This window comes from Carya illinoinensis, chromosome 15 (assembly GCF_018687715.1).
Source record: "Carya illinoinensis cultivar Pawnee chromosome 15, C.illinoinensisPawnee_v1, whole genome shotgun sequence".
In the NCBI taxonomy this organism is placed as follows: Eukaryota; Viridiplantae; Streptophyta; class Magnoliopsida; order Fagales; family Juglandaceae; genus Carya; species Carya illinoinensis.
In genome coordinates, this window is record NC_056766.1 from 15,978,636 (window position 1) to 16,050,724 (window position 72,089).

General features: G+C 36.2%; 1 protein-coding gene and 1 pseudogene across 1 annotated transcript; both read right to left on the reverse strand.

Annotated features, from left to right (window-relative positions):
- Positions 1 to 30,690: 30,690 nt before the first annotated feature.
- LOC122295831 lies at positions 30,691 to 33,239 on the reverse strand (annotated as a pseudogene).
- A 27,614-nt stretch (positions 33,240 to 60,853) lies between these two features.
- LOC122297414 (cytochrome P450 734A1-like) lies at positions 60,854 to 65,263 on the reverse strand. Its single transcript, XM_043107463.1, has 4 exons — positions 64,617 to 65,263; positions 63,888 to 64,132; positions 61,957 to 62,320; positions 60,854 to 61,506 (listed from the first exon to the last, which is right to left on the reverse strand). Exons 1-4 carry the CDS (start codon positions 65,103 to 65,105, stop codon positions 61,087 to 61,089), a joined length of 1,518 nt encoding a protein of 505 aa, XP_042963397.1. The 5' UTR covers positions 65,106 to 65,263; the 3' UTR covers positions 60,854 to 61,086.
- Between the last annotated feature and the right edge of the window lie 6,826 nt (positions 65,264 to 72,089).

Below are 72,089 nucleotides of genomic sequence, written 5' to 3' on the forward strand. Positions count from 1 at the left end.
AAACCTCTCCATCTGAGAGAAAGGCCTAGAAGCAGCCCCTGACTTCTCAGCCAAACTGAGAATTTCATTGAAATCCCCCATGCAAAGCCATGGGGTGGGGTTCTCAGGCTTCAACATCCTTAACAGTTGCCAACTTCCTTTCCTTTTCTCCACTACTGGGTTCCCATAAAAACCTGACAGAAGCCACGGCTGCCCTCCATGCTCAGGTGTTAAAATTACTGCAATATAACTCCTGGAGTAGGAATGTAACTGAGCCTTCACCTCATTTTTCCAGAGCATTGCCAAACCGCCACCTTTTCCAATATTGTCAACCACAAAACTCTAATCAAAACCAAGCTTGTTCCTAGTCTGTTCCATCCTCTCCCTGCTGCTTTTAGTTTTTGATAGGAACACTACTAGGGGGCACTTATGCTTCACCAATAAGTGAAGCTCACGAACTGTCTGAGGGTTCCCAAGCCCTCGGCAGTTCCAACTTAGAATTTTCATGAGGGTGAGCAGGGCTGCATAGCAGCCACTGCCCCTGCACTAACTCCCTCACCCTCTTCCTCATCAACTAGCCTTAGTTTTTTCTTAGCTCCAGTTCCTGTCTTAGTCAGGGCCTTCCTTTTCTGGGCTTTGCCAATTTGCTCAAGGCCCATCATCCCATCCTTAAGTTGATCCATGTTGTTCATTGGGCCCACTCGAGCTCTCAGTTTCCACCTCTTGTTGGTGGGGGACCTTTTTCCACCCACAAGACTCTTTTTACTTCTCTGTCCCCTAGGGCAGTATACCTTACCTTTTACAGGAGAGGATTGCTTTGGAGATTTGGCCTTAACCTTAAGGCTCTGCTCGACCAACCTATAGGAGCTTTTCATAGAAAAAGGTAGCTTTTGGTTCTTGTTTCCTGACTTGTGACCTGCTGTCCCATGATGGGACAGAAATACACCATTTTGCACCTCTTGGTTTCCCATGTCCTGAGTTGCCTCTGATCCGTGTGGCAAGCTGCAGGCCTGTGCAGGAGGGGAATTGTTATGCTCGGTGGACAAAAGAGTGGACTGTTGGATATTACCTGGTGGTTCCTGCCATGTGAACTCCACCTCTGGTGGTGGTTGAAGCTTGTCATTGCCACCCTGCTGAGTTCCTTCCTCGTGTCTATGACCTTGTGTTGGAGACTCCTGTGAATGGGAAGAAGGTGACCCCCCATACTTCTTCACTGCCAGGTGATGATAATGTGCAGAGGATGCCCTCAACCAATGTCCAAACTGCTCTTGGGGTTGAGAGGCCAGGTTGAAGTTAGGACACTTACCGTTGGGATGCTTCAACAATCCACACTTGTACCATATAGTAGGAAGACATTCATATTTGAAGTAAGCCCAGCATTGTTTGCCTTCCAGATTGATCATTTTGCCTCTCTTTAGAGGTTTAATGATGCTTACCTCTACCCTTATTCTGAGAAAGCTCCCCCATCCACACCCCTGCTCATCCACCTCTACCAAGTGCATCCTGCCTATTGTTTTGCCTATTTTCCTCCCCACCATCTCGTTCATCCTCGCAAACGGGAGGTTATGTATTTGTACCCAAAAGGTTTCTGTGTCGAACTGCACCTCATTTGGGGTCAACACACCTTCAAAATCCTTAAGACTAACCAGGTGGCGATCAAAGGACCAGGGTCTTCCCTAGAGAACCTTCTCCTTATCTAGAATAAGTTGGAACTCGAGCAGAAACTTGTTGGGACCTAAGTCCTTGTATGATATCCATCCTTCTATGTTCCACACCTTGGACATAGTGGACTTAAAAGCCTCCCTGTTAGCATAACAGTCATTGAGGACCATAGCCAGGAGACAATGGTGTCCTCTGAGCTTAGTAGCCGTGACTGCATCTTCTGGCAGTTGGAGCTCTTGTTGCTCTTCTTCAATAAGGTTAAGACTGCACCACCTTTGTGAGATGTCATCCTCCATCGTTAAGACAAAACTCTAAAGGCTTACGCCTAAGAGACACCAGCTTAGTCACAGGACTAAGCAGAAACCTCAACCTTCCACAGGAGAGGACTCTCTTGAGGGAAGTTTTCAAGAAAGGAATTCGGCTCTTCTTTTTAATTTAAGGTTTATAGCTTAGAGTTTAATGTAATAAATTTTATTATTAAAAATTTATTTATTGTTTGAGATCCGTATGTCTAAAGCACTTTTAAATAAATTAAATTTGTTTGAAAATAAATTTAAAAAATACTTTTTGACATAGAAATGATATAAAAGGGTATATACTTAATAAAAATAAAATATTATAATAAAATAATAACAAAAATGGTCTAATAGATTTTTCAACAATTATAATAAAAAAGAAAATTTCTTAGACGATACATAAATGATAGGAGAAGAATGAAAAATACTAAGAGGCAAAGTCTTGAGTAGATTATACAGGAATAATAAAAAATATAGAATGTCAAAATTGTCATATGCTAAAATAATTAGGGTCATTTTGTAATGTACATAGTACGGTAAAATATGGACTATTTTTTTCTAAAGTGCTTCTGATAAAAAGCGTCACTTTGATATTTTTGTTAAAACGTAATTTTTTACTTTTCTTGATTTAGAAGTACTTTAATGTAAAATTATCAAATAGATAAATTTTATCATTTAAACACTTTAAATCGTTCTACTGTATTTTTTAAACCTCACACTGTAATTTCAACAGGCCCTTAGACTTTTTTTATCCATCACGCGGAGCTACATCTTCTTCAACCTCTCTTTTGAATTCCATTTTTTTTTTTTAATTGATCAGAGCTGGCATGAGAAACTGTACAATTATCAAAATAGGAAATTTTTTAGTTAAACAACACGTGAACTTATGCTTTTTATGTGCAATCATGTAAATATATCTTGGATAGTGCTAGGCCACCGTTGGGGGCTCCCACTGGGAGCTCCCGCTAGGCCAATTTTTTTTTTTTTTTTTTTTTTTTTGTATTTTTTTTACATCTTTTTTTAATATTTTTAAATATTTAAAAAAATATAAAAAATTCATAATAATATTAAACAATTTTTACTTAATCACTAAGAAAAAAAAAGAAAAAAAAAATTGGGAGCAATAACTCTCAACGGGATCCCCGAGCAGGGGATCTAGCATTTTTCATATATGTTTCTTCCTTTCTTTGTTTACGTATTATATGCATTATTTATTATTATTTTATAAACGAGTATCCAAACACGTACCGTATTAATCATCAAAACCATCATCGTGGGCAATTGAAGAATATTGCATGAACATTAAGAAAGGATGTACATAGCTTCATCTTTTACCTCTAGTGACCATAAATTAAAGAATATTGGTAAGTACCGTTCTTATTTTATTTAAACAAATAAACTAATGGTACTTATTGATGAGCTTATATATATACATGTGCGCGCATATAATATATATATATATATATATATATATATATAAAGAAATAATAAATATTGTTTTCTGGAACTCAATCATCAGAAGAAACACTCATTTAAAGGCGAGGATAACAAAATATTAGTAGAGTTTCAACATTCACAGGACAAGGCAAAAAGTGTTACATATTGGGGAGGCCTTGGACCTTCAATAGGATTATAGTATGTATTTGATTGAATTGAATTATTGCATATTTTATATTTAGAACTAATATATTTTAAATAGTTTATTGATATTATTATTAGTTTTAGATGGAAATATAGTTAATAAGCATAAATTCGAATTGTGACTTAAATTAGTTAATATTATGGTTTATGCTTTCTTTTATAATCAGTGATTTAATTAGGTAATAATTCTTCACATGCATATTATATTTTTTGTGACGCCCCCAAATCCCCATGCACGGACACGGGGAAATCGAGACGTCCGGATAATGACATTATGGGTCATCACCCTATCGACGTGTGTCAAGTGTGTGTATAAGCGACAAATGTGCACAAGAAATACACAGCGAAAAGCAAGTCAATAACTAAGTACCAGAATTTTTCTTGTTTAATACAAAACTGTTCAAAACATACATAAATAAATATTACAAGACACAAATATAATTTTAAACCAAATACAAAACATAACATCAGCATCCTGGCGGAGCCACATCCTCGGGCTCAGCCTCCTCCTCCTCATCCTCGATCTCTGCATCAAAATTTACGGTACTAAAAATGGTGCCGCAGGTAAGTAAACTCCAAACACCACTAGATCATATAAAACTCAAACAATATGCATGAAATAAAAACCAATGCACATGCGCCATAAAACCATAATTTTTTCTACGCACGCCAAAAACCCATTTGGCCCACAAAACATATCCTTAAAACTAAGCCTCGCCATCATCCCAGATAATGGCCCAAACCACCATTTTCCCAGAAAATGGATCAGAAGCCTCGAAAACCAAACCTCGTCATTTTCCCAGAAATTGGCCCACATACGAAAACCATAAAAACAAACCGGTTATGCATGCACCATGATCTCCCCTACGGATCATCCACACACCCTGGCTTTGTGCCACACCGCAGGTAACGACTACGCATGTGACACCTAAACGAGTGATGCCCAGACTCGCGCCCTGCGTGTACCTGGCCAGGCCATCCTCTAGTCCTCGCCACTCTAGGGACCACGGAGTCGACACGACAGCATTACCGTATCGTACGATCCGGTCGTCGCCCTGCGACAACCCAGGGGATGTCACTCAGTATTATCCACTCCCGAGTGACCAAAGGAGTTCCACCGAGATAACAACACATCCCGGCTTGGGCTCGTGAGACACATGCACCCAAAACCATTTACACCAATAAAACGAGATTTTCTCGATTAAAACAAAATTCACATAAACACAATATGCAACTCACGCCTCATGGCTCAAATAATCATGCAATCACAAACAAGCAAAACAAAGCACTCCGTCCTCAATCCATCCAACCCCCGAACTCCTCGGACTCAGTCCGGAATCAGGCAACCAACAACAATTAATTTATTGAATGAGCAAAATATATTTAAATCTAAAAGTAGGGTTTGGAAAATACTTACAGCGCTATATGATATTTTTAGAAAACACGCGGCGTTGCAAACGGCGGAAGGAAAGCAACGTAACAGTGAAATTTCATTGTGGCCGTGGGTTGTAAAATACCCACTTTTGAATGGGGACAAACCAAGGCTCAGGATTGATGGGGAAGGCTCTAAGGATGTTTATGAAGCTAGTGGAAATGGAGTTTGGTCGTGGGTGGCGGCGGAAACAGCAGAGGAAGGGCCGAAATGCCCAAAACGGAAACTAGCTCGTGGGAGCTGTTCCGGTGGCTGTTAGAGGCCGGAAATGGGTGGGTTAGGACGGCAAGGAGTTGATGATGAAGTGGTGAAGAGGTGGTGGCCGGAGGGGGAGCGACGGCGGCAGATCGGACCAAAATCTGTGAGGCTTGCTGGGCCTTTTCCGGCCAAATGGCGGCTCCGTTGGCAGTGAAAATTGGTGGGGTGGTTCACCGGAGGGGGGGGAAGATTTTGGTGGGGGTGGTGTGCTGCACGGTGGCCGGCGGCGGTGGGTCTGGGCAGAAGAAGCTTCCGGCGTGGGAGAGAAGAGAGAGAGACGAACGGGGGGAGGGGTATCGCGTGGGAGGGGGAGGGGAAAAAGGAAGGGAAAAAGAAAAAAAGAAAAAGAAAAAAGAAAGAAAAGAGAAAAAAGAGAAAAAGGAAAAAGGGAAACGAAAAGATGGAGGAAAGAAATGAGGTCCAGTCCTCACTCTGGAACCCAAAACAGATCCGTCGAAAACGACATTAAAAACTATAAAACGACTAAATAAAATAAACACCGCCTCAAATAAATAAAAACCAATTAAAATACATTAATTTAAAGTGAAAAAAACAAATATATTAATTAAATTAAAAACAACCCTTCAGTGAAAATACATGTAAAGGCGGTTCATCACATCCTTCCCCCCTTAAAACAAATTTCATCCTCGAAATTTGCAAGATCAACCACCAACTTAAAACAAGCCACATAAAATCACATAAATCATCTGTGACCAAGATTAAGAAACGTACCGTCTTTACTCAAACAAGTATGAGTATTGTTCCCTCATGTCCGCTACTTGCTCCCAAGAAAAGTCTTGAACTAACGGATCTCACCATGCCACCTTAACCAAAGGTATCGTCTTGGACCTCAACTGTTGCTCCTTCCAATCCATGATCTGTGACGGAACAACCTCATAAGTGAGATCCGGTTGCAACTGAATACTCTCTGGGTCGACAAAGCGTGGCTCTTGTTGTCCAAAGCTCTTCTTCAAGGACGATACGTGGAAGACATCATGAATATCCCAAAAATACTCTAGCAAAGCAACTCTATAGGCGATGGACCCTACCTTCTCCAGAATCTGGAAAGGGCCGACATACCTCAGATCCAGTTTCCTCTTCTTACCAAAATGCTTAACATCTCTCATGGGAGAGACTTTGAGATAAACCCAATCACCTTCTTCAAAAGATAACTCTCTCCTTCTGGTATCAGCGTAGCTTTTCTGACGACTTTGAGCTGTCGCCATTTTATCCCTAATGATCCGAACTTGGCTTTGCATCTCTTGAATTATTTCGGGTCCAATAATCTTACTCTCCCCGACTTCATCCCAACACAAGGGCTATCTGCACTTCCTCCCATAAAGAGCTTCATAGGGAGCCATCTGAATGGTTGCATAGAAGCTATTATTATATGCAAACTCTATGAGCGGCAAATGGTTTTCCCAACTCCCTTGAAATTCCATGACACATGCTCGCAACATGTCTTCAAGGGTCTGAATGGTGCACTCTGATTGACCGTCTGTCTGTGGGTGGTAAGCAGTACTGAAATTCAACTTAGTACCCAAAACTGCCTGCAAACTCTTCCAGAACTGCGATGTGAACCTTGGGTCTCGATCCGACACTATACTCTTTGGTATGCCATGCAGCCGCACTATTTCTTTCACGTACAAGCGTGTCAACTTACCCAAGTAATCGGTGTTATTAACAGGCAAGAAATGAGCATTCTTCGTTAACCGGTCAACAATCACCCAGACAGAATTTTTCCCACTAGGCGTTCTCGGCAAACCCACTACAAATTCCATCGTGATGTCATCCCATTTCCACTCAGGAATAGGGAGGGGTTGGAGCATACCAGCGGGTCTTTGATGCTCGGCCTTCATTTGACGGCATGTGTGGCATTTCTCAACATACAAGGCAATATCCCTCTTCATTCCATCCCACCAATAATTTTTCTTCAAGTCCCGGTACATCTTCGTACTGCCGGGATGAACTGAAAAAGGGGCCGCATGAGCTTCTGCCATGATCCATTCCTTGAATTCTGAATCTTTAGGGACCACTCTACGATCTCGGAACCAAAGTATTCCATCTTTATCCATACTATAGTGCAACGGCCCTCGAGATTTTCTTACTCTTTTTTTGATATTCAGCAGTTTCGGATCCTTCCTTTGAAGAGTTTTCAATTCCTCAAAATCAGTTACCCGAATATCAAGAACTGAAGATAAAATCTCTTCTTGCTGTGAACTTTCAATAAGGAGCCTTCTCATCCCACAAAGCAAAGAATCCAATTCTGACAGCTCGGCTTCATCTTCCAAGTTCGACTTTCGACTCAAAGCATCAGCAACTATATTAGCCTTTCCCGGATGGTACTTGATCTTGCACTGGTAGTCACTGATTAACTCCAACCATCGCCTCTGCCTCATGTTCAGATTTTTCTGAGAAAACAAGTGCTTCAAGCTCTTGTGATCGGTGTATACCTCACATGCTTCCCCATACAAAAAGTGCCACCAGATCTTGAGAGCAAAAACAATTGCAGCCCATTCCAAATCGTGCGTCGGATAATTCTTCTCATGGTCCTTTAGCTAACGAGATGCATAGGTAACAACCCGTCCTTCCTGCATAAGGACACAACCCAAACCGAATTTAGACGCATCGCTGAAGACTACGAATGGCTTATGCGATTCTGGAAGTGCTAACACTGGTGCCGTCGTCAACCTGTTCTTCAATTCTTGGAAGCTTCTCTCACACTTATATGACCAAACAAATTCTACGTTCTTCCGAGTCAAAGCTGTGAGAGGTCCGGATAGGCGAGCAAATCCCTCCACAAATCTTCAGTAATATCCGGCAAGTCCCAAGAAATTCTGGATCTCACACACTATAGTCGGACGCTGCCATGACAAAATGGCTTCCACCTTATTAGGATCAACAGCCAATCCGTCCCGGGAAATCACATGCCCAAGAAATCTGACTTTCTCCAACCAGAACTCACACTTGCTGAGCTTGGCGTACAACTGGTGTTCTCTCAATTTCCCAAGTACCAGACAAAGATGATACACATGCTTTTCGACATCTCGGGAATAAATTAGCATATCATCAATGAATACTACCACAAAGGAATCCAGATAAGGTCGAAATACTCAATTCATTAAATCCATAAAAGCAGCAGGGGCATTAGCTAGCCCAAACGGCATCACCTTAAATTCATAATGCCTATATCTTGACCTGAAAGCAGTTTTGGGCACATCCTTGTCTCTGATCCTCAGCTGGTAGTATCCTGACCTCAAATCAATCTTCGAGAACACAGCTGCTCCTTGAAGCTAATCAAATAAATCATCTATCCACGGGAGAGGATATTTATTTTTTATGGTCAGCTTATTTAATTCCCGATAATCGATGCTACGGAGGGTTCCATCTTTCTTTTTGACGAACAACACTAGCGCACCCCACGGCGAAGTACTAGGCTGAATAAATCCTTTATCTACCAGCTCTTGCAACTGAGTCTTCAACTCTTTTAATTCAGCCGGTGCCATGCGATAAGGAGATTTATGTACAGGGGCCGCTCCAGGTTCTAAGTCTATAACAAACTCCATTTCTCGAATAGGGGATAGTCCAGGCAAGTCATCCACAAATACATCGGGAATTCTTCCACAACTGGAATGTCTACCAAAGACTTCTTCTCAAACGGCGCAGACACCATCTGAACTAAGAATGCATCCGCTCCCCATACAATCTCTCTTCTTGCTTGAATTGCCGATATAATTACCGGCTTTTCTTTTAACTTACTTCCCGCAAATTCCAGACAATCACCATCTGGAAGCTTAAAGGTAATTATCCGACTTCTGCAATTAATACTCGTGGAATATCGGTAGAGCCAATCCATCCCGAGGATGATATCAAAACCCAACAACTTAAACACCACCAAATTAGCATCCAAGAACCTTCCATCAAAATTTAACGGGCATCCCAACGCAACCTCGGAGCACCACACCATTTCACCATCAGGTAAAGCCACTACCAATGACTTTGGTAAAGGTTCCGTGACCAAATTAAACATCCACGCGAACGTGAAAGATACAAACGACTGCGACGCACTGGAATCAAACAAAGTGCAAGCATAAAACTCATATAAACGGACTCTTCCTAAACCAAACACATTAACCCATGAAATCCAAAAAACAAAGGAGAAACCAAATACACCAAAAATTAAATCCAACATAAAATTAAATTAAATTAATCCATACCTGTAATTACTCCAGCATCATGGGTCGCTAGTGCCTCATCATCCACATCTCCAGGTGTAACAGCATAAACCCGGGCTTGCACTGCTTGCCTTGGATTTGTTCTTCCACCGCGTCTACCTTCACGGCTTCCTTGAACTGGTCTTGGATACTCTCGGGCAAAGTGACCCTACTGGCCACAATTATAACATCGAGCCCCACCAGAAGGGCACTCACCCACATGGGCTCTATTACAAACTCTGCAAACAGGCACACGTCCTCCCATGCGAACACCTGAGGATGCTTGCGGTCGAGTTTCGGTCCGCTGAACAAATTTCTGAAGCAAACACGAGCTGCTACCTTCACCAAAAAAAACTCCGCCTCTTATGACCCGGAGGGGAGCCCATACTCAGATTATTCTCTCACTCCACAAGGGTGGCCACATCCACTAAGTCTTTGAAAAGTGGATATCCGGTTGCTGACCACCATACGGCGTATATTAGGGCGTAGTCCCTCCTGAAAACGCTTAGCTCGCATCTCCTCTGTGGCGATGAGGTGGGGAGCAAACCGCCCAAGTTCTATAAATTTTCGAGCGTACTGTTCCACTATCGTGCTCCCTTGAACCAAATTTGAGAACTCTCTTGCCTTTTGCTTCTTTACAGATGCAGGAAAGAAGCGGTCGTTAAATTCTTTCTTGAAGCGCTGCCAGGTCACAGTGGTGAAAGATCCCAATTCTGATTCCAGCATCACCCTCTTGGTATCCCACCAATCAGAAGCGGTGCCTTACAACAGATAACTGGCGTAGAGTACTTGTTGCGCCTCGGTGCAACCACACACCTCAAAAGTTCTTTCCAAGTCCTTGATCCACTTTCCAGCTTGAAGTGAATCCTCTTCTCCAGTGAAGTGTGGAGTCCTATGCGCCAGAAAGCGCTCATAGGTGCATCCGGCTTGCACCATGCTACTAGATCCTCCCGGGTAAAGCCAAGGCCCTCCCTGATGTGGCCAAGGACCTCCTGGTTGCGGCCAAAGTCCTCTTTGTTGCGGACAAAGCCCTCCTTGTGGCGGCCAGGGACCCCCTTGTTGTGGCCAAGGTCCTCCTGGTTGTGGCCAAGGCCCTGTCTACTATGGCCTAAAATTTTTCTACATAAACTCTGTCATCTGCCGTATTGCTTGGGCTATGGAGTCATCTCTTGATGTATTGTCCCGTGGCTCCTGAGTAGATTTCCTTGGTCTCACCATTTTTCCTGCCACCACAACTTTTGACCCCCTTTAAGAAAACAAAAACACATAAAACCAACAACAAACAAAAACAAAAACCAAAGACCAACACCACATAACAAGAAACAAAAGAAACCAGCTTGCAAAAACATAACTAAATAAATAAAAACAAGCAAACAAGCTCAAACAGATAAAACAAATCAAATAACAACTTTACTTAACATAATTTTTAAAACACAACCTTAAAAATATTTTGGTATTACCTACGGGACATGTGGTTTTACCCAGAGCCAAACCACTCTGAGACCACCTGTGACGCCCCCAAATCCCCATGCACGGACACGGGAAAATCGAGACGTCTGGATGATGACATCACCGGTTATCACTCTATCGACGTGTGCCAAGTGTGTGTATAAGCGACGAATGTGCACGAGAAATACAAAGCGAAAAGCAAGTCAATAACTAAGTACCAGAATTTTTCTTGTTTAATACAAAACTGTTCAAAACATACATAAATAAATATTACAAGACACAAATATAATTTTAAACCAAATACAAAACATAACATCAGCATCCCGGCGGAGCCGCATCCTCGGGCTCAGCCTTCTCCTCCTCATCCTCGATCTCTGCACCAAAATCTACGGTACCAAAAATAGTGCTTCAGGTAAGTAAACTCCAAACACCACTAGATAAAAACATATAAAACTCAAACAATATGCATGAAATAAAAACCAATGCACATGCGCCATAAAACTATAATTTTTTCTACGCACACCAAAAACCTATTTGGCTCACAAAACATATCCTTAAAACCAAGCCTCGCCATTATCCCAGATAATGGCCCAAACCACCATTTTTCCAGAAAATGGATCAGAAGCCTCAGTACATCCTCGCCACTATCCCAGATAATGGCCCAAACCACCATTTTCCCAAAAAATGGATCAGAAGTCTCGAAAACCAAACCTCACCATTTTCCCAGAAAATGGCCCACATCCGAAAACCATAAAAACAAACCGGTTATGTAAGCACCGTGATCTCCCCTAGGGATCATCCGCACACCCTGGCTCTGTGCCACACCGCAGGTAACGACTACACATGTGACACCTAAACAAGTGATACCCAGACTCGCGCCCTGCGCGTACCTGGTCAGGCCATCCTCTAGTCCCCGCCACTCTAGGGACCACGGAGTCGACACGATAGCGTTACCGTATCGTGCGATCCGGTCGTCGCCCTGCTACAACCCAGGGGATGTCACTCAGTATTATCCACTCCCGAGTGACTAGAGGAGCTCCACCGAGATAACAACCCATCCCGACTTGGGCTCGTGAGACACACGCACCCAAAACCATTTACGCTAATAAAACGGGATTTTTTCGATTAAAACAAAATGCACATAAATACAATATGCAACTCACGCCCCATGGCTCAAATAATCATGCAATTCACAAACAAACAAAACCAAGCACTCCGTCCTCAATCCATCCGACCCCCGAACTCCTTGGACTCAGTCTGGAATCAGCCAACCAACAACAATTAATTTATTGAATGAGAAAAATATATTTAAATCTAAAAGTAGGGTTTGGAAAATACTTACAATGCTATATGGTATTTTTAGAAAACACGCAGCGTTGTAAACGGTGGAAGAAAAGCAACGTAACAGTGAAATTTCACTGTGGCCGTGGGTTGTAAAATACCCACTTTTAAACGGGGACAAACCAAGGCTCGGGATTGATGAGGAAGGGTCTAAGGATGTTTATGAAACTAGTGGAAGTGGAGTTTGGCCGTGGGTGGCGACGGAAACAGCAGAGGAAGGGCCGAAATGCCCAAAATGGAAACTAGCTCGTGGGAGCTGTTCCGGTGGCTGTTAGAGGCCGGAAATGGGTGGGTTAGGACGGCAAGGAGTCAATGATGAAGTGATGAAGAGGTGGTGGCCGGAGGTGGAGCGACGGCGGCAGATCGGAGCAAAATCTGTGAGGCTTGCTGGGCTTTTTCCAACCAAACGGCAGCTCCGTTGGCGGTGAAAATTGGTGGGGTGGTTTACCGAAGGGAGGGAAAGATTTTGGTGGAGGTGGTGTGCCACACGGTGGCCGGCGGCGGTGGGTCTGGGTAGAAGAAGCTTCCGGCGTGGGAGATAAGAGAGAGAGAGACGAACGGGGGGGTATCGCGCGGGAGGGGGAGGGGAAAAAGGAAGGGAAAAAGAAAAAAAGAAAAAAAAAAAGAGAAAAAGGACAAAGGGAAAAGAAAAGATGGAGGGAAGAAATGAGATCCAGTCCTCACTCCAGAACCCAAAACAAATCCGCCGAAAACGACATTAAAAAGCGTAAAACGACTAAATAAAATAAACCCCGCATCAAATAAATAAAAACCAATTAAAATATATTAATTTAAAATTAAAAAAAACTAATATATTAATTAAATTAAAAACAACCCTTCAGTGAAAATATACGTAAAGGTAAGTCATCACATTTTTTATATTCTATTTTTTTTTCTTTAATTTATTTTTGATCTTCTATTATTTGTGTGTTATTTTCTTTTATGCTTTAAAATGCCGCCCTGCTCCAATGCTCTTTAAAGATACATGATTTCAAATAGAAGATAAAATATTGCTGAGAAAAAGTATCAAGATTTTGATAAATTGGTAGAGTGACAGATGCACATTGACTTTCTTGATCCATATTTCAGTTTTGACCATCACATAAGACAAAAGTATATGGGACGATAGACTTTTTGGCTATGGACATATAAACAAGTGAGACCATGCAATGCATGAAAGAAAGAAGAATCACTTACATAAGAATAAAGCTAGGGATCTTGCACCCGCTTGGAGATCTCGTTGGGAGCTACCACTCCCAGTTTTTTTTTTCTTTTTTCTAGTGATTAAGAAATAATTGTTTAATATCATTGCGAGTTTTTTTTTTTAAATATTTAAAAGTATTAAAAAATAATGTTAAAAAAAAATTAAGTCTAGCAAAGCTACGAGCAGTGGCTCTTGAAGGCCCATACATATAAGATGTGGGATCCTTGTAAGGAATAAAGAAATCACATACAAATGAAGTTTGACAACATTTTCTTTGCCGAAAAATGCTGGATACAAGTGGCATGCGTAGCCGCGGCGCAAGCGGTGAGTAGGTGGAAAATAAAATAGTTCATTTTTATCTTTTGGATAAAACACATCTTTTTGGTTCAGGTGAGCTCCCATTCGCCCTCCCTCATCTTTCAGTCTCCCTTTCTCGGAAGTCTTCCCTCCCTTCAAAGAACTTGATCTTTTTTTCCGAATCCTTCCCTCCCTCCCTAAGCTCTCCTCAAACTTGTCTTCCATTTTTAACAAAATCGAAAAGCAAAAAAGTGATGAGAATGCTATCATGAGAGCTTACTGTGTACTAAAATGACCATAGTTTTGGATTTGGGAGTTCTCAAAGCTAAACAACATTAACCAACGGACTGCTTTAGCATCAACAAAAACAAACAATAAACGGAAATGGGTTTGGCCAAAATCGTGAAATGAGTTTTTGAGAAATTACCAAAATCGGTTTGGAAGAAATTTGCTAGTCTTGAAATCTAGTGTTTTTCTTCTTTTTCAGATGAAATATAAGAAATGGGTTTAGTTTTCATGAAAAAGAAATGTATTTTTCTTCTTTTTCAGATAAAATCTAAGAAATGGATTTGATTTTCATGGTGAACGGGGGGGAGGGGGGAACATTTTTCTTCTTGTTCTCACAACGTTTTTTTTTCTCGATTTTAAGAGAAACATGACTGAAGTGATTTATGAAGGTACGTGACCTGCTTTTTACATTTTTATTTCTTTTTTTTTTTATTTTCTTCCTTACTTAAGTTGATATTGCCACGTCTTCCCATTTACCTGCCATACCTAGCAGAACTGTTCTTTGCCGGACATGACTTTTCTCTCCTTCACGGGAGATGGAGCCCACACAATTTCAACACAATTTCAACTTTTCTTTTTTATGCATCACGGGAGGCCTAGTCTTGTTCAACCTTTCTTTTAACTCTATTTTTTTTTTTTTTTTATTGATCAGAGCTGTATCTAACATAGGTAATTTTTTAGTCAAACAACACGTGAACTTTTGCTTTTTATGTGCAATCATGTAAATATATGTTTCTTCCTTTATTTACGTTTTATATGCATTATTTATTATATATTTTATAAACGAGTATCCAAACACGTACCGTATTAATCATCAACACCATCATCGTGCGCAATTGACCATATTGTTTGGGACTGGAAGGATGTACATAGCTTCATCTACTACCTCTAGTGAACATAAATTAAACAATGGTAAGTGCCGTTCTTTTTTTATTTAAACAAATAAACTGATAGTTATTGATGAGCTTATATAATACATGCGCGCGCATATAAAATATATATATATATATATATATAAAGAAATAACAAATATTATTTTTTAGAACCTGATCAGCAGATCAAACACTCATTTTAAAATGGGGATAACAAAATGTTAGTAGAGTTTCAATATTCACAAGACAAGGCAACGAGTGTTACATATTGGAGAGGCCTTGGACCTTCGATAGGATTCTGGTGTGTATTCAGGAGTTTGATGGGAATAGGATTGTTAATCTGGATTCTGACCCGGAAATCCAGATATACCCAAACCGGAATCCGGATTTGAAATCCGGGCCGAAATCCGGACCGGATTAGCCCGAATCAGATCTGGGCCGGAACCTGGATAATCCGGGTTTTGTAAAACCCGAATTCTAGGTTCCGGATTCAACCCGTTTTTTTTTTCTTCTTTTTTGCAGTTTTTCGGCTTTAAAAGCATAATTTTTTTTAATAAAAACATATATTATATTAAATATTTTTTAAGAAAAATCAATATTGAAAAGCAAAATTCTCTTTATGTAAAAGCCTATATTTATTATAGCAATTTTTAAAAAAATGTTGAAAATCATAGGTTTTTTTTTTAAAGCCTATATCTTGTGAAAATTTTTCTAAGGGGTAATGTTAAAAAGCATAACATTGTTCAAAATAATAAAATATATAAAAATGAAAAACTAAAATACATTCAATCCACTACATATTACATTACATTACAAAATATAAAATTACAAGATATGAGTTCCATATCAATAATATAGTCTTCCATGTGATTTAATCACATCAAATAAAACTTCAAATATATTCGTTGTAGCCACCCAAACGGAAGATAACCGCCACATTGAATTGAATTTCTAGTTCTCTGCAGCTCACCAAACTGAAGAGTAAGAATGTATTTCAACAGAGAAAAACACAAACCATAGAAGGAAACACTAAGAGCATGATGATGATCTTGAGTTTTGAATGTGAAAATCTAAAATTTATCTATCCAAATTCTCAACCCATTTATCTGTTGGTGATAAGGAAATCATTTCCCAATCAATGCTAATAAATGGTGAATGAACAACCATATGTCATCCATGTACCTGCAATATCCCAGAAAACTTGTTTGGGTTTCTATCAGATCAGCAGCATCAGCTCAGATTACACAAGCATGTTAAGAAACTAGTCTCTAGAAGTGGATACTACGAGAGTATGCTCCAAAAATACCACGTTCTCTATACATAACCAATCTTGGTTGACAGTCATATATGGTGCAATAGTCTGATATTTCTATTAACAAACAATAACATATAGGCTTGAGTTTTGCAATCCAAACACATCCAAAACAGATTACATTAAGAGTATATAAATAATTTAGTTAGTCATATTCATGTGTGTGTAAAACTATGTAATGAGAAATCTGAGTAAATAAGTTATAATTTATAAATTTGGCTGTTAGTCACATCATTATCTGCCATTCAACTAAAGCCACCAATGGTCTTCTAAACTATTAAATGAAAAATGGATAAAGCTCAAAGACAAAGAATCCAAGGTATTTTGTTTATGAATGGTAGAATCCAAGATAAATAACTAACAATTCCTAATTTGAAATCAAGTGTTCATAATCTTGTCTGAGACAAGATATATCAGACAAGTTTTATTTTACTGATCTTAGTTGAATGCTTCCTGTAATGTCTGTTGCCACAAGTGAAAGCCAACCTTGAAACAAGATTACTTCAGTTCCCCACGGGTTATCCTCTATTATCATCGCAGTTGCTGACTTCTAATAGTCAATTTCATTCAAACAGCGAGTTCTGTCATTTCTCTGTAGGCAATCTCAACCTGAAATCGTTCTAATGATCAAGGTTTTTGTAGAATAACAGAATATTGATACTTTCAAATGCCTTTTATCATGTACAACACCACTTGAGAACTTGCAAGAACGACTTGACTTCAATAGTAAGCAGCATACAAACAGGAAAATTATAAAATGGGATATCCTTCCAACTCAGATAAAGCCACAACATTGTCCACAATGTCATGGCTCCAAGCCTTCCAACACACATCAATACAATCCAAAATCTAACATTTACCCACTTCTCCATAGCAAACAATCAAAGCCGATTCTACACAGTTTACAACTTGGGTATGCTCTCTTCCTCAACACAACAGCACAAGAGACAAAACAGCAAATATCTTAAACCCTAAAATCGTAAAAGCCAAAGATGGAGAGGACAAGGAGCCAAGAGAATAAAAGAATAAGGATGTAGGTGGTCCATACCCCTGGGTAGATGAACCGCTCTGTGTTCCTATTCAGATCCGTCGCCTGCAGCGCCGTCACATACAGACTCGTCATTCCGATTTTTCAATAACTTACTAATTTTTTGTTTGTCTTGAATCCTTCAATTGGAAAATAAATTTTTGAGCCCCAATAGGTGATGGAATTGAACAAAAACCTCGAAAAAAAATAACATAACCAAAAAAAAAAAAAAAAACCCAAAATCAACGAAGAGAGAACGCACAAAGGGAAGAAATAAAACTTACCAAAACCCTAAAGCACTTCCATTGTTCGGCATTGCAAATAGCTTACTGAGACATAAAGCAGATGAAAGAGTGATTTCGGGAGGGGCTAGGGCATCATAGACACAGACGCAAAGCACAGAGAGAGAGAGAGAGAGAGAGAGAGAGAGAGAGAGAGAGAGAGAGAGAGAGAGAGAGAGAGAGAGAGAGCAGATGAGAGAAAGGAAACTAGGGCTAGGAATCGGGGGGAAGATGAACTGGGTTTTGGGGGGGTGCGGGCATGACGGCTAGGGCAATGCCCTTTTTCTTTTTATACAACCCGGGTACCAGGTTTTAAACCCGGGACCCGAATTTAAAATCCGGTACCCGAACCGGATTCATATGATTTTTTAAATTTGGATTTCGGCCCTAGATGGGAATGCTCCTCCCAAGGAAATTCTTTTCTCAACTGAAGTACTATACCAGATCCAGGTTTATAATATGTCACTTGCTAACATGACAGTAATATGCAACTTGCTAACATGACATAAGAAGTGGGAAACCAAATTGGGAAGGGTCTTGGGGAGGTATTGGAAGTTGAAGTTAATAGTAGTAGCTTGGGATGAGGTAAGTTCTAGCGTTTAAAGGTGGAAACAGACATTACTTTACTTTAGTTCAAGTAGATTTTGTAAGTTGATGGTAAATAGGGTGTAATCAATCCGATTCAGTCTAGGTTTAGACATGTTTTAGAACTAAACCAATATATACCGATTTTGAGATTTGAAGAATCGATATCGCATAGGTTACACCCCTACATTGATACTTTCGATTTTATCGATTCAAGTCCAATACATATACTCAATACTTTCCTTTAGGAGCATCTCTATTTTTTTCTGCAAGGGATCTAGATTTGCTCCTTTTGTTTTCACTATTAATGTTAAAGAGAACAACTCACTCAGTGAAGCTTGACTCTCTCTCCCTACAAATGAATGAATTCTCCAAAGCATACAGTGAGTATAAAGGATGTTCGAATGTAAGATTACTGTTTTAAAAAAAATATTTACACCGAGATTAACAGAAAATTTGAGAAACTTTGGAAAAAACTATGACCTTAAAAACTATGGTTTTCAAAGATGAAAGCTGACTCAATAGCAAGGCAACTATTTATAGTCATTGGCACTTGCATTAACATGTACGAAGGAAACAACAAAACCCCAAAATCTTATTTTCTTTATGTCATCATGGCAAGGATGACTCTTAAAGGCGCCCTTTTTCTGTAAAGAAGTAAAAAAAAAAAAGTGGGGGGAACTAGTGGTGATTACTCGTGTCCTGACCCTATTTTTGTGGCCTTTTTCTTGACATCATGCAGCACGAAGCCCATTTTCCAGCTGTATATTTGAATATTTTGTCGGAAAAATATAATTATAAGTATAATTATATATTAATTTATGTATTAATATGATGTGATTGGTCAAAAAGTAAATTTTATTAAAAATAGTGTTAATTTAAATTTTAAGTATGAATAAATCAGTATTGATATACAAATTAATGTGCGACTGTACTTGTATGTAACAAAACTCTACTTTGACATCTCAATTAGTGAGCGAAAAATGATTTACACGTTATATTTTTTATAATACTTTATATAATAAGTAATATTAGGTATAATTATACAATACGTATTACGCAATCGTTATGAAAAAGAATAAGTTTTATTATTAAAAAATTAATTTTTTATATGAGTCTCATATTTATTTATTTTTTAAATTACATACGACTTCAAATATTATTTCTCCTATATAATTATGTCTTTAATGAGTATTTTTATAAAATATAAAAGAAAATTATAAAAATATTATATGTTGTGAAAATATATTGCATGTATTATTACTCATCTTATTTTATCTTATCTAATTATTATAATTTTTTAAAAATTTCACACAAAATACATTATACAATTCAATTTTTTTAAAATTTTAAAACAATAATATAATTAAAAAATAATATTCTAATAATATTTTATTTAACTTTTAACTTTTATTTTAATTCATCTCAACTCATTATTAGAATGCCACCGTTATCCCTGAAATTTCCTATTTTTTATAAGGCTTTTAATTGAGCCACTTAGTTTCAAGTGCAGTTTAAATAGTGAAATAAGATGAAATAATTTTAGATAAAAGTTAAAAATTGAATTAAATATTATTATAATATTATTTGTTAATATTACTATTATTTTGATATTTGAAAAAATTGAATTATTTAGTATATTTTATATAAAAATTTGAAAAAATTAGAGTAATAAAATGAAGTAAAAATACTTTTATTATCAGGACTTTATAACTTCACGCGTTTTAAACTTCTCACGTGTTAGTGATAGGTGAGCCCTAACAAATATTTAAATATAGATCTTTCAATTTTGTAGATCCTTTTACCACCCAACACCCTTGCCCCCATCCCCCTTTTCTCTCATGCTTTCGTTTCAATCAATGTGATTCAAAAGTTCATCCACCAATTATCTTAAAAACGAAGATTATATATCCCATCCTATCCATAGGTTTTGACTTCTGATCATTTATAAAACAAAATCTCTATTTTTTTTTTTTTTAATATATAATGGTTTTAGGTTTTCAAGTTTTATTAAGTGTAAAGTCTTCGTAATTTGCCAGAGGTGTGTAAAACATGTCGGTGAAGTCTGGATATTGAATTGAAATAAAAATTGAATAAAATATTATTTTTTAATATTATTATTTTTAAAATTTAAAAATATTAAATTATTTATTATATCTTTTATAAGAATTTTAAAAAATTCGTAATAATAAAATGAGATGAGTTGGGGTCAACTTTGAATTCAAACGGTTCTATAATAAAAATGACACACGAATCACAACTTTGAAAAAACACCCACATTACCCTGCAAGTTTAGGTTTGGATAGTAAGACGAGAATATTTGGTTTTAAATGAAAGTTGAATAAATATTATTTTTTAATATTATTATTCTTTTAAAATTTGAAAAAGTTGAATTATTTATTATATTTTATGTAAAAATTTAAAAAAATTATAATGATGAGATGAGATAAGAATTTTATGTCTCATTTTAACTGCCAAACCTACATATACCTCCAAGCACTCTCAAAAAACAAACAAAAAAAAAAAAAGAAACATTAGACCTCTACCATCTTATTCACAACCAACAGTGTGCTACTATGATTATTTAGAAAAATCAATTTCTTAACGATATTTAGCTTATAAGATTACATTTAGATGTTAAGATGATTTCTAATAGTCAGTAAATAGTAATAAAAAAATAATAAATATCTTATGAATAGTAATAAATTTTCATTTCAAACTCCTTCACTTACCCAACACAGCAAAAGATTTACAAAAAATAATATATGTGAAGCAATTTTAATAATTAGATAGTGATTGAGAAAGAATATAAAAAAGAATAATTCTATATGTAAATTGATGGATCTAATAGTTTGGGTACCAAAAAAGGCAATGGTTTGTGGTCCAAAATATTCTTTGCCTTTCATACACACATGTAAAGAAGAGAGGAAAATAAAAGAAATGATAGTTATAATTGTGATTGTATAATTACTGTATAATTATTTTAAAAAATAATAAATATAGCACCTGCATAAAAAAAAAATTAATAATAGACTTTACTTTTTTTTAAATGATTATATGACGCTTACGTATTTAATAATTATACGTAACATTATTCGAAAAATGAAAAAAGGGGGCGTAGAAACATAAATCAAGATGGACGTTGGATATTGTCAAAAGTAATAGCTTGAGATGTAAATGGATGGTTCTTATAGCCCATGATGTAAATTACAGTTAAGCATAGTTTAGATTCACAATTTAGACGAGATATTTTATTAAAAGTTAAATAAAATTTTATTTTAATAAAATTTTTATATTAATTTTATTTTAAAATTTAAAAAAATTAAATTATTTATTATATTTTATATAAAAATTTAAAAATATATTATAATTATATAAAATAAGATGAAATAAAATAGCACAGCCTTTAAATCAGAGAGAATCTCACCAAACTCAGGCCCAAGCTCCCGGAAGTGCTAACTGCTAAGTGGTTGACAAATGCACCGAACAGTTTGTGAAATTAATTCAAACAAAATGCGATGACTTTTTTTTTTTAAGCAAAATGCGATAATTTGTATAGCAAATAACATTTCCCTGAAATATAAAAATAAAAAGGACTTTAGATATATCAGCAGATTACCTGACTACCTGCACAATGTACAGCAGCACATGCACCTCTGTAAATGGCAATAAATTACATTGAAACTAAATAAATCAAAGAAGTGTTTTAATTGTTAAAAAAAATTATAATTTCACGTAATTTGATATAATATGTTAAATTATAAGTATTTTTATTATAAAAAGATTTAATATATTATATAAAACTATATTAGTTTGTAGATATATTTTTATTAAAAAAAAGTTCTATACACCACACTATAATTTTATTTTCATTACACTATATAAGAAAGTGATAAATATATCATATCTTATATAATATGATGAAAGTGAAAAGAAAATATGTTATATAGATGTGAGACATTTATTCTTGTGACACACTATCATCCCATTTTTAATGATCATTTTATAAAATCCTTTTATAGCTATGACAATTAAATTATGTTAGTACTAAATAATGGTTGGATTAACAGAAAATATTCAAAATAATACTTAGGCTATATTTGGATGTTGAGCTGACCTGAATTCTTTATAAATAATAGTGAGTTGAATAGGTGGAACGAGTTATGTGAGACCATCTAAAATGAGTTTAAATAGATTTGAATTTTAAGATGAGTTAGTACTATTTATGAAAATTTAAAAAAAAAAAAATTTAGGTCTCACGTATAAAGATGTGTTGTATTGAAAAAAGTTATGGATTTTACATATAAAGAAGTTTTGAGTTGAAATAAATTTAATAATTTAAAAATTAAGTATTTAGATATTAGTCTTAATTTAAAATTAGATTAAAATAAATTGATTTCAACTATTTTACATCCAAAATTCAAAAAAACTTTATTTAAAGATTTTAAATAAAATCTCATTTTATTTAAAATTTTAAAAAGATTTCATATAATAATTTATATTTTATTATATTATAATTATAAATTACTAACTTAAATTTCACATTTAAGCCTCAGTTTATATTCAGCCACCCCTGGTACTGCCCTCGGACCTCCCATGTCTTAGAGTCGAACTTGTCAATTTTGACCTCACACTCAGATCAGTGTGAACCAGCTCGTACGTACGTAGCTTATTGTAGGGTGTGGAATTCCTTCCCTACATGATTCCTTGTTATCAATTGAGACATTTTAAATATCTTATTAAATAAGTACTAAACAACCGTCAACCATTCAGTAATGTAATAAATAAAATAATGCTATATACATCAAATTATAGCAGTATGTCAGTTAAGATTCGAACTCTTTCAAACTACATCATTTAATGTTTGAATAATGGGAGCTAATGTTCGAACAGTGTGAACTAACATTCGAACAGTGTGAACTAACATTCAAACTACCTAACTAACATTCGAATGTTACATAATGATCTGTAATGTTAGAACGGTAGCAGGTGGCCGAATACTTCATTTTAGTCGCTAAACCCTTCTCTTCTCTCTTTCTCTTCTTTTCCTCTTGCTCTCTTCTTTGTTTTCTTCTTAATTTGTCTTCTACTTCGTCTTCTTCTTCTCTTCCTCCTCTTCTTCGTTAAACATCCATATCCATGGCCAGTCCGTGGGCCAGATGGAGGATTTCTCTTTAGATCCTTTCATAATTTGTTTTTGGCTGTTTCTTGGATCTATAGATTTTGCATGCTTGGTCCGTTTACAAGCACCCGATGATATACCGGCGGCTCAAGATGGGGACATTAGGGTGAAACTGAACTGAAAAAGGAAGAAAGTAAAGTGAAGAATCAGTAAAGTGAAGAAGTTGCTATCGTGTGATAGAAGGAGGACCATGGGCCGGGTATGGATCATGGGCCTTAATGCCGTGGGCTCACAAGAAAAGAGAATGGTTGCCAACGCATGGGTTGCAAGAGGAGCCTATAGGCCGAAGTATGGAGAAGCTGCTAGACATCCATTATCCATTTAGTTATTTGCATTTTCCTTTTTTCCAGACTATTTCGTATTTATCATTTTATGTCTTAATTTCCTATTAGTCAGTACACCTGTAGTGGAAGGGAATTGGGGTAGTTATAATCCATAACAGAGGACTATATGGGCATCAGAATATTTTCAGTGTTATTGTAATTCCTGGAGGTGCTCCCCTCGAAGTGAGCGTGTAACGTGTGGCTATCCATTCAATCCATTTCAGAGTTTTCTCTCTCTCTCTTTTATTCACTCTTAGTCCATCTTCCATTATCAATCTTCTGGGTTTGTTACAGTTGGTATCAGAGACGTCGATTCTCTGCACTATCAAATTTCTCTTTACATGGCTGAAGGTACAAGATCGAACCAGATGCTGGAAGGGCTAAATGCCTACAAGAAAATCACGGATGCATAGTTCCAGATTATGGAAGCTGAAATGCAGGCGTTGAGGATGCAAGTAGAGAAGTCAGTGGAAGCAGAAATGCAGGCCATGAGAAAACAGCTAGAAGCTGTGAGTCTTCAGCTCTCCTCCTTTACCATGAACCTGCAAGGCAAAGGCAAGGATCAGTTTGAAGATGCAGCAAACAACCAGCGGGGTCCTAGGCAAGAGCAACAACTGATTAATATGGGGGAGATCCAGCCAAGAACCATCAGGTTGGACTATCCTACTTTTAATGGCGAATACACCTTGGGATGACTGTATAAGGTAAGCCAGTTCTTTACCTTTCACAGCACACCACCCCCACATAGATTGAGACTTGTCATTCCACATGGAGGGCAAGGCCTTAGTTTGGTTCCAGGGCTTGGATGAGTCTAGAATATTAACTGGATGGGAAGAGTTTGTAAGAGCTCTATTGGTGAGATTTGGCCCTTGCTGCTATGATGACCTTATGGAACAGTTAACTCGCCTAAGACAAACGGGAACTGTTGAAGAATACAAAGATAGATTTGAATTCTTGTCAAATAGGTTAAGGGGCTTATCTGAGGTGTATATGCTTAGTTGTTTTTTAAGCGGCTTAAGAGATGACATTAGACTACCTGTCCGCATGTTTACACCTTCTAATTTCATGACTGCCTACAGCCTAGCCAAACTCCAAGAAGAAAACCTAAACTTACCCAGAAAACTATTTAACCGACCCTTTCATACCTATACCTATACCCCAGAACCAGTTGCCATTAAATACCATCCCAACCACCAACCACCAGACTAAAACAAAAACCAGAACAAGGCCATTGTTCCAGTTCAGAAAATTAGCCAAGCCCAAATGAAAACCAGAAGGGAGAAGGGCCTATGTTATTATTGTGATTCCAAATGGAATCCTGGTTTCAAATGCCACAACCCAAAACTTTATTTAATTGAGGAAGTGGAGAATATTGCTGGACCCAGTGGGGTGGAGGATGAGAAGGAGGAGGAAACACAAGAAGCCCTCAACTTGCTTACCCCGGATCCCACACTCGAGATATCATTACATGCCATTACGGGTTCACTAAATCCCAAGACCATGAGGGTTAAGGGAAGGGTTGGAAGCCAATGGGTGATCATCCTCATAGACTCAGGCAGTACCCACAACTTTGTGGATCCCGCCATACTAAACCGAGTCTCTCTCCCTGTGATTGCGGATGAAAAAGTACGAGTTAAGGTGGCAAATGGAGAGATGGTCAATAGCGAAGGCAAGGTATTGGGGGTCAATGTGCACATACAGGGAATGAATGTTACCATTGATCTGTTTGTGTTGGTTTTAGCAGGATGTGACATGGTGCTGGTTGTGCAATGGCTTCAAACTTTGGGTTCCATTTTAGGGAACTTCAAGGACTTAACTATGCAGTTTTTTCACCAAAACAAAAACAGTATAGTTGAAGGGACTAAGTGGGAGCACCTGAATTGAAGAAGGCTCTCTTAGTAAGCTACACAAAAGGGAGAGTAAGGGAGTCTTCTTGCATCTGGTTGAAGAATCCATGGGGCCATCCAATCCAGAAATTCCACAAGCCATCCAACCCTTACTAAGCCAGTACTCTGACCTTTTTGCCACCCTAAACAGTTTACCACCTACATGACCATTCCATTAATTTACAACCAGGAACTAGCCCCATTTCTGTTGTCCCTATCGCTACCCTTATTTTCAAAAAAATGAAATAGAAAGAATAGTGAACAAGTTGCTGGATTCAGGTGTGGTGAGACCTAGCCAAAGCCCTTATTCCTCACCTGTGTTGTTGTAAGAAAGGCGGATGGGTCATGGCGATTATGTGTGGACTACCAGGCTCTTAATAGTGTGACTATTAAGGACAAATTCCCCATCCCAGTTGTGGAAGAGCTGATGGATAAATTATTTGGAGCCAAGATCATTTCCAAGCTGGATTTAAGATCCGGATATCATCAAACAAGAGTCAACCCAGCAAATGTACTAAAGACTACATTTCGCACCCACGAAGGGCACTACAAATTCCTAGTTATGCCTTTTGGCTTAACTAACGCCCCATCAACTTTCCAAAGTTTAATGAATGAGGTTTTTAAGCCCCACCTCAGAAAGTTCATTCTAGTATTTTTTTTATGACATTTTAATTTATAGCAGGAATGCTTAGGAAGACATAGAGCATCTACAACTTACATTTGAGATTCTAAGAAGAAACCAACTGTTTGCCAAGTTAAGCAAATGCAGATTTAGGTGTGAAGAAATATCTTATTTGGGGCATCTCATTTCTGGTCAAGGAGTAAGGGCGGATCCAGAAAAATTATAGGCCATGAAGAATTGGCCAACTCCTAAGTCCCTAAAAGCCTTGAGGGTTTTTTGGGATTAATCGGATACTACAGAAGATTTATAAAGAATTATGGTGGGATTACTGCAAATCTGACCCGCTTATTAAAGAAGGACAGTTTTAAATGGGATGGAGAGGCACAGGAAGCATTTGAGAAATTGAAGTCAACCTTCACCCAGCCCCCTATTTTGGCACTTCCAAATTTCCAGCTTAAGTTCACTATCGAATGCAATGCGTCGGGAGATGCAATAGGGGCTGTCCTAATGCAAGAAGGCCGGCCATTGGCTTTCTTCAGCAAGGCCTTGAAGGAAAGGGCCTTGGAATTATCGACATATGAGAAGAAGTTGTATGCCTTGGTGTCAGCAGTTCAAAAATGGAGACCCTACTTACTAAGGCAATCCTTTGTGGTCAAAACAGATCACCAAAGCCTCAAGTTTCTGCTTGATCAAAGAGTAGGGACACCAATGTAGCAAAAATGGGTAACAAAATTGATGGGGTATGATTTTCTGGTGGAATACAAGAAGGGCAAGGAAAATGTGGTGGCGGATGCCTTATCTAGGCAAGGAGAAGAGGAAGTTTGGGTGGCCATGATTTCACTACCCAACTTTGACTGAATCACAGAAATCAAGGCTTCCTATGACTTGGATGAGAAGTTAAAAGAGCTGCTGCACAAACAGACTACAGGGGATCTCCCTCTTCATTACTCAGTGAGGGATGGTCTATTCTTGTACAAGGGACGCTTATATATCCCTACAAATTCAACTCTCATTAAAAACCTACTGTCACTTGTGCATAGTAGTCCTATGGGGGTACATTTGGGATTTGACAAAACAGTTCACCGGTTGAAGAAAGATTTCTATTGGCCCGGGTGGAAGACAGATATTAAACAGTTTCTCAAGGGCTGTGAGACATGCCAAGTCATGAAGGTAGATAATAAACTGCCTAGTGGACTGTTACAGCCCCTACCAGTGCCTCAAAAACCATGGTCTGCCATCATCATGGACTTTGTAGAAGGACTCCCTAGCTTTAATGGATTTAATGCCTTATGGGTTGTCGTGGACAGATTTACAAAATATGCACATTTTGTACCAATTTCCCACCCATACACAGCTCGAACAGTGGCTCAAATGTTTTTGAAACATATTTTTAAGCTACATGGTATGCCAAAATCCATTATATCCGACAGGGACCCCACCTTCACTAGCAAATTTTGGAAGGAAATATTCTCACTATAGAATGTACAGCTGGCTTTCAGCACCTCGTACCACCCCCAAACAGATGGTCAGACAAAGGCTGTGAATAAATGGTTAGAGAATTATCTACGGAGCTTCACTAGTGACAAACCGAAGGAGTGGTCAAAATGGGTCGAGTTGGCTGAGTGGTGTTACAAATCTAGCTTACACACCTCCACTAAAGTTACTCCCTTTGAGGCCTTATATGGCTACAACCCACCTCGACTACTCTCTTACAAGGTAGGAACTTTAAAACTTGAAGAGGTGGACGTAACACTAAGGGACCGGGACCAACTATGGACTTTACTCAGGGAAAACATAATAGCAACCCAAAATCGCATGAAGTGCTACTTTGATTTAAAAAGGAAGGAGCAACATTACACAGTGGGTGGGTGGGTTTACCTTCAGCTACAGCCGTACCAGCAAGCCACGGTGCAACAGAGGAGGTCCTTGAAGCTTTCCCCTCATTTTTACGGCCCTTTCCAGGTGGTGCAGCGTATTGGCGAGGTGGCATATCGCCTGAAATTACCCAAGACGGCTCAAATCCACGACGTCTTCCACGTCTCACAGCTCAAAAAGAAACTGGGCCAAGACACCATCCCGATCCCAAAACTACTTCCTGTGAACCGGCAGGTAGGGGTGAAAACCGACATATCGGTTTCGGTTTTGGACAAAAACCGAGACCGCACTGATTGGGTGAAAATGATGAAAATCTCGACTGAAACCGGCCGGAGAAGGGGGAGGAAACCGTCGTCCTCGGTCTTGGCGTAACTCCGGTCGGTTCGTCGGCGTCGTCGATGGCTATGTGCGCCATGAGAGAGAGCGAGAGACCACGGTGAAGCTGCGAGATTTTTGAGAGAGATAGAGAGATATGACGCCGCGAGGTGAGCTTAGAGAGAGAGAGAGAGAGCTGGCGATGGAGGTGGCCTTGCGTGGCTGCGCTGCGTGCACCTTGAGAGAGAGAGAGAAAGAGAGAGAGAGAGAGAGAGAGAGAGAGAGAGAGGAGCGGCGGCTGGTGAGAGTGAGAGATATGAAGAAGAAGAAGAAGAAGAAGACGACGAAGGAAACGGCGCTGTGTTAACCCTAGAGTTAAAACGGTGCCGTTCTTTTAATTTTTTTTTCCAATACTAAGCCATAAAACGACGTCATTTCACTTCTTCAGTTTTAAGTGAAACGGCATCGTTTCATATATGTATAAATCAAAAAAGAAAATAATACTTAAACCATCGGTCGGTTCAGCGGTCTGGCCCAGGTTCAAACCGGGACCGAACCGCTGGACATCAGTTTTGAATAAAACCTACCGTGCGCCGACCGGTTCTACTCCGGTTCCTGCCTGTTCCGATCTCTGGCGGCCGGTCTGAGTCGGTTCCGGTCAGTTCTTCGATTTTTTGTACAACCCTACCGGCAGGGTGTCATCCGTCCCGAACCTGAAGAAGTTCTAGCACGTCGTCTGACGAAGAAGAACAACAAGCCGGTGACCGAGATCCTCGTTCGATGGCAGGGACAACATGCGGAGGATGCCTGTTGGGAGCCTTACCAAACGGTGCAGGCAGATTTTCCCCATCTTGTGGACAAGGTTTTGTAAAGGAGAGGGGAATGTCATATAGCAGCTCAAGATGGGGACATTAGGGTGGAACTGAACTGAAAAAGGAAGGAAGTAAAGTGAAGAATCAATAAAGTGAAGAATCAATAAAGTGAAGAAGATGCTGTCGTGTGATAGAAGGAGGACCATGGGCCGAGTATGGATCATGGGCCCTAATGCCGTCGACTCACAAGAGAAGAGAAGGGCTGCCAACACATGGGCTGCAAGAGGGGCCTATGGGCCGAAGTATGGAGAAGTTGCTAGAAATCCATTATCCATTTGGTTATTTGCATTTTCCTTTTTTCCAGACTATATCGTATTTTTCATTTTATGTCTTAATTTCTTATTGGTCAGTACACCTGTAGTGGAAGGGAATTGGGGTAATTATAATCCATAGCAGAGGACTGTAGTGGGCATCAGAATATTTTCAGTGTTATTGTAATTCCTGGAGGTGCTCCCCTCAAAGTGAGCGTGTAACGTGTGGCTATCCATTCAATCCATTTTAGAGTTTTCTCTCTCTCTTTCATTCACTCTTATTCCATTTTCCATTATCAATCTTCTAGGTTTGTTACACTTTTTAAAGTACAAATTCTCTGATCTTCCTGTGGCCAGAATATAGATGAGCTAATTAATGATTTATTATTTTCATTTCATGATGTTGAGTTTAGACGAATATTTTGAAATATTCTGATCCAAAATTTTGATTTGTTTTTGTAAATGAGATGAACTGAATTCAAATTAAAATTAAAAGTTGAATAAAATATTATTAAAATATATTTAAATTTTAAATTATGTTAGGTTGTGAAAGTCAGCAAAGATTTGTTTATATTGGTTTTCTTGAAAATTTGTATCGATTCATGTTATTTTCCACAAAAATTATTTGATAAAAAGTTTAATTGAAATTAGATGATCTACGGCCATCACCAAGCCACCCCCATCGTTGGCAGTTTCATACACCCTCCATAAAAACTCATAAAAAAATCTTACATAGTACTCTCAATAAGTCCCACCACTTTTATAGGATTTTTAAAAATGTTTATCTCCAAAACTTTTCACGACTATTTACAAATATATATATATATATATATATATCAATTTATTTTCAACACATAACATCCAAACTCATAAAGCAACAAACGGTATTAATATTTGAGGGGAAAAAAAAGCATGTACACAAACATTTCCATATTGAGTCATGAACATACTTTTTGGCATGCACAAAGAGGCTACAACCTTTAGGCAAAGGAAAATACTTTAGTCACAAAGGGATTACACACAAGTAAACCCACAAATTAATGTGGCTTGATATGATACGTCAGATTGTAAGGTTACCTTTATTATAAAGCAAATTTAACGGATTCCATGAAGTCACATTAGTTTGTGAGTTTATTTTCTGTAATCTCTTTATGTCTGTAGCAGTTCTCGCAGGCAAATGTCCTCCAAAATGGGAGTTGTGCTACTCCATGTTGAGGCTGCAAGTTTCAAGCACTAATCCTCCTAAATAGGAGGTGTGCACCATGTTGAGGTTGAAGGGTCATATACATCATCGGGGGATGAACATAAGTTGGTGACATGGTAAAAGAATATTGTCGAACGATCACAGCCAGTGCCACCTTTGTCTCAACTAGGGCTAGATTCTGACCTGCACAAATTCTAGGTCCTAACCCAAATGGAAAATATGGGGCTAAATGCTTTCGAGACTCAAAAAAATTCAATGGATTGAATTTATGTGCATCTTTTCCCCATATCTCAATATCATGATAAACAGCTATCAAGAGCAAAGCGAGCTGTGTTCCTGGTGGAATGTCAAGTTTCCCTAACTTAACTCGTTTAGTTGTTTGCCGGAATAGGATTGCAGCCTCAGGGTAGAGGCGAAGTGATTCATTTAGTATCATACTCACCTGTTGAGAAAACAAGAAGAAATTTATACTATTTCATGGTTGAACATAGTTTTCCATCCATTTAATGATAAATATCTATTCGAGAGATTAAAATAAGCATAATCATGAATAAATAAGGAACTAGGAAAATTATTGTATACAAAAATTCTCTCTAACTATCCATTCAAACATTTTATATATATCCTTTGTGCATAATAATATAAAATAAATAAAGCCTACTTGACGATGCAAAAAAGAGTGTTATATATCTTCAACATTAAAATGTTTAACAATGAAATGAAAGCTTGTCGATGCTACAATAATGGACAGGAAAGCAAGGAATATTTGAACTCACTATCTTAAGGTCGTTTAAATTCCCAGCCGTGGGATGTTCATTATCTCTACAAATCTTGAAGACTTCTTCCCGTGCCTTACTTTGCCATTCTTGATTTGATGCTTGAAGGATGATTGCCCAAGTCAAAAGATTAGCACTTGTTTCCTTTCCTGCAACATAGAAATTCTTACATTCATCTATGATTTCCATCGCCCCTAATTTCTCTTCTTTACCATCATGATTCTTGTAAGAAGATAGGAAGAGACCAAGAAAATTTCCTGAGCTTTGATGTCTCCCTTTTATTTTAATGCTCTCTATCAACATCTAGTAGATTCTTATGATTCCTTCTCAAGCCTCCACCTCCCACTGTTATTCGTAGTGGGCAAAAACCTACAAATGGAGGTATATATCATTCATTTACTAAAAAAATAGTGTTCTTTATCTTGATTTTCATCATTGTCAACCGCACTTGTAAAAAAATAGTGTTATTTTTTTTTTTTTTTTTTTGTAAAGTACTTAAGAATGGTAAAATATTAAGCCTATCATGATGAGAATCTTGAATATGTACTTAATCACCTGAAAGCAGAAAGGTAGACGCTTCTATAAGTTTGGGTGATAAGGCGTAGTTGCTGCTCTTATAACATGAAGATCCTCTTTCCCTCCTCAAAGCTACTTCCCAATGCAGTTCTAAATATTATGTCTGCTGAAAGGTTATGAAATTCTTTGTGCACTTCCATCTTGAATTCGTCACCTCCTCTCTCTTTTTCCCACTTTTGGAGCATCTGTCTAGTACTTGCCACAATCTCAGGTACCCAAGCCTGCAATATTACCATTGTGGCATCATTGCCTACAAATTAAACTAACAAAATTTGAGTTGTAGTTATCCTGTAGCAGTAGTTCTCATCGAGTGTTTACATATTATATGATCTAATCTATTATTAATTTTTTGTTTTTTATTAGAGAAAAGTTTAGTAACAAAGAGATTCCATAAAAGTAAACAAATAAACTGACACAAGTTGATATGGTATGTTAGATTACAAACTTACTTTTATTGTAAATTATATATGACGTATCACATGAAGTCACGTCAGTTTATAAGTTTACTTTTATAGGATCTATTTGTAGCGGTATCACTTCTTTCCTATTATAATTAACTAGGATTAGATTGAATGACTTGCACTTCTACAGTTGTTGGAATTACTCTTAACATTAAATGAATATACAAAGCATAATTCATTACCTTAACTTTCTACAGTTTTAGTTGACCAAAAAAGATGAAATGAAAACGAATACGAATACGAAGAGTAGTATAGGTATTGAAAAATTACCTTCACTTTCTCCATCTCAAAAGCTTTGTTTGCGATTCTTCTGTGAGAGCTCCATCTCTCACCCCTCAATGCAAATATTCCTTGTCCAAAGAACACTTAACCGGAGGGTTATGGTCCATCTTCTCAAATGATCCACCGGTGTTCATAAGGACCTCCTTGATCATGTCAGGATCGTCGATAGCTAGCCTGGGCTTAGACCCGAACCAATACAGAAACGTCCTCCCATACAAAGCCGATCACTCGGAATGGTATGGAGTCAGCCGGTGAAGAATGTCGTGGTCGTCCCAAGACATGGCCTTCAACTGAGGTTCGGCATACATCCGGCGAATCTCCGGTGTGTTTCCAACAACAGGACGGTAGGGAGGACCTCGTACGCCTTGCCTGCGGAAATGGACTTGGATTCTCCACGGCAACCATAAATCTGAGTGCAGGAGTTTCAAGAGGAGGAAGAAGATCGTCATCACGATCAGGAGCAGAAGCAGGTTCATTTCTTTGGGAGCTTGATTAGGGAGAGAGAGACGAGTGTTTTTCTTGATCAAAATGGTAGTGCTGAAATAGGTCGGTGATGATAAGATTAAACAAAGAGAAGATCGTACTGATTATTAATAATCCAGGCCCGGAGTATTGGGAAGGGAAGTGACACAAAACCATTGAATACGGGGTGCATGACCATCCAATAATGGACAATTAACGGGCTTTTTTATGCATTAGGTATTGGATATAAAATGAATTACGAAGACATAAAGACAAGAAAGATACAAAGTCAGAAGAAACTGACATACAGAAAGGTCAAAGCAGGTAGGACTCAGCTATTACAAAAAATGAAAAAGACTATAAAAGAAGATTTCTACGGATTTTCAGATTTCTCTACATAAAAAACGTAATGATTTATTCTCCTCAATTTCACTCTCTATATCTCTACAAGGACGACATCTTCTTCAACCTTTCCTCAACTATATTTTCTCCATTATATTGAAAGCTATATAAGGCCACAAGAAACTGTACAATCGCCAAATATAATAGATTTTTCTCTCAAACAACTTGTGAATATAAGCTTTTATATATATTAAACTGCGTAGATCTATGTCTATATCTCCTTTTATTTATATTTTATATTCATCATCATGTGCCCTATGACCATGGGTAGAAACAGAAAATTTGATTTGGGGGGACAAGTTACAAAAAAATAATTTAGGGGGGCCAAATACTAATTTTCATATAGCCTACCTTATAAAAACACCCTTAAATTTTTAATTTTCATCAAATTTTGAAAATTTTGGAGGGGCCGAAATCCCCCTAGCCCCTTAGTAGTTAAGCCCCTTACTATGACCATATTGTTGGGCACCGGTTCCACCAGTAAATTTAATCTAGCCAAATAAGCAGTTGTATTTAAGGGTGGCAATTAGTGTCAACGGGCCATGTAATGTCATAGATCATTTGACTACTATATGAGTCAACTCAAATACGACCCGTTAAACTAAATAGGTTAAACCTTTAAATTTTAACATAACCTATTTAAATAATTAATAATATGATACGACCCGTTTTAATCTGTTTAATAATTAATTAAAAATGAGTCAACACGACACAAGCCATTTCAATCCATTTTAAATAAATGGGTTTAAATGACCCACATAACCCATTTCAACTCACCCACATAACTCATTTGATATGATTCACATAATCTCACATAAAAGTTAAAATCAATATTTATTAGTAACTACAATATCTCAAAAAAACCAATAAAATTTGCTAATAACAAAAAAAAAAATCAATATTTTTCTGATTTTAACATATAAAAAATGAATATTATAATTCTAACAATAACAAATATGATCATGAGTCCAAAATTACAATCACAACAATTAAAAAAAAAGTATATTTAGAAATATCAATATTAAAATCCAACAATAATAAAATTATAATATTGAAATAAAATCTAAATAGGTAATTATTGTGGGTTGATCTTGTACCTTTTATTAACCCATTTATTAACTGTGTCTAACAGGTCAATAAAAGTTACAAATTGTACCTATGGAAAGGAAAAATGATTTATGGTGGTTAGTTTTAAAAATAAGGGTTGAAATGAGTTAAAGTAATTAATTCAATGCATCAAGATGTTTGGAATATTTATGAAACCAACCCATTCTCCATGCTTGCAATTGCAAATATAGAGAATGCTGGAACTCCAACCGAACCGGTGGCCATGGACATGCACTACAACAAAATTGTCTTTTTGTTATGGTCACTACAAGGAATTTGACTTTTTACAGCGCTCAAAAGCGTTGCAAAAACTACTTAAAAACGCTACAAAACTTCAATTGCAACGTTGAATAGTTCCTTGCACACTTGACACTGTTAACTCTTTTTTATCAATAGCAACGTATATGAAAAAACGCTGCAATTGATACTATTTGCAGCGTTTTAATTTCGTTGTAAATACCAAATCATAATGCTGAGAACGGTGTAAACATTTCTTGTCTAAAGTGCTGTAATAACTCTACTGCAGCAACATAAATCCTTGCAAATACCAAAATAAATGTTGTAAATAATAAAGATAAAAAGCAGCGTTAGGTGTTATTGTTGCATTTAATCATGGTTGCAACGCTTTAAAATCGTTGTAATTCTCAAAAAACGCTGCAAATACTTTATAGCAAATGCAACAATTGTTAATTACGCTGCTTATAATATTTTTACAACGTTTTTATATTGCTATAATTACCTCTTTGGCGCTGTAAATACACACGCTTGAAGTAACAAATGTTACTTTCGTTGCTTTTAAATTTTTGGCAAGGGCTAAAAATTGTTGCAACTACTCAATAGGGCACTGTAAATACCCAATTCAACAGCAATAATTCTCTCTTTTGGTTGCTTTTATATTTTTTACTAGTAAAAATCACTGCAACTAGTCTATATGGCACTGTAAATACCCAATTCAAAAGCAACAATTGTTTCCTTTGGTTGCTTTTACATTTTTAGCAGTGACTAAAAATCGTTGCAACTACTCTATACGGCACTGCAAAATGTGAAAATAATGCAATAGCTGGCTGTTTTGTTGCTTTTAAATACTAATAGCAGCGCCCGATCAACGCTGCAATTACTCAAAGTCGTTGCAGTAACTTTGTGCTAAAGCAGCGTTTTATTTGTTTTGCTGCTTTTTGATATTTTGCAACGTTGAAAATTTGCTGCAATTAATTAAATGCAGCAATTTGAATTATGTTTCCAACGCTTTAGACATGCAGTTGGGGAGGTAATTTGCAGCGATCTAAACTGGCTGCAAATACTTTTGGTACCTTTCTTTTATTTTTCTTCGCTTCTCTTAACGTCGTTGGTGTTAAAGTTTCATTTTCACACTAAAAGTAACTAGAGTTATATTATTATTATTTAAATCAATTATTTTATTTAAATCTGGAATTTAGTGACTGACTTGACTAATTTCATTTTCCAAAGGCCATGATGAAATAATAAATTATATAATTGTGTTAATATCAAAAACTGCAGTTAATTACTAAACTCTTTTCAATCAGTACCTATCGTAAGTAATGACCACACTTTTCAATCAATCATTAAGTAATTAAATATTTTGGTTTCATAATAGAAAATCCATATATTTCCTTATATGCACTGATGAATATATTGGATCAAATTATAAAGCATCACTTTCATGTAATATAATAAATCAAACATATTCATTTATCTAAATCCAGTTGAAAATTCACATTAATGTAGTTATAGGCTATACATTGGGGTGGACCAATTGAAACAAAGGCCTACTACTTACAAATTACAGATTTCAAACCACCATTATAACAAAAAAGAAAAAGGAAACCATATATTTGAGACATAATCCATTAAGACATAGACATAGTTGTTGAAGAGGCACATAAATTTAGAAAGCTTCGTTAGTCACATGGCCCAACATTGTCATGTTTCAAAAAAATCAAACCAGCTACAATATTTGGAAGGGACCTTCTCAATGATATCTCATTAGTTATGCTCTTAAGATGTTAAACAATCCTAATTGGTGCAAAAAAGGAGAAACCATGCCAGGAGATAATAAATGTGTTTGATATATTTCTGTGAAAAGCTTTTTGGAAAGTGTATCTAACCCACAGCATATGTTTAAAGACAATGGGCTCTATTTATATTCTTATCTTTGCCACCTATTTAATGCAACAGAGAGGATTTAAGGAATTCTAGTGTCATCAAGTGTAAGCTTCTATGGCAACTAACAGCATAAAATATGTCTTGGATATATAGAACCTAAGTCCTACACTAACAAACTTGATCTATGGTACTTATCACTTCTTTTTCAAACCCTGTATCTTCTTTGACAGAGAAGTGATATGTATGTGTTGACTAATAACAAAAAGACTGCCTTGGAATCAACAAGTTTCATTAGCAAATCAGCATTAGTAATGTCTTCTTGGAACACCCTACAATATCCCTTGAATATTGTTTGTTAGTTTGATTTACTTAGCTGGGACAGAAAGGTCTCTTGCTTGTCTTTCAGCCAAATTATATGCAACAGAACCTGAGCCTTTATTTTTGTGTTGTCTTTACATTACCAAAAACAGACCATAGATTCTCACTCTTTCTTTTTAATCATAGTTTAGTAGTTAAAAATTCAGTTATAGTGAACCTAGACCCTTCTAAATAACGTTTAGTATTTGGAAGATTCAGTTAAGCATTCTACTGAAACTGTTGTTCTTGATCCTTCTAAAATGATGTTAACTGGGTATTTTTGGAAGCTGAGAACTCAAACTCAGATCTTGGATCCTGCAATTTAGCATGTAAATCTAGTAGGCCTGAATAACTTGCACTATCAAAATGGGAGCTCTACTTCACAAAGCTTGCTTGTTTAGCATACAGCCACATCTAAAGCTCTACGTCAATGCAAGACCTAGTGACCACTATTTTGCATTAAAACCGGTATTCTAAAGTAGTATCTGCGCATGGTGATACTACTATAAACTAGACCTGAGTCTGAACAACATCCATCACAACCTCACCATCTCCAAGTAGTTTAATTAGCATATAGCCATAATCAAAGGTCATACATGCACTACCAAAGACCCAACTCAAAACTGAATATTGGATTTTGTAACCAATATTCAGTTTCTGCCCACTAACATCCAAATAATAAACATTTTCCTTAAATGCAAACCACTTGATTTGGGGAGAGAGATAGACCCAAAGAAAGAGATAGAGAGAGATACATGCAATATATGTCAATAGAATTTTCAGCCAAATTTGGTAATTTCCTTAATGGATTTGGCCAAATTGGGTTCTAAGTTTTAGAAAGTGTTTCCTTCAATAGCAGGTCATCGACTAGTCTCCAATAAAAACATTTAGGTACCATAATATTGCAACGTTAGTTTATTTATTAGATTCTGCACAGTTGAAAGACTCACCCTAATCTCTACAAGTGCTATTCGAAAGATTAAAGAAAATAAAGTAAAAAAAAAAAAAAAAGGAAAGAAGTTAGCAAGGCTTTAGACATGTCAAGAGATCTAAGTAACCCAACTTAAACAGTTGAATAGCCAACTACTTGTTCTACACAAAACACCAACATCTTTATTAATTCTTTTATACAATTTGAACTCCACAAAACATTCCCAACACTTCGCTGCAACTCTCATCCACATTCACATATACACAATTATGAAAATCACTTCAGTACACAGTTCACAAATATTGCAATATTACCTCAACAGTATATGCTGGAAATTCACCACAATAGTATATAGTTCTCAAATATAGGTACAATTCCAGATTTCAATATGATATTGACATACCTCTTCACATGCAGAGTTTTAGTGCTTCATCTCCTTTTAAGTTCTAAAATGTGCAATTGATCCACAATTTATGTCCAGATTTGGACTTCATTAAATAGAGCATACAATCTATTAAATCAAAGACAATAATACTCACACCAGTTCACTAACTTCGATGCTCTTTCATGCACAACCATTAAATGCCAAAAATGTCAACCATAAAACTCATGTAGCTTGTAATGGTGCACAAAGATGGACAAAGAACTGCTATTGTTGTTCTTTTTGTTTTTTAGAAGAGTAAACTCAAATTTCTAATTTTTAAGTTACGTGTCCTCCCAGATCAAGATCAACAAACATTCCAAGAATCTTTATGTTACAAAACAGAAATTAGATTACACCCATATTTCACCAATTTAGTAGATGGAAACTCTAATCTAGTATTAAAGTCCAACCTCCCAGATTTCCAGATTTTTGAGTAAAAGTTTACATCCTCAAATTTCACCTTCTTAGTAACACTTGAATTCATAAGCTGATATCAAGCCTTCCTTATGGAAGCTATAACTAGTTTAAAGGCATCTTCTATGTGACTGAGCCATGCTGACAATTAAAATCTTTCATTAAAATCCAGAGTTGGAGAAGCCCCCACCCAATTTAACTAAAGGAGGGTATATAAAAGTTGACTTGTTAAACTGCATTTATATTTGGTGATCAATCAAATACAAAAAGCATGCGCATTATCTAAAAAATAGGTAGCAGAAATTTTTTACTACCCTCAATATCAAAATCCATTGTCTAATCTACAATATTGTTTACAGCTCAATCCAATAATAGGTTCATTTCAAATGGAATCATTAAGCTGGTCTATAGTTAATATATACTGCATGAAGCAAATCTCCAGCTGAACTGATTTGCTACATCCACATATATATTTATATATATATATATATATATATATATATATTTATATTCTCATAATTCTCTGAGAAGCTGACAGTTGGAGTGTTTTGCCAGCAATTATTTGAATTTCTTTGCTAGGTAAGAATATGGAAATAACATGGAAACCACTTACACGAAAAGTTAGGATAAGATTTTCAAACTTCTAATCAGCACTGATGTATCATGACTATACATAAGAACTCAGATATGAATCTTATTGCTAAATATAATTTGCTGAAAATAATTATAACAATACACTGATTTTAATTTCTTTGCAACTATTTGCTATGGTCACATCTCAGAACAATATGCTCTATCTTAATACAATCTATCATAATGAACAACTCGAGTCAATCTCCTTATGGTATTCCATTTCCATATGGGGGTTATATGCTAAGAGAGATTATGAGGAAATACACATTGCAAGTGGAGTTATCTATAGACCATCTTTGCCTACTTCATGCACAGGAACGTGTAATTAGGAAATGGACCCAAAATTTCTTATAAAGATGATGGAGGAGAACAATGTGATTTCATCACCTTATGTAGCTTGCCCATCCATTTCACTGATCCCCAATCTTCTCATATTTGGCCCCTATGGTTTCTAACAAAATTAAATTATAAACATCATCAAAAACACAAGCACATTGTTATAGATAATGTGTAATTATACATATGATATATCTAGTGTAAATGATAGACATTTTAGTGAAATCAATAACAAAACCATGTGAACCAAGTTGACATGTAAACAGTAATATGATAAAGGATCAATGCTTGTGCGTTTACCATACCTCAAGAGATATGAGACCCCAGTCACTCCAAGTGATATGGATGCAAGATCTTCCAAGTGCTGCAAACCAATCATCATCTTTCCTATTGAAAACCAAAATACATGAAAATATAAGCCACAACCTCTCTACTATAAATATATTGAAAACTATAAACACAATGTAGCACTTTCTTGACAAGAAGTTAGGGATTTGAACACAGTGTACCCAGAATTAGGAAAGATGCTCAAATCACTATCATTAATAAAGTGAATTAAAGGTAGCCTTAATGAAGTTTTTGTGATATACAAGAAGAATTAAGGTTGCAAGGTTGCATATAAAGACAAATGTAAAATGCATATTATTGTACCTTAAATATCACCAAAACAACTATGCTAATTGATAGCCACTAATCCAACTAGTGTAAAATATAATGTATGACAAGGAATGAAATGCTTACTTAACTTCAAGAATTAGTTCCATCTACTACACTGACAATAATCTTGAAGATACTTCTTGTTAAGGGTTGTTGCAACATTCATTTATCGAAACACCAGTCACATCCTTATCCAACAGGAATGCCTGACTGTATGAATATTCATACAATGCCAATCCCATAAACCCCCTCAAGTGCCCAATGCCTCCCACAACACAAAAGTAGACAGCTTAGCTCCATATATATATATATATTATATATATAATATATGTGTGTGTCAATATATATATATATATATATATACATACCACCCAACATCTCCCACTACCAAAAAGTGGCCAAACTACTCAAAAAATTCCTTGTAATTATTTCTCATCGATACTCACGGAGTCTCTCTACGAAACGTTTCGTAGAGAGACTCCATGTAGGACGGGAAATTCTGGAAATTTGACTGCATCAGCTTATCTGTTTCATTTTGCCTCTCACGAAGCCTTCACACTTCATCCTGAATTGCATCAAGCTGCGTCTTGTAGTTCTCAGCATCTTTCCTATAATCCTCAGCATCTTTCTTGTAATTATCGGCATCTTGTCTGTGTTTCTCAACCAATGCAAGGTACTCTTTTTCTCTTTGGATGTCCCGTTATCTTGTCGACTCCGGGATGAACATCTCTCCTAGTCCCCTTGCGTATCCTGGTCTAGAGTCAAGGACTTCCCTAAATACACTTGCTGCTACCTCATTGGTGTGTTGCTCAGGCGCGAGACCATCCAGCTTCCCAACCATCTCATTCTACACGTGTAAATTTTAAAATCGTTATCGTTAAGTCGTGTTGTGACATATGAATAAATCAGATTCAAATACCAAGCTGGAAACCACCTTTATTTCCAAAAAAATAGCCTAACATAATTGGGAAATACTCACATAGGTGGCTTTAGTTGCTAAGGTGACAAATTTACCGTTCTTCTTTGACCAATGAATCTCCTTATAGAACTCCACCAAATTCGCATTCGTAGCCCGCTACAAAGTTAGTAATTTTGTCAAGTATATGTTCAATAAGGAACATTTAACATATATCCTAAATACTTATGCACATATGTTTGGTCAACCACACATACACATCAATATGAAACAAATGCATGACATGTGAATCAACATGTACATTTCTTAATGGATGCAATTGTCATTTATCCATTTTTTACCTCTACCAAAAAAAAAATGGACATAATGGGTTCATTTTTGGCCACTCCCATGCCTCATTAACTAATTCTGATATTAATTTAAGAGGTCATTCTAACCAATTTCAATATCGTATGTTAAATAAGTTGTCCCCAACTCTATAATCTCACATTCTAATTTATCATACGTTAACAGAAACGTGTATACGCCATGGACCTCAAATTTGTACCAACAATGTTGTAGTTTTTTTATGAAACAACCTTTAATGCATTACAAGTACTAGAGAAGGGGGTACCCAACATGTTTATGTATTTTATATAAAACCCTTACAAATGTATAATGGAATTCGTGGACCAGTATTAATTGCATCAAATGAATTGTGATAGAAAGATTATTGGAGAATGGGTTGTGACATCAAACTAGGCTGAAATCAATTGCATACCTTCTCCTCCAAAATCCTAACAAAGGATTTCTGGCCTGCTGTGTAGTTGATGGTTAACGCCTTTCTATTCTCCTGATTTTGCCTTGACATTTTTTGCCATTAAAACCCAATGTCAGCTTACCTAATACCACATAATAAACAAACCATGTAAAATTTCCCATGAAATGTGCCTCTAGTTTTATATTTTGAATAACCATTATATACCTTAAATTCCGTCGCTTCCCCACCTCCGACACAAGGTAACCCAAACGTTCAAGTCAACCATTGAACAACCAGAAGCCAATGCTTCTTCGTGGCTGTCATATGATTCATATTTTTTGTGTCATTGGTGATGGAATGCATTGAACCTCTTATGCAGCTACTTGAGGACGGTCAACCTATGATTCTTCCGATCCCAATCCAACACGAAATCACCCTACATGAATACACATCACGTTAACATCATCTTGTATTGTATGCCCACTCCAATGATCCACCATGAAAGGCAATATATCTTACCTTCACACGGTCGGCCAGCTCATCCTTTTGTGCTTGTGGCACATTGGTCCATCTCTCATAGCTCATGTCACAATGTTGTTTTATTATTTGTGTAACCCGTGCCATGAATATGGATGAGTTGGTACAGTACGGTGCCGTTTCTCCATCATTAATCTTCAAAATCAATTTTCCTTGCCTTCTCATCTTCTCGAACTCAATACACTTAGTGGGCCCACATCTCCGTTTGGTCTGTTCCTGGTTTGTTGCAGGCATTGTCGGGGCAACTGCATTTGTATTACAAGATAACAAAAATGGACAATTAGTCTTCATAAATCTTTTGTTGTTTACACATGTCATGGGGGCTTTTTAGTGAAAATAGAACAGAAATGGATACATCATATCGATATTCTCTCCGTTAGGTGGAGTAACAACTATACCCACATTGTCTCCATTAGGTGGGGTCAAAACTGTAACAAGATTGCCCCGTTAGGTGGGGGTTCTCTTATGGGTGACAGAACACAGCTCGGCTCGGGTGGGGGCATTTGAATGGGACAAGGAGGCTCCCATGGATGACTGGGGGGTTGAGTTGAATCATCCGAGCTTGACTGATCTTCATTTGAAAGGCCGTGATATCAAGCAATACGACAGCCTCATGGGACATGGCGTGCTGTAGATGAGCATGGTCCAAATCGACGGCCACGAAAACCTCATCTAGCCCCTCTTCCTTGGGAACTTGCTTCCATCGTGTCACCTACATTTATTTACAATACACAATTTAAGTTAGAACTAATATCCAACTGACATATGCCAAGCATAGGATCCACATTAAATAAAAATGCACTCTAATACCCCTTTTTATACAACTAATATCTACTACATATGATTTATTGCTATATTTTGTGTAATACACGTATATAGCAATCCATCATTAATATTCAAACGATATTGAATATTAATGACGCATGAATTTTCAATTGTTGAATACTTTTCCCACAAACACTTCAAATGAAGATGCCATGCATGGAAAAGGGCCTTCATTGCCAACTATAAGAAAGTACACAATTGTCAAGATATTTACCTCCGAGGTTGATCCTCCTCATTTCTTGAAGACTGAAGTTGGGAATAGTCAAACTTTTTACAGTTATCATCTATGTGGTTTTTAAGACCTAGTTACTGGTCATAGAAAACCAATAAGCCCACATTGTCATTATTAAAATCACGTATATATATATATGTGTGTGTGTGTGTGTAGTAAGCTTGAGTTTATAATTAATTTTGCTATGGACTTGGAGCTTTAAAAAATTAAGCAGCGGAGAAAAATATATGATATAAATTAAAATATACAAATTGATTAACAAAATAAGCAAATGTTTGAGAGGAAACATTGCTAGCTAGCTGTTAAATTCCTATTTAACCTACACAACATCATTCCATACACATGCATGCACAAGCTAGTAATTACAAATTACATTAATGCATTGCTAATAATTCTTTCATTATATATGCCCCTGATCATTCATAGTGTGGGCATTACGCATCTGTAGGCTATCTAACAAAATACCCAAATATTAAATATTCCATTACTTGGTCCAAATGGTGAATCAAAAAAAACTGGGTCATTATAACTTAGTTGATCTGAAATATACATGTATTACGAAATACTTTATATTGTCCATATATACATTACAAAAAAGGTAAACTCAATACTACAAACAAAGCAACGATTTTAGCTGGTTGAATAGGCTGATAACGACTCCTCGTCTGTGGAAAGTCCTCCTCATTTGAATATTCCCCATCACCAGAATCATTTTCAGAACCAGAAGCAATCATGCCATCGTCAATAAAGTCTGTCGGCCTTACATTTTGACAAGCCGAACTTGTCAGTTCTCGTGCATCAATCAAGATAGGTTCTATATCATTCCTATTCAGTGGAGCTGACACTGGACATGCATCGCACTGCAATGGTGCATAATCATATGACTCCTCAGTTTCTTGATAGGCATCATCATCACTTGATGATGATGATGATTCATTATCTTCTAACACTCTTGGCACCAATGGAATGTCATATATATTCTTGTTCGTGTACTTCTGCACCACAAACCATCTCCCTTTTGCCCTTATATCTCTGATGTAAAAACACTGGGCAACCTGGCATGCCAACACAAAGATTCATTCTTATACCAAGTCCTGTCCATATTGATACTAGTCATATGGTTATCAACTCGTACCCCTCGTCTTGGATCACCAACGTCAAACCAATCACACATGAACAAGTACACCCGATGCCAACCCATATAGTGTAACTCTACAATCTCATTAATAACATCGTAGAAGTCCACATTATTAATACTTTCGTCTCCAGTTACCAACACCCCTGAATTTTGTGTACGCCGCTGAAGTTCACATTGTTTCGTATGGAACCTATTGCCATTTATAATGCAAGCCGCATAGGATGCAACCCACCATTCAGGACCACAAGCTAATGCATATAGATCATCGATCACACCAAGTGGGTTGGTGATACGCTGGTCCTGAACCTATAACAATACATAGTACGAATGTCATCACTTATAGTTTTTTCAACTTAGTCAGGAAGGATCGGGTTCATCTAACTAGGGAGGGAAGAAGCTAACTTACACGTTTCTTCAACCAAGTTGAAAATTTAGATTGATGTGTTCGATCGATAGAATTTTGGTTGTGCACCTTACATTTCTCATAGTGCTACCTACATTTGGAGATCACAAAATCGCGAATCATTATATGTAAGATACGCTAAGGACATACAACATAAATGGGTTGTCCCCATAAAGCCATAAAAAATTAAGTTTGCTGCTGAGAGATAATGGATGCTTACTCTAAGTAGGGTCCAATCTCAGTGCAATTGTTGAGGACATACCAGGTTGCTTCCGTTAGGAGTTTATCTGATAATTGCCAGTGGGAAGCTGTACCCATGGGACGAACTTTCTGGTTGAAAATTTTGAACCCATCTATATTCTCGGCTTCACCATCAATGTTGCGGTCTGTTTGAATAAATTTCATCTCAACATCTTGTAAATACAATGAACAAAATGTCAGGCATTCAATGTGAATGTAGGCTTTGGCTAATGAGCCTTCTGGGCTGGTTTTATTCTTAACATACCGCTTGAACTTGCCAAGATACCTCTCACATGGATACATCCACATGTATTGTACTAGACCCCCAAGTAGGGCCTCACAAGGTAAGTGGACAGCTAGGTAGATCATGATATCAAAAAATGATGGGGGGAAATATCATCTCCAATTTGCATAGAATTGTGGCAATATCAGTTTAGAACTAGGATATTTGGTTAATAACCAAGGTTCGGGCATACAACCCCTTGAAGAAGGAGCACAATTAAGTCAAGGCCAATGCAATATCTATTCGTAAAAACCCCCCAACAGTAATAGGAAGTAGTCTTTGCATGAAAACATGACAGTCATGACTTTTCAACTTTGAGATTCTACAATCTCGTACAGAAACACAATGCGAAATATTCGAAGCGAAGCCATCTGAAAATTTCACATCGGCCAACCATGAACAAAATTGCTTCCTTTCGTCACCGTGTAATGTATATGATGCATGTGGCATTGTAACACATTCACCATCATACTTCAAATGTAATTATTTTTTGAAGCCAAAAATCTCCAAGTCCCGTCGAGAATTGATATTATCTTTACTTTTACCAGGAATGTTCATTAAAGTGCGCAACATGTTATCGAAAACATTCTTTTTAATATGCATGACATCTAAATTATGTCGAAGACGCAGGGTTACCCAATATGGTAGCTTGAAGAAAATGCTAGATTTTGTCCAGTTCAACTCTTCAACAGTGCGTTTTCTCTTTCAATGAGATTTATCAAATTGCACATCCCCAAGCATCAGCAGTTGAGATAAAATATCAGATCCTTCTAAAACCCTTGGTGGTGGGCGATGATCTTCTTTATCATTGAACAAATGTTTTCTCATTCGCCACATGTGATCGAGAGGCAAGAAACGATGATGTCCCATGAAACAATGTTTTTGGCCATACTTCAACCACTGTGATTCTGTGCTCTCATTACAAGATGGACAAGCCAATTTTTCTTTTGTTGACCACCCAGAAAGAATTCCATATGCTGGAAAGTCATTGATTGTTCACATTAAAGCAGCGTGCAACATGAACGTTTCCTTTGTGGAGGCATCATACGTAGGTACCCCATGTTCCCAAAATTCAAGCAGTTCATCAACCAACGGTTGCAAGAACACATCAATGTCATTACCTATAGATCTTGGCCCAGGAATAATGAGGGATGTCATGAAGAATTGGTCCTTCATGGACAACCACGGCGGCAAGTTATACAGAACCAGGATTACTGGCCAAATGCTATACGGTTTAGCCATATTGTTGAAAGGATTGAAACCGTCACTTGCCAAACCAAGTCTTACATTGCGAGCATCCTATGCAAACCAACTATGGTCGTCATCAAATCTCCTTCAGGACTCAGCGTCTGCAGGATGTCTCATACATGACTCATCAGTTAGTCATTGCTCTTTTTGCCATTTCTTATCACGTGCTAAATTTGCAGATATGAAGAGACGTTGCAATCTTGGCTTCAAATGAAAATGCCTTAACACTTTTTGAGGGATAAGACGAGCCCCGTGTGTATTAGGCACCCACCTTGAAGCTTTGCATATAGGACATTCATTAAGAGCAGCATTTTCCTTCTAGAATAAGATGCAATCATTGGGACATGCATGAGTTTTGTGATAATTCATACCCAAACCCCACTCCAATGACCTTGACTCCTCATATGAATGTGGCAATTCAGCATCAGGAAAGGCAGACCACAACAGGTTAAGTAGCATATCAAACGTCTTTATTGACCACCCACCGAGTGTCTTGATGTGTATCAACTTCACAATGAAGGAAAGTTTTGAGAATTTTGTGCAGCCAACAAAAAGTGGACATCGGGCATCCTCTAGTAGCTGCCCAAAAGATGAACTTGGGAAGGGATCTGGTATTGATCCACCAGTTGGCAATGGATTACTATGATCTTGGGGAACATCAGCAAATGTGGCTGCCCAAATGTCATCTAACATATGGTCCATATCATCAATGTACTCATCGGCATAATCAGCAATACTATCATCGTCTTCGTCATTGTAACTTCGTATTTTCTCCTCCCCATGAAAGATCCACTAGGTATAATTTGGATTGATCCCTTTCATGAACAAGTGAGTCTCCACATCAAATATAGGCAAGAAGATTAGATTACAACATGAACGGCATGGACATCGAATACGATCACTTCCTCTGGAATGGTTTCATGCCAAGTTAAGGAAAGTGTTAACCCCCTCGGCGTATGCAGGCGAGCGAAGTCTATCGGTCAAGTTCATCTAGCTTTTGTCCATCTAAAATGGTTGAAATTGGCATATTAGTTACTCGGATAGTATTTAGGGTTCAATTTAGCTATATGAAAGATGGGTAAAGAATTTGAGAAAGTGAACTGGTGAGAAAAATAAGCTAACGAGTCGAAGCCACATGTAGTGGATCAAAAGAGAAGAAGGAGGTGATGATACTAACTGGTGTTGTCATGCAGATCGATGAGGATTGATGAAGGTTGTGTTGAACAGTTTGGTGTGTTGAAGTGCTACAAAATACGTCATCTTGTTAAACATGGTTCTATTTGGAAAATTTGTTGGTATATGGCAAACTAATGCATATAAAGATGCTAACAAGAGTTGGAACTTGCTTGGAAGTTATGGAAGCGTATAGTTGGTATACTTCAAGTACCATCATTTACATATAAGAAAAACAATGATATAATGAATAAATTGCGTCATGCTCATATGAACTACACTTGTAAATGATGGTACTTGGGCAATATGAGTATGTGAACCAGCCAATGTGATTATGTGATTTCTTAACGTGATAACTAACTTTGTTCTGCAATGGTTATGTGATTTGAGCCACTGTGATTCTATGATATTGACAACGTTGGATTTGATGATGTGGACATGCTAGATTTTTGCCTTATAATGTGATATAAGCCAAAAAGTTGTTCCTGGGATTTAGCTTACGCAGATGCCATTTGTGTTGTCTTGTCTAATGTTGTGTTATTTATATGCTGGTCCTTGTTGTTCACTGGTTCTTAACTTTTTTGAGTTAGTAATACATTTGTCCTTTACAGGTTTGCAGCTTATTTTGATAACGATTTTAGGGTTCTCCCTTAGACACCATGTGTAGTGTAAGGCTGTGATAATGGTTTAACATATGAACTAAAATCACAGATGTTATGAATGGAGTTCATTTGATATGGCAAGGTAACTGGGATGGCCATCTTTAGGGTGATAGTTTAATAAAAGCAACTGAAGTTAAATGTGTTGTAGTCATTTTCAATTTGGGACTCCTTTCCTAGACATTATATATACAAAAAAATTTATAAAAGTATTAAAAACCGGTCTGAGCCTCATTAGGAAACATTAGTAATGTGTTGGCTGTTACTTATACGAAATTTTCTTAACAGTATTAATATTTGGCTGTTTTCGTATCCCCTATTTACTTAGGACAAGTATTTGTTATATATTGTGTTGGGTAAAATATATTTTCACAATGCAATTGTACCTAGTGAGAAAAAGAAATACTTAGGACAAGTATTTCTTTTTCTCACCAAGACAAATATTTGGTTGTTTTTGACTTGTTACATGAAGGGGCTCTTTTCCCAAGTGTAGGTGACACAATATTCAGACAATTAAGCATTTCTATTAAGAATAGGTAGGGTCCAATCACCCTAGTCACTACACTTCAAGCATCAACCACTCATGCTTATCTAACTCTTGTAAAAGGAGAGACATGTGTGTATAGTTGAGAGGGAGGCACTAGATAAGTAATTAAGGAGTAAGAATTGCAAACTATTTTAGTATTGGATTTAGATAAGCATACTAGTATAAGTATGCTTCAGTCTTTTGAAACTAATATGTTCTACAGATTTGACTTTGAGTAGGAATCCTAAGTAATTATTTAAAATTGTTTCAAGTTTTAAAACTAGTGACCGGGACTATCTTATCAAATTGAAAAAAGCAGGACAAATGATGTCACTTTCCTATTGTAAACTTAGCAGCATGTCTGACTTAAAACTTGAGAGGGATTAATGTAACTACTCCATATGCAAGCAGCTATAGTTTACTAGAATGACAGCATCAAGTAAAAAAAAAATTGCATGTACTCATGTAAATTAAACTACAGAATAATGAGAATGACTTGTGGGATATACTAATATATAAATATATATATTACCTGTTTCCTTCTTGAACACCCCGAATCTGATGTCGCAGATCAGCAGCCTCTCGTTGGTAGAACTGAGGTAGAAATTGTTAATCAAGTACTGTTAGGTCAAGCAGAAATTTGCATTAAAAGTATATATGGTCATGATCAGCACACAATTTATACTTTCAGCCCAAAACACCATTGACATTGCAAAAACCCATGCATTAAGCATTATTTCAAGTCAGTAAGAAACCACCATTCTAGGGGTCAAGGTATATCTCATCCATGTACAATGTCCTCATGTGAGGCTAGATAGATACAATGATTCGCAATATATACAAGCTGCATAAAGGCTTTGATCCTCAACGATGTATCGGTTATCTTTTATAAATTTATGTACTATTACAATAGTCCTCAATAGTACACCAACTATAGCTATAGTTTCTTTCAGCTACAAGCCTAAAAGACGTAAACAAAAAACCTCAAAGCTTTTCTTTTTCTTACTTGACCTTCTAGAATTAGTTCTATATGTTAGCCTTAAAAATAAATTGGAAATGACTTGACCCAATTTAGTCTGATGGAGCCTGAAATGAAGCTGGTCTTGCTGTGGTTGGGTGTCAACACCACATTTATATGGTCATGTGATGGATGACCATATAAATGTCAAATTAAGGAACATTTTTATGTTGCTGCATGTACTTGTACTAGATGTGCAGTTTAAGTTCAGTTTTCGAGGCTCCAATATAACATTTTGTGATGTATCATGTGGCCATGGACCATGTCATAATTCATGTAAAGGGTTGCTTGGGTTTAATATAATATGTTTGCATACAAGGAAAAAGAAACAGAATTTCTACTTTCAGATCAATATGTAACAAATTATGACCAATTCTATACCCAACGTCCTAACTAGATACACATGAATTAAAATAAACACCATATTTGTATTTGGAAATTTCTTATAGATCAAGAAGATATGAGCTAATTTCTTAATTAAAATCATGAAACATATAAGGTATTTAACAACAGCTAAATGGTTTATAGGGGGTCGTTATTCACTTGTAAAAATGAATGATCATTCTAACCATGAAGTTAACGCGCGAGTTGTGCAAGAAATAGAAAGCATACAATGAAAAGGGAAAACTAGCAACTTTGGGGTTGTGGGTGGGGGAGGGAGAAGTCTTACTACAACTACATTCCTTGTTGGTCATAGATTATTTTAAATCTATGAAAGTTAGTAATTAATTAGATATTGGTGATCATGTTTTCAATGGTTATTAATTATGTAGATATTGGTGATCAAATGTTTACTCGCATAGATTATATAACATCTATTAAAGTTAGTATAATGAATCTTACATATGGTTAATGAACCAGCTTGATGTCATGTTTGATGTATATCTGCTGATTTATTAATGATCTATATAATATACATGCAGTATCTAATTGATAAAAATTGAACTAGATTTCTCATGGATTTATCTATCAGTGATTTGTCCCTATTATTGATGGTTTAATAAATTTGAGATCCACCTAGCCCATAAGAAATGGTAGCTCTGAGCTCAAAATGAGACTTGGGAAAGGAAAATGGACGAGTCATTTAAACGCATCTTTGTGTTTACACACACTACCATGATGCATGTGTGCACTTTGTCATGAAGTGGCCCTTGCCCCTTGAACAATCAAGAATCAAAAAATAAATAAATTAAAACACTGTGCACCTTGAAACCAATCAGCCAAGTGCCACATGAATTTCTTAAGGTTTTGAAGATCATTAAGTAGAAGAACAATATTTAATAAGATATTGAACAAGTAAAAGGAGTGGCCAGCCATGGTGTATGTTAATAAATGCAAAATATGGAGATTACTTCTATTTGAGCTATTCAGTTTTGTTTGTTTTTTGACAGAATGAAGTGTCTCCAGTTTTGGTTGGGATGTCTGTATAATCTACTTAGCTGGAATGAAATTTCTGAAATCATCCTACTCCAGCCCAGAAAACAAATACACTGGATTGTGAAAGGTGACAAAGGATTTCTCGATCAGGTATCACAATGATGGAGGCATTTAATCATATACCCATTTTTGAGAGATTTGTACTCAAATTAGTTTTTAGGTGAAAACTATCTTACTATCTCACATAGACAATGTAATAGTCTATTTCTTTAAGCCATCAAGAACCACACTATCATATTTCTGAAAGCACAGAGGTTAGAATGGACAACTTAATGTCGACAACCAAACTAAAGTAACTTTTGGACTTCCCTCTAATTAAAGAAAATGAAGTGACTAAGCTTAACGGGTCTTTGTGATTATGAACCACTGACCTTGGAGGAATTTAGGCTCGGGAATTCCCTACAATCATAGCATATTGTAGTGGACCAGTTCTATGTCAGTCTCTCTCTCCTCAATAGCTGACTGTTAATGTAAAAAGAAACTAATATAAGTTATTTATAGTTTCGCTAGGAAATCTAGGTTGTGCACTTTATTACATTCTCAAGTTAAGTGTTTTTAGCCAAAAAAAATTGAGCTTTTCTTCCAACTTCAAATCAAAAAGACTGGGTTTGAGATTTTCAAACCAGTAGCAACTCATGGTTGTTTATAGGTAATATATACTTATTATCACAGGCTGAGATTTTTCTATCCATCTCATGGTTGGAAGAAAGGAGAGTGAGAGGGACCGAACATGTTGTAGTTTAGAGAGAGAGAGAGAGAGAGAGAGAGAGAGAGGTTGGCTTCACCTTATATGAATTTCAGGAGAGACAGTTCAAGAGAGAGAGCTGTTGAGAGCAATGGAGGAGGAAAGAGATTGGGAGGGAGATGACAAGGGTGGCGAGATGGGATTCTTTGTGGGGGAGGCCTATACCTACATGCGCCTCCACTACTGATTTTGATAAAATAACTTACATGTTTTTGCATTTTAAGGGGTGTAAAATGAAGTTGCACACCCATCCGGGTGCTAGCCACATATTTATATAATTATATAAATATATATATTAAGAATATCTTTATCCCTTTATCAAGATCAAGGTGCAAGTTATTTCCAAACACATGTATGTATGCTGCATATAAAGAAGCTCCATTTCTTTTGTTTATCACAATGAGAAGTAATGACAGTCAAATTTGTGAGTTTTGCTGGGAAAAATGGATTGAATAAAAGAAAATAAACATTGATTACCTAAGTATTAGATTCAGTAACAGACCCAATATAGGAGGAATCTGCGCATGCCTTCTTGTACCTGTCAGAGAGAGATTCAGCATTATAACATATTAAAAACAAATATAGGTACGTAGTTGGAAAGAGAGATTATAACATATTATCAACTTCTATATGTAGTGCATGGTGGATGAGATTATATATTGCTAAAACCCAAAAAACCGTGAATCGAATTGACAATGATTTATATATACGGATCGATCTAATAATCACTCGGGTCAAATTTGGACCTATCAATGAATAAATCTGAGTTTTATAATTAATTTATAATCCTAAGAATTTCTAATAACTGGGTATAAATATTGCAATATTACAAGTAAAAGGATTAGTCCCATAAGCGCATTATAGTATGTAGCAAACTTAGATCGCTTAGAGTTATTTTAGTGGAACACTAAGGCCTAGAGTATGAGAGATGCACTATCTAGATGAGACCCATAACATTTACTCACTTTAATGGTGCTGGATTTGCAAACACTCAAGTAAGCTAGTTAAATGTTGCAGATCCCACTGCGTACCTCTAACCTTCACACTCTAATTATCTAAAGTTCGGTCCACAACTCAAGAGATCACCAAATCCTGCATACACAAAGAACAATTAGTTATCACCAAACTAAGGTTATCAAATACAAAAATAAAATAAAATAAAAACTGATAGAGTTTTAGAAAGCAATCAGAAAAGAATTTCTTTGCACTATCACAGATAGATAGAAGTACTTAGAGGTTTGACTCAATTCTAAGATGTAGAATTGAAGAGATAGATACACGATTCAATTACAGCTGATCTAAAGGACAGGGAACAGGAATATGGCCTTTTGAATAGCTCAAGGTCCATAAGATACTTGGGAAAAACATCCAAATTACATTTTGCTTTTTTGGACATAACCAGTGGGTATTCCAAAATCTTATTGGATTTTGGAATATGCATTATCCCCGATCATTAAATACTTACAGAATATAAGTTAGAAGAAAAGGCCAGTGAATTATACAAGAAAAAGGAAGTCTTTCAGCCAAAATTACATCCGCAAGAAATAAATAATTATAAATGACAAAATCCAGAGCACCACATAGACAAAAGGTAAATATACAAACATAAAATCAAAATTTAAGATAGGGCTTTAAGATCATACACAACTTAGCTAGCTAGCAAACATGCCTCTTTTTCTTCAAACCTCTTTATTTATTTTTTGAATGGCTAGACTGCATGCAAATGATGGTACGCCAAATACTCCAAGAAAATCAAACCAGCTAACACATCCACGAGTATACATACTAAGCTCTACGTAAACATCCAACCTTAGCTATATAGCAGATTATTTTTACAGATATTCATCCAATATTAGTATATTATTTAAAGTACTTCACCAAGCTCGAGTGTCAATCTGATCTATGTCAATATTCTTAGTAATAATTAGTAGTGCTATCTAATGAAGGTTACTTTTATACATATATATATATATGACTATATAATATCTCATATAGTTAATTAAATGAAGATATAAAATTCAGACAAAATAGTTTCAGGCAGATACTAAGACTGTGTCCTATTGGTTCAATTTATAGGCATACACGAGATTGGATATGATACATGGATATACACTAATCTGCAAGATAAGAACATCCTTACAAATATAAACTACAGTTATTGATTTGCAAATATTCATTTCCACATCTGGTTGTTGCCGTTAAGTAAAGGATAATGTTACTTTGACATAAATGATTTACTTCATTTGGTGGAGTACACCTTATCTTAATTAGTTATTGGATTTAGTTGTAAAATATGAGTTAGAGTGATATGTCTGACTCGTCTGAAGAAGGGGCAAAGACATTATCTGTTGTGGGGAAAGAACTTATGCAACTAACAGTAAAAAAAAAGGTATTAGTTTAGACAAAGTTTAAGTCATTTTCCGTTAATATATTCTCACAAGAGCCATCACAAAAGTACTCCACCATACGTTGAATATGTTGCATAACAAAATGTGAAGTTTTGTTATGCAAGTCAGTTATTGAGTGCAAAGTCCCACTTGAGGGACCACCTTTAACACTTTCATGCATGCCTAGCCAAGAGCATTCACATGAAAAAGATAGGCAACCATTTAAATGATCTAGACACTCGATTTACGTTGCACATAAAGAAACATTTAAAGCACCAAAGATAATGGGGGAAATTGAGGACACAAGGCTCTAAAGCTCTAAATAGTGAATTTAGACAGGATGGTCCAGGGAAAATAATACTAAAATCATAAATGTGCTGGCTCTTTGTTTGATGTTCCCTGCGCATAAGGCCCTAGTGCAGAGAGATCTGAACTGACAAACTTCTAAGGCATGATATTGGATGGATGCAGTGTTAAGTAGAGATATAAATCATTGGTGCTTTAAATGGTACCCAAGTTACGGCCTGCTAGAGTTACAAAACACAAAAACATATGGGAGATGAGAAAAAGTACTGGAAACTAAATTTAATTTTATAAGCTTGCAATTGATGTTCAAACTGGAAGGAATTCTGGAATTTATCAGTATATAGATAGTGAGAAAGGACTCAAATCTGGTTTGCTTTAGACATTATTGGATGTTTGAAAGTTTTTATGGAAGTAACTTTAGTTATAATTGAAATTCCTCAAGACATGCTCCGTTGAATATATATATTCTAATATATATATATAATTGCAATCTTGACTTAGTACTGCAAGGTATAATTATTGTAATAATGAGACAGCAAAGCTAGAGGAGGGGAAAAAGGAAATTATATTTAAGTTAGAATGTATGCCCCTACATCTTAACACAAAGCCAACTAATCTCTTAAAATTATAACGATAGTGATGAAGAAAGATGACCAGCTTTAATCTAAAAAAAAAGCCAGGCTTGATAGTAAGGCCAATCAGGTTCACATATAGCCATATCAGTCTCCATGAGTTAGTCACAGTAGCATCCATGGTTCACAATGGTATTGTTTGCAATAAAAGAAGAAAAGACAGATAGAAAATGAAACACCCTTAATTACTAAAAAATTTAGTATATCACAAAGAAAAGATGTTTGACAGATCTATATGCGAGAGAGATATCGCTGTAATTAATTTGCTGAACCATTATAAAAGGGTAACAATCTAATGAAAAAGAAAACGAAAGAGGAAATTGCAAATAACTACAGTTTCTAACATACTAGACCAATCATTAATTACAGCCTAATTAATATATTTTGGTTTAGATATATATAGACTGATCATATATATTTCTAAACCAAAATGACTAAGATGCTACTGCGATGTTCAATGGTCCCCACGGCAGCTTCATCACAGAGGAGCATCAGTATGCTTTCTCTCTACTGGACACAAGCTTTTCCAACTAGTTTTGCCACAATTTTGTACTAGCACCAGAATGCAGCAAATTTATATGAAAGGCAGAGAGGTGAGGGCTGTGGTATATGTATATAGAAAGAAGACTATAAAGGAGAAAATTTAGTAGGTTAAGTCACCTAAATTAGGGTTGTGTTAAACTAGGTTGCACCCACCAGCCATCAGGCAGGATAGTGCTGCACATTTTATCATACATGTTGACTTGGGCCAATGGATCAAGAAATCTCAAATGAATGTTTTAAATTAACCTAAACCCCACTTTCAATTCAAACTACTACAAGTAACCCTTGCAAGAAAAGGATAGAAAACTCTGTATCATTCAATTTAGGGTATAAGAAACTCACTGCAGTGTCTGTATGCAATTTGTCTCCAGCTCCCCATGTCAACCCGTAGCCAAAATGTAGATAACAAAAAAAAAATGGTGCAAGAAAGGAGATGCTTTCATATTCAAAGAACTGGAAATAGTCTACAAACAAAAAGCTCCCATTTTTGTAAACCAACGAACGCGGATGAAGGGGGAGAGAGAGATTCAATCATTGCAGAGATACCTGCATTGACGTTGGGTATGTAAACACCCAAGCGTCTCGCTCGAAAATGTTTGGCAACTGATAGTGAAAATATATCGGCTCAAAAAGCACTCCGATAGTAATGAAGGAGGAATGGAGATCGTATGGGGAGGGCACGTTGACCGTGGCTTCCGCGGAAGGCCAATGGAGTGGAGGAGAATCTAGGGCTTGGGCCGTACTCGACAATGGAGGTAGATACTACACCGTGTGTATCAAGTTCATTACCTGGGCTTTGAAGGTAGGAAAAATGGCTTTGAACGTCGAAATGGAGAAGGAGCTTGGTAACAGAGTGGGGTAGTGTGATTTCAGAGGGAAAATCTAAAAGTATTTCTGTAAGTTGGCGCCGAGATGCATTAGCAACGATAGTACCCTGCTATAATAAAACCTATCTTATTGCAACACCTAGTTTCACTTTAATAAAGGAAAAAAACGCTGTAAAAATAAAGTTAAGTGACCACCTATTTTAAAGTGGGCTATTACAATAAAAGCAAGCAAGGGCTTATAAAACATTGCAAAAAGTCATCAATTGCAGCAATTTTTGTTTTAACAAAATAAAAAACGCTGCAAAAAGCCAAATTCCTTATAGTGGGTTTTTATTTTGCAACGAACATAAAACCATCACAAGTGATAGTATTTTGTGTTGATTTTTCAAATCATCACTAAAAATTGGAAATTTTTAATAACTTTTGAATATATAAAATTTACATTCGAACAATACTTTTGTGAGGCTAACACTACATAATGTATTCGAACATAATTAATTTAGCATCGGTTTAGATGATCCTGCATTCGAATATAACATACAAATGTTCGATACAACTGAAGTACTTCAAACGTATATTAATATGTTGGGACAATTGTGGAAAGCATTTGAAGATTGAAAGAATGACATTAGAATAGAAGATTCGAAATTTATATCTATATATATTGTTGTCTAGAATCTCATGCCAAAAAAAAAAAAAAAAGAGGAATAATTTGTGACTAAGGTAATATATATAACATTCAAACATAATGTATTAACGATCAAACTTGTTAGTGTTACATAGTTCAAATTTTCTTAACAACAATTATGTTAGGTAGTATAAAAAAAATAAAAACATACTATTAAATAACTAATTTTCCCATTACATTATAAAGAAAAATATATAAGGGTGGAAACAAATACAGAAACTCATTTTAAAGAAATGAGCAACTCAATATGTTGCTTTTGAAGTCATAAAACTCTGAGGCATATCGACCTTATCAATTATGATGACTAAACGATTGCCAAATAAGGATATATGGTCCTCCAACTATATTTGGTGTAACAATGATGAATTTCTTTAGAACTTAGGAACATTGTGAAATTTCATAAAGATTTCATAAGTCGAGCGATCGATTAGGTTTTAATTTATCAGCATAGTCGGATTTTTACCCACTATAGTAACAAAGTTGCATTTTATATATTTGAGACACTTAGGAGTATGAGTTTGAGAAACAAATTACACCTTTAGTCTCAGGCGAAATTGAATATTTTACGGTACAATATTACGTTTTCCATTTCCTAAGTGAATAGTTCTTGGGAGTGCCTTTTGATTTAATCGAGGAGCTTAGGAGTAAAATTTTGTGTCCTGTCAGGTTTGTCTAGACATCCATATGTGGCAACCGAAATTAGCCTACGCTGCACAAAGGAGGTGGCGGTCCTCATACCTACCAACATGAGCCCCTGGGTGCACAAAGTTGTGCACGCTTCATGCACACGGTGCATGGCCTACAAAGTTCACTCTCCACATGCACAGTGCACACCATGCACTCATGGGGCACTCCTTTTTTCTTTCTTTCTTTTTGACAAGGCTAACCAAATAAGAATAGCAAACAAAAAGTTAAGGGACTTATTTGCTTCTTCTTTGGAGAGTATCTCATGACCTGGGGAATCATCCTTCCTCCATTTCTTTTGTAGAGAATAAGTTGATCCCACATAAGGTATCAACTATTGATGCTTGTTTTTGTACTGGCCAAAAAGGAAGGAGGAGCCACCCTTGACCCACGATACTGGCTCATGAGTCAATACAGCATGCTTGAGTACATCTGTAGCAATAAATAATAAATGAAATATAAATAAGATAGAGGCACAAATTTATGTAGTTCAATATAAAGCCTACGTCCTTGGGGTACATGTTTGAAGGAAAAATCCATTATAATGGGTGATTTTATAGTCTCACATGGTCTCTCGTATCTTACAGTATGATAGAGATTGATGAGCTTCTTTCCTAGAGAAGATAATATCTTGGGTTGAGGTAGAAGAGGTCTTCCAAGAAAGCCATGACATGTCATCCTGAAGTCCACTTGTCTTTGCTAGGAAAACCCCTTTTATTGAGGCTTTCAGGAGTAGTCGGTGATCAGATGTTAGTTTTATGTCCCTTCCATAGTTCTCCTTTACACACCTGACTTTACTTCCCTTGCTTCAGGCCTTTTCTTCTCTTGTCTTTCCCATCTCTTCCCTCTTGGTCTTGATGATGGCCATTTGGTGGGTTGAGTCTAGCATATTTTATTGTGCCTAACGCTTATACATTAGGAGGTTTACATATCGACATTGTTTAATATAAACACTTACATTGTAAAACTCATTTTATTATAAAGTAAATATAACGTATTACATTATACCACGTCAATGTATAAAAAAATTTATCTAAGATTTTTATGTAGACCTAATACTTTTCTTTCAAAGACCCAATCATGTTTAGAACTTTAGAAGGACTTCCTTGATTTATATTTAGGTCAAATATTTCCAAACTCGAATTCAACTTGAACCAATATAGAAGCTCTTCATTGATTTATGTCAGGGTTGATTGGCTTCAATTGAACTTTGGTATGGGTGCCAGATCTTTGTTGAGTCAATGATGGTTATAAGATGGCAGAAAAGGCCTCAAACTCCTTGCAAACTTCATAACGAAGACCAGGACATTCACCAAGAGAAGGAGATGAAGATTCACACTAAACTCAGAGGGTTTGACCTCATTCGCTCTTGTCTACATAACGGAAGCTTTTATTGCTCGCATGAATTGAGACTCATCAACACCATGAAGTTTGGTTTTTACGCATGTGAGGTAGACATTTGATTAAGTAAGATTTCTAAGAACTCAGATGAGTAGTTGCACGTATACATAATTTTACGCACAATATTATAATTATTGAGTGATAATTATATAAGTTAAATTATAAATATAGATAGCATTTTCCAACTTAAATTGTATTAGGTTATGAAAGTGAGCAGAGATTTTTTTTATTGGCTTTCTTGAAAGTTTGTATCAACTCATCTTTCTTTTTTTTCACAAAAATTATTAGATAAAAAATTTTATTGAAAGATTAACTACAGCCATCACAAGGTGGCACAGAACAACCCCCATGGTAGCCAGTCGAATCAAGACTGCCTCATAATGGTGAGAAATTCTATTTGCAGTCCTTAAGTAGGGACGTCATGTGCAGGCCCTTTATTAAAGGAAAAAATACATCATTTTAGGAGAGATATTTTAGTAATTTTAAAAAATTTTAAAAATAAAATTGTTTATGCCTACATTGCAGTCTCCAAATGGGAACTATACGTAGCATTACTCCATGATGGCAGCCACAATAGGGTGACTGTTAAGTGATTTTTAAAAACTCAAAAAAAAAATCTTACAAATTCTCAATAACTCCTACCACTTTTACAGGACTTTAAAAATGTTGTCTCCAAATATTTTCACACAACTATTTACAAATATCCATTTATTTTCAACACATAATATCCAAACTCATAAAGCAACAAACGGTATTTGAGGAAATAAAAAACAAACACATACACACAAACATTTCCAAATTGAGCCTTGAACATATGTTGTGGCATGCGCGCAAAGAGCGGCAACCTCCAAAACAAGAGTTGTGCTACTCCATGTTGAGGCTACAAGTTTCAGGCAGTAATCCTCCTAAATAGGAGGTGTGCACCATGTTGAGGTTGCAAGGTCATCACCATCATTGGTGCATGAACATAAGTTGGTGACATGGTAAAAGAATATTTTCGGATGATCATAGCAAGTGCCACCTTTGTCTCGACCAAGGCTAGATATTGACCTACACAGATTCTGGGTCCTAACCCAAATGGAAAATACGGGGCTAAATGCTTTCGAGACTCAGAAAAATTCAGTGGATTGAATTTATGTGCATCCTTTCCCCATATCTTAGTATCATGATGGACAGCTGTCATGAGCAAACAAAGTTGTGTTCCTGTTGGGATGTTGAGTTTCCCTAGCCTAACTCGTTTGGTTGTTTGCCGTAACATGATTGCAGCTATAGGGTAGAGGCGGAGCGCTTCATTCAATATCATACTCACCTATTGAGAAAACAAGAAGAAATTTATACTATTTCATGGTTGAGCATAGTTTGCCATCCATTTAATGCTAAATATCTATTCGAGTTATTAAAATATGCATAATCATGAAACAAGTCAGGATAATGAATACTTTCTAGCTTACAAGTACTACTTTCTCAGTCATTTTTAGCAACAGCTTAGTTATATTTTGGTGCATGGGTTACTGCAAAATCATGAATAAATAATTAAGGAGCTAGGAAAACTATTGCATACCAAGATTCTCTCTAATTATCGGTTCAAACATTATATATATATATATATATATATCCTTGCATAACATATAAAATGAATAAAGCCAACTTGACGATGCAAAAAAGAGTGTTATCTTCAACTTTAAAATGCTAAATTATGAAATGAAAGCTTGTCGATGCTACAATAATGGGCAGGAAAGTGAGGAATATTTGAACTCACTATCTTAAGGTCGTTTAAGTTCTCAGCTATGGGATGTTCATCTCCACAAATCTTGAAAACTTCTTCTCGTGCCTTACTTTGCCATTCTTGATTTGATGCTAGAAGGATGAGTGCCCAAGTCATAAGATTAGCACTTGTTTCCTTTCCCGCAACGTAGAAACTCTTGCATTCATCTATGATTTCTGACACCTCTAGTTTCTCTTCTTCACCATTGTGATTCTTGTGAGGGGATAGCAAAAGATCAAGTAAATTTCTTGAACTTTCTTTCCCCTTTCTATTATTGCTCTCTATCAACATCTTAATAGATTCTCGTGATTCCTTCTCAAGCCTCCACCTCTCTCTATTATTTGTAGTGGGCAAAAACCTACAAATTGACGTATATATCATTCATTCACAAAAAATAGTGTTCTTTATCTTGTTTTTCATCACCATCAACTACAACGGAGATATAATATATCACATTTTAAGTAGTTTTTAATTTGATGGTTGGCTTATAAAGTCACTTAAGATATATCGCATCAACTAGTGTAATTGGAGATAACAAAATCCTAAATAAAGAGGCTTTTGTTAATTGAAGGTAAATAGCCCGTGTATAGAAACAAAACTCATTTGTCAAAATCACTACACTTTCTTGAATAGTATGCCCGGAGTACATCTCATCCAAGAGGGAATAATTGCAAAACAAACAGAATCTAAAGACAGGTTCAAATTATGTTCATGTGCCAACGTTTTTGAAAAGTTAAGAATTAGGAGTGAGCACTGACTTTGACTCTGACTTGGGTATACTCTGATTCGACTCTGACTTTGTTGAAATTTAAATCCAAACTCCTGTAGAGCGAAGTCGGATTTAGGGTTTTAGCATTGAGCTTCTTTTTTATAACTTCAAACTTAATTAGCCTATTTAAAAAAGAATTTTTGTGGGCTTACAAATTTCAAGTTCTCAAAAAAAGTAAAAACTAAAACTAAATAATTCACTGCTAATTTACTTCTATACGTACTAATATCTAACTTATTTTTATATTAGACTTATACTATAGTATCTAATTGCATGTTATCATACTATAGTATTATACCTTATTTTTAGCATCTAATTATATGTTATTATATCATAGCATTACATGTTATTATATTATACTAGTGTCTAACTTATAATTTATTACTTATTTCTAGTATGTATCTAATTACATATAATTATACTTTAGTAAATTGATATTATACATTATTAACTTATATATTATGCTAGACTTATTAATTACTTCTATAGTAGCATCTAATTTATTTCTATACAAGACTTACACTATAATGTCTAATTATATGTTATCATACTAATGTCTAACTTATTTCTAACTTAATTATATCTTAGACTTTCTAGTATCTAATTACATATTGTTATATTTTAGTAAATTAGTATATGTGTTGTTAACTTATTATACTAGACTTATTTAAATAGTAGTGCCTAACTTATTTCTATACTTGATTATCTATGGTAGTAATACTATATTGTTTACATAAACTAAACTATCACTAGTCTATTTATATTATAATATAAGTATATTATTTTATAATAATTAGCTCATGCTAGTATATTATTAAATTTAATTTTATAAGTTCTAGATATATAACTATACTAGTATATATAATTAATATATAAATAAATATATATTTTTATAACATATATAACATATCGGAGTCAGATTCAGAGTCTTAAGTCTAAGTCAAATAGCAAAATCGAAGTCAGAGTCAGATCAGATTGAGATTAGAGTCGGTCTGGCGACTCCAATCACATTGACTGAAATATTAAAAAAGAAATACAACTCAAACTATGTTTTATCGGACTCGGAGCGGATCTGAATTTTTTGAATTTTTGCTCAACCCTATTAAAAATGGTGTAGTAAGCCTACGATGAGAATCTTTAATATGTACTTGATCACCTGAAACCAGGAGGGTAGACGCTTCTATAAGCTAGGGAGACAAGGCGTAGTTGTTGCTCTTGTAACATGAAGATCCTCTTCCCCTCCTCAAAGCTACTTCCAAATGCAGTTCTAGATATTATGTCTGCTGAAAGGTTTTGAAGTTCTTTGTGCACTTCCATCTCAAATTTGTCTCTTCCTCCTCTCGCTTCTTCCCACTTCTGGAGCATCTGTCCAGTACTAGCCACAATCTCTGGCACCCAAGCCTGCAATATTACCATTGTGGCAATATCCCAATATATCATTGCTAAGAAATTTAAACTAACAAAATTTGAGTTGTACTTACCCTAAAGTAGTTCTCATAGTGTTTACGCATTCTTTGTATGATCTAACCTATTATTTATTTACTGCTTCTTACTAGAGAAATGTTTTAGTCACAAAAATATTCCATAAAAATAAACTTACAAACTGACGTAGGTTGAAGCAATATGTTAGATTGTAAAACTAGTTTATTATAAAATATATATGACGTATTATATATAAATTAAAATAATTGAGTTTGCTTTTGTGAGACTCAAGGATTAAATCGAGTGATGATTTAGAGCTCCTACCGTTTTGGTTGGAACTCTAACATTAAATTAACGAATATACAAAGCATAAAAGAATAGTACTATAATATTTAATGAATTTTAGTTGACCAAAAAAAGGTTTAAACGAATACGAAGAGTAGTGTTGGTATTGAAAATTTACCTTAACGTTCTCCATCTTGAAAGCTTGGTTTACGATTCTTCTGTGAAGGCTCCATCTTTCACCCCTCAATGCAAATATTCCTTGTCCAAAGAACATCTTAACCGGAGGGTTATGCTCCATCTTCTCAAATGATCCACCGGTGTTCATGAGGACCTCCTTGATCATGTCAGGATCGTCGATAGCCAGCCTGGGCTTAGACCCTAACCAATACAGAAACGTCCTCCCATACACAGCCGACCACTCGGAATAGTAAGGAGCCAGCCGGTGAAGGGTGTCGTGGTCGTCCCAAGACATGGCCTTCGACTGAGCTTCGGCAGTCATCCGCCGAACCTCCGGCATGTTTCCGACGACAGGACGGTAGGGAGGGCCTCGTATGCCTTGCCTGCGGAAATGGTCTTGGATTCTCCACGGCAACCATAAAACTGAGTGCAGGAGTTTCAAGAGGAGGAAGAAGATCGTCATCATGATCAGGGGCAGAAGCAGGTCCATTTTTTTGGGAGATTGATAAGCTAGGGAGAGAGAGACGAGTGTTTTTCTTTATCAAAATGGTAGTGCTGAAACAGATCGGTGATGATAAGATTAAAAAAAAATTGTATTAAATAAATAAGCAGACCGGAGGATGGGGAAGAAAATTGACGCAAAACCATTGAATATGGGCTGATGACCATCCAATAATGGCCAATTAATGGGTTGTTTTATGCGTGAGGGGTGGCATATAAAATGAATTAGACTTTTTTATCCATCACGTGTCGGATTATACCTCCTTCAACGTCATTTTAATCCTATTTATTTTATTGTATTGAGAGCTGTATGTAAGTTTTTATGCTTAATCATGTAAATATATATATATATCTCTTTTTTTATATTATATATATATTATTTTGTAAGAAACTGTAAACAAGATTAACGCAGGAAAACAAAAGAATGTGATTAAAGAAAAGAAAACTTGAGAAACACTAAGAACAGTAGGATATTGAGAGGAGAACATTTGCAATTATCATTTCTGATAGCATGGCATGTACAGAGGAGCCTCACTAACATATATACAGTCCAAGAAACAAAAGAATCTTACAGCATATTCTGTACAAAAATAGAAAGTAACATAAAAAAGAAAATGCAAGATATAAAACACTATCCTGCAAGGAGAATAGAGAGATAGCAAGGCAAAGAGCAGCTTTGGAGAGAGTTTTTCCCTTGTGTTCTTTACATTAACTTTTCTTACTATTGTTTACAGTCAAAACCTACATATATATATATATATATATTTACTAGGTGAGAGTAACATGCACGTTTATCTAGTTTAATGAAATAGTTATTTGTAAAAAATAATATTATATATTTTATAAAAATGATTGATTTCACTTAATAATTTCAGACATATTGGAGAAGATAAAAAATTAGTTCAAAATATCATATAATCCAATACATGTTTATAACATCCATAATTTTAGCAAAGATGCATACAAAAAACTTAATAAAAGTCCAACACAAATTGTTGTTCAAAATATGTGTCGTTTGATGTTTGTATTATAATTCATCAATTTGTGTCATCCTGTCGAGGATCAATAAAGAATACGTTGAAATTCTTACGTTGTGGTTGAGTCGATCAGAGTCAACATAAAGTTAAATAATCCATTCTTTTTATAAAATTTGTGCTATAATATTTTCTATATATATATATATATATATAAATCCTAAAATATATTTTAAAGTTGTTGGCCGAATTTACTCTATCTGATTAGCTCAAGGATCACGGCCTTTGTGACGTGCCCATCATAGCAAGTCCACGTGTTGAATATGACTTAGCGAAAGCTACGTCCTACTAATACTAAAAAAATAAATAAATTAATAAAATTTTAAAAAAAAACTTTGATTAAACACACTTGTATTATATGGAATTTTTAAATTTGAAATACTCAATAACATGAGTTAATGAAATGTATAATACACGTGTATTTTACTTAGGGATTCACATCTTATGCACCTAATACATGTGTCCTAATACATGTGTATATGTTAAGGAGAAAGAGAAAAATATAATAACTAATCTTTAATTACTTATTATTATATAAACTATTCAGTATTGTAATTATTGTGATTAATAAATTATATTATAAAATAAATTCAGAATATATATTTGTATTGTTATTATTCTTGGCTTTAAACTAACATTAAATAAATAAAAATCATGTAACTTTTTAATATAAAAATTATGATCTATATAAAATTTGTATATGTCTTTTATTAAATATTTGTGTACGTTCATTAATCACTCACGACTCCCCAAACCAGGTGGCTCACCTAGCCATCCATATATATTTAAGCATCTTGAGCCCCGCTATATACAGGCAACTTGTGCATTCAAAATGTGTAAGAATCTGGCGTCAGCATTATTTATTTTTTATTTTTCAAAAGAAAAACAACGAAAACGAAGAACAAAGCTCCAGCCTCTGGCATAAATCTAAATCCCTTTTCTACCTTTCCAAAAAGAATTACTCATCTACTACTAATGACTTCATTTTTTATTTTATTTCTTCTTAATCTGCCTTGTCCCTTTATTTCAACCTTTCTACCCTTTCAGAAAGAATTATCATCTCTACTTCCCTTACAGAGCTCATCCCCGAGAGAAAACATGCCCAAAGATTAAACTTGAGTCATCTCCTCCAACGAAAAGCCACTATAAACGGCGCCAACGGGTGTATTCTCGCACACAAACTCTCTCTCACACACACACACTCTCTCTCTTGAAGATTGTTAAGGAGAGATGCACATTACCTCCTACCGATTGGGAATTTTATTTTGAAGCAAAATGAACTAAGGAAAGATGAAAGAGAAATTTTCATAGGCATCTTACATTTCTTTTTTAATCAAGGCAGTGGAAGAGAAGGAGAAAAAGAAAAAAAAAAACCCACGTGAGTGCCATTGGGAAGTTTGGTTTTTCTTGAATCTTAGAGCAAGCTTATGCAATCTTGTGCTTAAGCTTCTGGATAGTGGATGAGTCATCTATTTTATTCAAGGGCATGAAAAATAGAATGGAAAAAGAGAAATTAAAGAAAAGATGAGAAAGATGAGATTTGGGAGAGGGAGACAAAGGGTTGATCGAAAATAGATCTGGGAAGCCGATGCTTTCCTCTTCTCTGTGTATTTTTTAATATAAAAAAAAAACTGACTGCAGCAGGCCATGTCCACTTCGTACGCGGATTGGTCCCCAAAATGCCAGAGTGTAGCTTTTTTCATCTTGATATTTTCTCCATGTAACTTTTTGTCTTATATCATTGAATGCTCTCTCTCTCAATATTTATGTCTTCATTCCATACACTGGTTACATTCACCCGTATTTAAACAAATGGTGTTAATTTTAACAGAAAAATATGAAAAATCGTTAAAACAAGATTTTCCATTACATAGACACTTTTATATATAAAGAAAGATATATATATACACAGATGACTCTATGCAAAAGAAATAAAAGAAACAAAGAAACAAAACTCTCTGCTATACATACAAACAAAAATAGAAAATAACAAGAAAAATGACTCTTTGGTTCATTAGTCCATTGCAGCTCTGGAGCTTTATGCCACTCCCTCCATTGTTTCCACTTTCTTTCCTTTTCCTTCTGCATCACTCTCAATAATTGTCTTCTATCCAATTTTGCCAAGTCACAACCATGTTGGTGGCACTCATTTTGTGTTTCCTCTTGTTCTTTTAACAGCCCCCCACAAGGTGGAGAGTAGATGTTTTATGCTCCCATCTTGTGTAAGTGCATATGAAAGTTGTTTGATCCCAATGCCTTAGTTAGAATGTCTGCAACCTGTGAGCCACTACTTACATGTTTGGTGATGATACTTCCTTCTTGGATTTTATCATGGACTAAATGACAATCAAGCTTTATGTGTTTAGTTTTTTATGGAATATTGGATTTGCTGCAATGTGTAATGTTGTCTTGTTGTCACAATATAACACAGCTACTTGAGGGTGATCTACCTTCAAGTCTTGAAGTAAAAATCTTAGCCAAGTTAACTCACAACAGGCACTTGCCATTGCCCTATATTTGGCCTCAGCTGAGGAGCTAGAGATAGTGTTTTGTTCCTTGGATTTCCAAGACACCAACGCAAGACCAAGGAAGGCACCATTTCTTGTTACAGACTTTCGTGTATCTAGGCATGCTCCCCAATCTAAGTCACAATACACCTCAAGTTGCAAGTTAGATTCTGAAGAATATAATAATCTCTAACCTGGAGCTATCTTTACATACCTTAGCACCTTATGAGCAGCATTTAAGTGTGCAATTCTAGGAGCTTGCATGAACTGGCTAAGTAATTAGACTGAGTATGCTAAATATGGTCTGGTGATGTTGAGGTAAAGAAGCCTCCCAACAAGCCTTTTGTAGATGGGGGGATCTTTAAGCAGAGCACCTTGGTCCTTGGAAAATTTACTATTTTGATCTAGAGGTATTTTAGTAAGTGTTGCCCCAATGGTTCTCGAGTCAGATAATATGTTCACTGCATACTTCCTTTGATATGCATGAATCCCTTCTTTTGATCTTCCTACTTTTAAGCCAAGAAAATACTTTAAAGTGCCTAAATCTTTTACCTTAAATCTGTCATGCAGAGAGGACTTGAGAGAGTGAGCAATGTTCATGTCATTACCTGATATGATGAGATCATTTACACGAACAAGTATGGCTGTAAAAAACTCTTCCACTGCCTTTGTAAACAGAGTATAATCTGCTTTTGACTACATGAAGCCCTTCTAAACAATAAAATCTGAAAGTTTGGCATACCATTACCTCAATGCCTATTTCAGACCATACAAACTCTTATGAAGCTTGCAAACCTTTGTACAGTTATCATAAGTATAACCTGGTGGAAGTTCCATATAAACTTCTTCATCCAAATCACCATGGAATAACACATTTTTCATATCCAATTGGTGCAAATTCTAGCCTCTAACAGCTGCAATAGCAAGCAATGTTCTGACTGTTAATAGCTTTGCTACAAGAGAAAAAGTCTCATGGTAATCCAACCCATCTTGCTGTGTGCATCCCTTTGTCACTAACCGTGCCTTATACCTGTCAATACTCCCATCTACATTGTACTTGATTTTTTATACCCATTTGCACCATATAGCTTCCTTGCCATGAGGCAAATCAAATACAGTCCAAGTATCATTCATTTCTAAAGCTTTATCTCAACTTGCATAGCCTTTCACCAATTCGGGGTTTTGAAAACTTGTGCATAAGTGTTAGGTTCCATTTCCTTAGTGATGGAAGCAACAACAGCTTTGTGTGAGCTGGACAGTTTATGGTAGGAAAGAGTAGCATCAAGAGGATAGGCATTACCTGAGAGTTTTGATCATTCATCCTTGTTCAACTTCTATGAATGGGAGAGTGAGGATGCTTGTTGAAAAATGAAATCGTGCAAGTAAGGAGGTGCATGCTTCTCTCTAGTGGACCTTCTAGGCATGTGAGGGATGGTGGCACATGTGTGTGTGTAAAAGTGTGTGTGTGTGTGTGTGTGTGTGTGTGTGTGTGTGTGTGTGTGTGTGTGTGTGTGTTTTCTGCAGGAGATTCTAGTGAACTTTGTGTGTGTGAGGTGTTTGCTGTGTCTTCTGTACCAACATTTGGTTTAGGTTGGTGATGTGCTGATTCAAAAAGGTGGTCAAGTGCAATGTCCAGTGGCTGAGGGTAGGATAGTGTGGTTGGGCTTGGTAGGTCGTGTTGAGTGGCTATGGCCTTAGCATTGAACGGAAAAGTCCTCTCATAAAAGATCACATTCCTCGAAATTAAGACCCTTTCTGTTTCTAGGTCCAGAAGCTTTATAACCCTTAACTTCCAAAGGGTAACCCAAGAACACTGACTTTCTAGCTCTAGGATCAAATTTGTGCCTGTTATTCACTTGAGTGGAGGCAAAAGCCAAACACCTGAATACTCTAAGATGAGAGTAAACGGGTTTGATCTTGAAAAGAAGCTCAAAAGGAGCCTTGCCTTTGAGCAATGGTGAGGGAGTTCTATTCATGAGATACACTGCAATAAGAATGCAATCATCTCAATATTTCATTGGAATTTTACTTTGAAACTTTAGGGCCCTAGCTACATTCAAAATGTGTTGGTATTTCCTCTCCACAATAGCATTTTGATGAGGTATTTCAACACAAGTTTTCTGATGGATTATGCCTACTTTTGAATAAAAATCTTTCATGGCAAATTTCTTTCCATTGTCACTTCTAATTACTTTGATTTTGGAGTCAAATTGGGTCTCAATCATTGCACAAAATTGTTGTAAAGCTCCAATTCCATCATATTTCAATTTTAGCATATATACCCAGGTACAATGACTGAAATCATCAACTATGCTCAAAAATCATCTTGATCAATCATGAATAATTTCATTACAAGGCCCCCAAAGATCACAATGGACCAAATCAAAACATTTTTCTGATTTATGATGGCTAACACGAAAAGGGAGTTTGTGCAATTTTGCTAAGGGGCAAACTTAGTAGAGTTTGGAACTGACATTACAATCAGAAATGTCCTCTTTTCTAATCAAGTTCATTCTAGAGTCAAAGAGATGTCCAAGTCTGTAGTCCCAAAGAGTAAAGTCTTCATGGTTATTGATGACAGAGCTTTTACTAAGGCTGTGGGAGAGACTTCATTCCTCCATAGGTGATATAAGCCATTCCTCACTTTACCCATTCCAGTTGTTTTTCAAGTTAAAAGGTCCTGAATGAAACAGTTTTCAAGTAGAAAAATGAGACAACATTTTGATCTTTGAGTAAGCTTTCTAGCAAATATGAGATTAAAAGAAAACATTAAAAGGCAAATTATGCAACTTGGCTAAAGGACATATAGAATATGGTTCCTTTGTGCTTGTGGGCTTGATTACATGATCAAGATTTAGCAAATCTAAACTAGAATCTGAAGGATGTCCTAGTCTATAGTGCCATAGATTGAAAACTTCTGGTGGGTTTGTTGCCAAGTTGCCAAATGCAGATATGGTGGTTTTGTTGGCAAAAACAAGTAAAGATTTAGTCAAAGCTGCAGGAGAGACTTCTTCTTGCAGCAAGCGGTACAAACATTGCCTCACTTTAGCTATTCCAATCATTTTCCAAGTTAAAAGGTCCTGTACAAAGCAAGATTAAGGAGAAAAAAAAAAAGGCAACATTTTGATGCTTCAGTTAGTTTTCGAGCAAAGATAAATTAAAGGAAAATGATGGGACACATAAAACTTCATCCAGAGAAACTATCCCTATATGAGTGACAGGAACTATATATCCATTTGGAAGAGCAACTGAATGTGAAATGTTTGCCTTAAAGGTTGTGAAAAATGAAGGGGAGCAGATCATATGATCTATAGCTCCAGTGTCCATGATCCACGAGACATTAAAGTATGCTTAGGCTTAGTGCTGCAAGTAGATAGGTAGAAAGAAATACCAGAAATCTTTGGCATACTAGGTTCACTTGAAGAAGATGAT

Coding starts and splice junctions, on each gene's coding strand:
- LOC122297414 (XM_043107463.1), bottom strand. CDS start 65,105: ATGGACCTGCTTCTGCCCCTGATCATGATGACGATCTTCTTCCTCCTC. Junction 64,133..64,616: donor TCAAGATGGAGAACGTTAAG/GTAAATTTTCAA, acceptor GTAATATTGCAG/GCTTGGGTGCCAGAGATTGT. Junction 61,507..61,956: donor ACTTAAACGACCTTAAGATA/GTGAGTTCAAAT, acceptor TTTTCTCAATAG/GTGAGTATGATATTGAATGA.